This window comes from Peromyscus eremicus, chromosome 9 (assembly GCF_949786415.1).
Source record: "Peromyscus eremicus chromosome 9, PerEre_H2_v1, whole genome shotgun sequence".
NCBI lineage: Eukaryota > Metazoa > Chordata > Mammalia > Rodentia > Cricetidae > Peromyscus > Peromyscus eremicus.
In genome coordinates, this window is record NC_081425.1 from 2,270,760 (window position 1) to 2,342,064 (window position 71,305).

Here is a 71,305-nt window from a genome sequence, read left to right on the forward strand (position 1 = left end):
GAATGTGTGCATGAGAAGATGCTCTACAGTTTTACTCGTTATTAACTCAAATCAGTTATGGGTTGCACTACTGGAGTTTGGTTCAATCCCAAACAAACAAAGACAGCACTGCAAGCCAGGCAGTGGTGGCGCACGCCTTTAATCCCAGCACTTTGGAGGCAGGCAGGCAGATCTCTGTAAGTTCAAGGCCAGCCTGGACTACAGAGTGAGTTCTAGGACAGCCAGGGCTACCCAGAGAAACCCTGTCTGGAAAAACAAACAGCAGAAAAACAAAAACAAAAACACCACAGTACTTGATATTAGCACTGTCAACCTGAGCTCAATCAGTAGAGCTCACATGATGAAAGGAAATGGCAGACTCCTAAGAGTTGTTCTCTGCCTCACACACACATAAAATAAGAACTCCAAAGTCAACTGGAGGTTAGCCCTTGTCCTCTGTGATTATGATAGGACCTACAGTGGGTCAATCCTTTCAATGCCATAGGGGAGCAAGATTCTGTCCCCTTGAGGGGTTACCCCTCCTTCACTAATCTTCCTTTCTCATTTTCACCTGTTAGGATATAGGAAGGGCAGGTCTTAAACTGGCCCAGGCCTTCTGGGCTTGCAGATACTGAGCATGACTCTTCTGGAGTCCTGAAGAGGTTCTTGGTATATATCTACTGAGCTCACAGTTCAATCCTCACCTGAAGTTCCTTGGCCTGAAAGAATCACTCTTCTGGTTGCTTATTCAGTCTCCCACCACCAGGAATCCGTGGTTCCCTGTCAGCCTCGCCTCTCCTAGGCTGGCTCACCCTGTTCTGGCCACCAACAGCTCTCCTTCACATTGGGTTTCTGAAAAACACTCATTGCCTGACAAACTGAAAAAAGTAGTTATTTCCTATCAACCAACAACAGTCCTCTTCCAGCCTCTACACAGAGAACCAAGCCCACCTCTTCTCTTCAGATTTCTTGAAAGGGACTCAAGCATCAGTAAGTTGTAACTATGTGGATTCAAGGTTTGCATTTGGAGCCTTCCCAGTGGTCTGGCTGAAGTCTCTCTTTTGGCTTGAGATGAGAGGAAAAATCACATTCAGACTTCACTAGAGGAGGGCAGGTTCCAACCTCACACTAACTATCTCCACAAAGTCTTGCAAAGGGTTGGGGAGATGGCTTAGTGGGTAAACACTTACAACACAATGTGAAGACCTCCCGAGCACTAATGTAAAAAGGTGAACACAGTATTGTACACACCTGTCACCCCAGCACAGTGGGGTGTGGAGACAGGAGGACTTCTGGGACTTGCTGGCTGCCAGTCTAGCTCCTGGTTCAGTGAGAGACCCCATCCCAATGGAATAAGGTGGAGACACTGATAGAGTAGGACACCAGAAGTCCTCCTCCTCCTCCTCCTTCTCTCTCTCTCTCTCTCTCTCTCTCTCTCTCTCTCTCTCTCTCTCTCTCTCTCATACACACACACACACACACACACACACACACACACAGAAAGAGAGAGAGGGAGGGAGGGAGGAAGGAAGAAGAAAAGAAAAAGTAAAAGCTTTCCTTCAGTGGACAAAGTGCATGTCTTGGTGAAATTATCAAAATTACTATCACCAATATGAGGCAGACAGATCCTGTGGACTGTGTGCTAATCCAAGAGTATATCACTTTTACCATTTTGATCAAAGATCTGTAACCTAAATATAATTTTGAGAGAACATTAAGCAAATTGAAAATGAAATCATTTTCTTTCTTCCTTTTTTTTTTTTTAAATCAACTTTCTTCAAAAATACCACTGTCATAAAGGTCGTGGAACACGGAGCCTTTTCAACATGAAAGGCTGAAGAAACATGACATACAATGTGGTAGCACACTGCAGCCTCTGGTGGAGGAAAAATTCAAATGCTATAAAGGACATCAGAAGGCAGGGATGAGGTGGGATAAATTGTGGATCTTTTTAAATACACTGTTTCAATGTTAGATTCCCGATACTGGTAACTGTAGCATAGCAATATATACAATGAAGCATTGGGAGACGAGGGAGCAGAATGCATGCAATGTATCCCCAAATAGTTCAGACACAATCTGTATACACTGAGAGAGTCAATCTCTTTAACCATGAATTAAATAAGTGGATCTGAACAAAAGATTAACAGGTGTTTTAGGTACAGATCTTGCAGTCTGTCTGATGTTTGACATTATTTGCAAAAAAAAAAACATTTCATAAGGGCTGGAGAGACGGCCCAGTGGCCAGGAGCTGCTCCTACCAAACAAAGGAATTCCATCTCAGCACCCCACTGGATAACTCATGAGCACCCAAAGTTCTAGTTCCAAGGGACCCAAGGCCGTCTTCCTGCCTCCTTGAGCACCTGAATACACGTGCAAGACACACACACACACACACACACACACACACACACACTAAATAAATAAATAGATAAATAAATAAATATAAATAATATATTTGTTTTATAGTGTTTTGCCTGAAAAAGAAAAGTTGGCTTTTCTCTCCTAAACCTCCAAGAACATGACTGATCTGTAATCCTTGATAAAGGAAAGGGGCCAAGGATCAAATATCTATTTTTTTAAACAATAGATCTATTTTATTTTATGTATTCAAGTATTTTGTCTACATGTATGAATGTGTGCCATGTGTGAGCCTGTTGCCCACAGAAGTCAGAAGAGTGTATCCGATGTCCTGGAACTGGACAATTATGAGCCACCATATGGGTGCTGGGAACTGAACTCTGGTCCTCTGCAAGAGCAAGTGCTCTTAACCACTGAGCCATCTTTTCAGCCCCCAAATACCTAATTTGTAAATTATTCTTTTAAACCTTTTGTTTTGCTTTTAAGTTTTGTTTTTGCCTTTGAAGACAGAGTCTTATACTGTGGCCCAGGCTGCCCTGAAACTCATTCAGTTCAGATTGGTCTCAAGTTCAAGACAATTCTCTTGTCTTAAACTGCCAAACTCTAGACTCACAGGCATGAGTTACTAGAATATTTTAATCATTTCAATGTGAAAAAAACAGCATACAAATAAGAGAGTTTTCTTTTCTTTCTTTCATTGTTTAGTTTTGGAAACGCTAAGAATTGAACACAAGACCTCGCTAAGAATTGAACACAAGACCTAAGCAAGAGCTCTGATATTTAATTTTGAGTTGGGTTTTTTTTTTTTTTCAGACAGGGTTTCTCTGTGTAGCCCTGGCTGTCTTAGAACTCACTCTGTAGACCAGGCTGGCCTTGAACTCAGAGATCTACCTGCCTCTGCCCCCACCCCCCAGTGCTGGGGTTAAAGGCATGTGCCACCACCGGCCACTTAACTTTTTTTAACCAATATATTTTTGAGATTCTTTTATACTATCAACTACATACAGATCATTAATGTTTACTTACTGATACAAAACAGACCAATGTATCACTATATGACAACTTACTCAGCTACTTTATTATTGACATACATTTGTGTCCCTCCATGCCTTTGTCATTATTAAAACTGTACTTACTGACATTCTTGTATTTGTCTCTCTTAATTAACATGTGTATAAGCTTCCTCTGGCACACTTTCCTAGGATGAATGAGTAACATGGTCCTGGAGGCTTGAGATACAGCTCAGTGATAGACTCCTTAAAAGGCAAAAGGCCCAGCATTGAGAAAAGAAAGAGGGTGAGGGGACTAACTTGCACAATCTTTTCAGGATGCTCTAAAATGAATCTCTTTCATAAAGAATAATGAGAAGTCAAAGACAAAGAAAACTTGCTAACAGAAACAATAAATGGAACCTCCAAAATTAAAATAATTAGTCTCGAGCCAGGCATAGTAGTGTATGCCTTTAATCTCAGCACTTATGAGGTAAAGGCAGGTGGATCTCTGTGAGTTCAAGGCTAGCCTGGTCTACATAGTGAATTTCAGGACAGCCAGAGCTAAAAAGTGAGACCCTGTCTCAATAAGTAGATAGATAGATAGATAGATAGATAGATAGATAGATAGATAGATAGATAGATAGACTGACAGACAGAAGACAGACAGAATAATTAGTCTAATCATTTTCCCATTTACCACCCACCTTATTCTCTCGTGCTGTTCAGAAAGAATTTGCAAAAGGAATGTGTAGAACTGGAAAGATGGATCAGTGGTTAAGAGCTCTTGCTATTCTTCTAGAGTATTCAAGTCCAATTCCCAACACCCACATGGCATCTCACAATTTTCTGTCACTCAGTTCCAGGGGATCCAATGCCCTTTTCCAGCCTTCAAAGGCAATGCACACATTGGTACACAAATACACGAGGCCAAAATACCCATACACATAAAATAAATTACATATATGTATATATATATATGTAATTTATACATATACACAAAGTGTCACATTTTTAAATTTTTTCATGTTTTGTAAAAATAGAGTAAAGCCAGTAATTAACACAGATGAGGAACAATAGAGTTAAATTCTTTGGGTGTAATGCTCGTGCCTATAATCCCAGTATTCTAGAGGAAGAAGCAGGAGGGTTACTGCAAGTTCAAAAGCAGCCTGGGCTCTATAGCAAGTACCAGGCTACCCAAGGATACCTAGGCAAGATCCTGTCTCAAAAACACCACCACCAAAAACTAAATGACTGAGTCCTGATTCCTAACTTGTAATCAAAAGGTTCACCTGAAAAACCTGGTGTCATAGGACACAAAAACTACACTTGAGAAATAAATAACGTTCTAAATTCACACTGAATTCTTTGGGACTCTCTCTTAATAGCATACGATATCAATGTTTTTCAAGTGAAAGTTGTGGGAAATTAGTTTAAGAAATATTGACAAAGATCTATATAAAGTGAGTGCATGTGTGTACTGGACCCCACACACAGAAAGTTAGACTTGGAGTGACTTGATTTTGGCTAAGCACAGACAAAATTATTGCCCCAGCTCTCAACAGGAAAGACAACGTCTGCAAAGTTCAAAATGAAACAACAAGAACATGCTGGCCGAGCTATCCAGTAACAATAAGAAGGAAAATAAGATAATTGGGTTCAGTAATCTAGGAATAGCCTTATGAACCAAATGTTCACTCTCACTATATTATCTTGAAACTCTGAGACCTAATTTTCTGTGTGGTTCCTATTTTTTAAAGGCAAGAGAGCAACGCTAAGTCTGTAGGTGCAAATACACACAGTACAATTACTTAGGCACTGGTTACATAGTCTGGGTCCTTCTGCATGTCACATGGCGACATGATATTCCCTAGTCATGGATTTTGCTGTTTGATCTGGGATTCCGCTTGAAGAGATTCCAGAGGCTGGGCAGCTCTCTAAACACACTAAGCATACATGCGAAGCAGCTCAAATGTCCAAGGGCTTCCATCAACAGTCACTTCAAAAGTCATAATAACTTACAGGTGTGAGCGTGGAAATGCCCTCTGCACTTCTCTGCCCCTTTTGAACTCTGCTCCCTCTCTCCGGACCTTTTTTTTTTTTTTTTAAACACTGAATTTTTAAATTGGCTTGGCATTTCTCCATTTTCTCTTCGTTGGCTTTGGTGCTTTTAAGAGGAGACCTCACACTCTCCTAGGAAACACAAAAGCAGGTTAATATACTTCAGCATGTCAGCTCTTTAGTCTTCTTAAATCCTTACATTATGTATTAGTTTACTCAAAGTAGAGAAAACAATTTAAATTCTCCTTGTGAAGATGCCTACTGAGGAATTAAAAAACAGGTGGATAGTAAACTCTTGCCTGGTTCCAATCCTGGGAAATTTTTGATGGACTATAACATCTGCTTGGTTTCTCCCACTGCTGAAGGCAAGCTCTCCAATTTTACTATCATCTCCAGAAAGCAATGAACTGTGTATGAAAGCATTAAGATTTCTCAAAGTGGCATCATGACCTTTTAGTGCAAGTAGTTCTCCACTGTCAGGGTGATTCAGTGTGTTGCAGAAGGCCGGCATTGTGCCTAGCTCCCACCATCTGGATAGTGGTAGTATCCATGCCCCTCATCCCCGCACTGTGACGGCCTAAGGGGCAAAACTACCCCCCAGGCTGGAAGAAAGTTTGAGTGAGCCATGTCCCCTATAGGGCCATGTATTTGAACACTTGGCCCCCAGCTGGTTCCACTGTCTGGAGAGGTGCTGCGGCCCGCTGGGCAAAGTACTCCTCTGGGAATGAATTTTGAGAGTTCACAGCCCCTCCTCACTTCAAGGTTGATCCTTTCTGTTTTGAGTTTGTAGTTGAAGATAAGATCTCTCAGCTTCCTGCTCTGGCTCCCTGCTGCCAGGCCTTCCCCACTACTATGGACTCTACCCCTCTGGAATTATAAGTCAAAATAAACTCTCCCTTAAGTTGCCTTGATTACGTTATTTTGTCACAGCAACAAAAAGTAATTGATACAGGTTGAAAAATCACAAATCTACATAGGAATATTTTCTGACCTTGAGCCTAGAAAAATAGAACATACATGAGAACAAACTAAATGATATAATTAAATGTGTGTTTAATTACTGAATAGAGGGTTACCTGTATAATATCAAAGTACTGCTAAATAGATTAGTCAAAAATACAAAGAGGAAAATGTCCTTTTATGTAGAACTGAAGTCACACAAGAAAAATGAATCAAGTTTATCTTGGAACAATTTTAAGCAGTGAATTTGAATATATTTTCAAGTATTCAAGAAATTCTTTCTTTCTTAATTACTGTCTACATTTTCCTATTCCTTGCTTTCTTTCTAAAAGTTCTTGATATTTTAGGAATCTTAGCTCTTTGTAATTTGAGTTTCACATATTTTTCCCACATAATTACTTGCCTTTTAATGTTACTTCTGGTATTTATTGTCATGAGAAAGTTCTTATTTTTATTGATTTTCCCTTAAATTTTAAAGTTTCCATTTGTTCCAAGATGGCTTTTTTAGGTGACTTGTTGGAGTATATCAATAATTCAATATGACTAATTACTAATCACAAGCACTATCTTCAAGGCCAAGTGTAGCAAGGATTTTGTTCAATCTCTTCTGCATGTAGAGGTACTTCAAATAGAGGGAAGAAATCCAACACCAGAAATATATAGAAAATGACACAAGAAAATTTTTTAGAAATTAACACAATTTTCAGAAATGTAATTAAAGCTGTATGTGTATTCATTACCTTGCAATGGATCAAAATAATCTCCTGAGTTGCTGAGAAAGTCATTATAAAATAATACTGCAAGAGTAATTTTTCACCCTGACTCTGTGTGCACACGGAAGCCAGAAATCGACTCTGGAGTAGTCCTCAGGAAGCTCCTTTTCTGAGACTGGGTGTCTCCCTGGGAACTGTGGCTTGCCAACCTGTCACCATTTCCCCAGTGCTGAGGTTAAAAATGTGTGCCACCCCAGTGTGTCAGTGGGGGGAGATAGTGGTTCCTGGTTTTTGTTTGGTTTTGGGTTTTGGGTTTTGGTTTTGTTGTTGTTTTGTTTTGGGGTTTTTTTGTTTGTTTGTTTGGTTGGTTGGTTGGTTGGTTGGTTTCTGTTTTTTTCAAGACAGGGTTTTTCTGTGTAGCCCTGGCTGTCCTGGAACTAGCTTTATAGACTAGGCTGGCCTCGAACTCATAAGATCTGCCTGCCTCAGCCTCACCAAGAACTGGGATTAAAGGAATGCACCACTGCCACCTGGTCAAGGAAATAGTGTTTCTGAGAGCTGGAGAATTGGCTCAGTGGCTAATAGCATTTACTGCTCTTGCAGAAGACCCAAATTCAGTTCCTAGCAAGCGCCCACATCAGGTGACTCATAACCACCTATAACTCCAGTTCCAGAGGTCCCAATGACCTTTGGCCTCCACAGGCACATAGTTTACATAAATACATGCAGGCAAAAAGCCCATACATATAAAATAAGGATAAATAAAATCGTAAAAAGAAAGAAATAGGGTTAATGAGATGGCTCAGAAAGTAAAGACACTTTCGGTCAAGCCTATGACCCAATTTCAATTCCCAGGATTCACATGGTGGAAGGAGAGAACCAACTCCTGCGAGCTGTCCTTTAATCCCAGCACTCAGGAGACAGGTAGATCTCTGTGAGTTCAAGGCCAGCCTAGTCTATATAGCAAGTTGCCGGGCAACCAGGGCTACTTGGTAAAAACCCTGTCTCAAAACAAGCAAACAAACAAAAGTGAAAAATTGATCAGAAGTTAGACTCTATAACTTAGTTTCCATGATGAGGTGGAACTTTTCATGCCATATCTATTTTGATGTCAGTCACCCATGCTCTGCAAGCAAGTCAATAAACTCATTAGTCTCACCAAGCGGGACTTAAGCCTTTGAGACCAGGAGCTCTTACACCAGCAGGGTGTGGCTAAAAGAGAGACAATGGCTTTCCTCACAGCCTAGAAACTGTCAGACCCGGGAAGCCAGCTCAAGTGCGAGCACAAACAGGACCCCACTCCCCATGACGTGGGCCTGGCCAAGCAGTTTCACTCAAGCCCATTAAACCCATCAGAGGTAAGGAGCCCCATGGAAACAACTCAGGATAAACAAGGAGGATGGGTCAAGGAAAATGACTGGATTATAGAAGGCAGGCTAAACTAGTACTTCCCATCCAGGCAGCTAGACCCAACGTTACTCTTTTAAGGAAACAATTGGCAAGGTATGGTGATGCATGCCTTTAAGCCCAGCACTCAAGAGGCAAAGGCAGGCAGCTATATATGAGTTCGAGGCTGAGCTGGTCTACATAGAAAGTTCCAGGCTAACCAAAGCTACTTAGAGATCCTATCTCAAAAAAAAAAAAAAAAAAAAAAAAAAAAAAAAAATCCACCTACTGAAGACATTACATGCTTTGGCTATGGCTGAACTGAAAGTACGCCCTCTCTGACGGCTAACTTTTATAAGTGCTGAGATGTGATATGGTGATAGGCAAGCTGCTAGGACAGAATCGCCCCCATAGTCCTACTCAGCTGTGGACCCTTTGTGCTACACTACAGAAGTTCCGGCTGAGATGCACTGCCCAATGCAATAGTGGTATGGACCATTTTGTGTGCTACTAACAACTTATTAATTGGATTTGATGCCCACTCCATGGGGGAGGGCAGGTGGAATTCATATCTGGTACTATAAACCAAGACAAAGACCTGTGACTGGGGAGGTCATAGGCCCCGGGGGGGGGGGGGGGGGGAAGCAACTGCTGTTGTTTTGTTGAATGGTGTGATGGACCTGTCCAACTGCCTCCTGAACATTTGGACTTACACCTATAGAGTACCATTACTGTTGGCCTTGGTTGTGGGAAGACCTGTCCCAGAGGATGGTAGTTGCCAACGGAGACACTCATAACTGATTGAACTGCTGAGAACAAGTGACAGTTGAGGTAGCATGACTGCCCAGTGCTCCAAGGCTCTGGGACATTGTGAAACAAGTAGGCAGACAGAACCGGAAAGCTAAAGTGACAGGACTGCTGTGTGGCAGGTTTTTCCTCTGGACATAACGTGATGCTGTCTTAGACTTTGCACTGGAAGCTGTTATAACTACAGAAGACCAGTACAGTGGTAGCCAGGTACTCCATACAGATAAGGAAACTGTTAGCACTCTCTAGTAGATGGAGAAAAGGAGGTCAGGAGACCCTAACCTGAGATCCTGGCTCTTGTTCCTCTGCCCTCTTCCCCAGCTGCATGTGATCTGGGGAGATGCTAGTGCATATAAAAAGTGAAAGGGTAATTAAAAGTGGGACTCCTTTTTGCAATTTCAATGAGGTTGCCATCTGTCTTAGTTACTGTTCTGTTATTGTGAGAGACACCACGACCAAGGTATCTCTTATAAAAGATAGTATTTGCCAGGCAGTGGTGGAGCACGCCTTTAATCCCAGCACCCGGGAGGCAGAGGCAGGTGGATCTCTGAGTTTGACACCAGCCTGGTCTACAGAGTGAGTTCCAGGACAGCCAGAGCTACACAGAGAAACCTGCCTTGAAAAAGTAAAGAGAGAGAGAGAGAGAGAGAGAGAGAGAGAGAGAGAGAGAGAGAGAGAGAGAGAGAGAGATTAATCAGGGGCTTGCTTACAGTTTCAGAGGGTTTAGTCCATTATTATCATGATGGGAAGCAGACAGGCACAGTGCTGGTATGGTAGCTGAAAGCTTTATATCCTCATCTGTAAGCAACAAGCAGACAGAGAGAGCCACTGGGCCTAGTAGGGGTTTTGAAACCTCAAAGACCACCCGAAATGACACACCTCCTCCAACAAGGCCACACTTCTTAATCTTTCCCATACAGTTCACCAACTGGGGATGAAACATGCAAATATATAAACCTATGTGGGCTGATTTAGACTTTATAGGTGGGTCACATCTGTAATCCCAGTTTTCCTAAACTGAGATAGGATGAGGGGACAAGACAATGGCCTGCAAGCTCCTAGGCCATCTAACCTAGAGTACAGCTTCTCCTAGGAAGGCCCAAACAAGAGCCTGTTTAAATCACCACACCATCCATGATGGGTGGGACTTTGTCGTGATACAGCTGTTCAGGAGTCATCCATGCTTCTGTAAGTAACCACCCACTTGTGCTTACAAGGCTAACAAACTCACTAGTCTCAACAAGCTGGACTTCAGCAAATTTATACTTTAGTCTGTGGTTGGTATCCACCACAGGTAAACAGGCTCTTGTTTGGATCTTCCCAGGAAAAGCTGTACTCCAGGTGAGATGGCCTAGGAGCTTCCAGGCTATACTCATGTCCTCACATTCTATCTCAATTTAGGAATGCTGGGATTACAGATGTGCCTCACCTATAAAGTCTAAGCTTTTTCCGTAACTGGAGTCCATAGATACCTGAACAAATCTGTAAGGATAGGGAGACAATCACCTGAACTGTACTCACCTGAGAGACTCGAAGCCTCTACAGAATATCTTAAGCAAAGAGAAGATCAGTACAGTATAATCTACAAAGGGCCTTGATGCTTAGAGCAGAGGAATAACTCTCAATGCATCTAAGATCCTGATTCTAGGAATTCTCTCTAATTCAAACTATTTTGAGTTCAAATCTGTGTTCCAAGAAGAAAGAGCACTTTAACTTAAAAAAAAAAAAAAAAAGCTATTTATATCAAAGCTAGTGACAGAGTATACTATACACCAATTTGGAATCTTCTGACAGAATATATGGCAGATAAGCACTATGAACCCTGCAAAGCCTTGGCATCTTCATAATGCCAACACAGTCATAACCAGCTGTATTCAGAAAAAGCAGCCACACAGAAGAGATGTCTGAGAGCATAGGAATAGCCCTCTCACATTCTCGATAGTTACACAGATCGGTAACAATAGGGCATGTCAAAACCTACAGAAGGAAGTAAACAGATGGAGAAGAGCAGGACACAGGAAGTAGCACACACCTGTGCCTCAACCCTTGGAAGGTGGAGGCAAAGGGTCAGGAATTCAAGGACAGTCTGCATATTAAGTTCCAGGCCAACATCGGCTAAGTGGGGCCCTATCTCAAAATCAAAATTGAAAGGTGAAGATAAGATTTAAAATGTAATGTACTATTATACTGTCTGGTATTTGCTATTGAAAATACCAAAGAGATCTGCTGCATGCCCTAGAGATGTTCTGAGACTTACCAGCACTAGGCAGGACATGTTGGCAAACAGGCCTAATTTAACAAAATGGTCAACAAAATGAGACTGTTGGAAAATGACCACTTAGAAAAGTGAGTTGTTCCTCACATTGGTGGGCACATTTTGCTAATGTATTGCATTGAATGTAATTATACTCGGCCTATGATGTTTTTAAAATCAAAACGTTGACTCTATGAGAATCCTCAGTTGTTTTTAATAGCTGAAATCTTCTACATTTCCCTTTGATGTAGGTATTTTAAAACAGACAGAAATAGAGCACCCACAGAAATCTTTCTCAGAATAACAAGCAATATGAAAAGTGTCACAGCAAAACCAAAGCTCAGAATGAGACTAGTTCCCTTTCTCTGAGAGAAAGGAGACAATACACCAAAGTTTAGTCCACTCTCCGTACAATACGTCCTTCCAGTTTAAGATAACTCTTAGCCCTTATCTTCGGTTCTCAAAACGCCAGGGAAAACTTTTTCAAGTTTTTCTAGGGAAGAGAATGAACACAAAAATTTTAGTGGTTTGGTCGTCCAGATCCAAAATGAAAGCCTACACTTTATCTTTGCTGCTGTCTTTTGGACTAGAAGCAGCATTCATCCTAATACCCTGGAAAAGAGGGGGAAAGGTCGCAGCAGTGACACCAGCAACAAATATTTGAAGGAAAATGGACATAAAGAAGGAAACACTTCTTTTTAAGAACTCCAAATTACTGAGTCTGGACCCTATATTCCTATAGACTGTGTAGACACTTGATCCCTCTTTATGGGCTGGATAAAGGCTCCTCTGAGGCATTTCTAATTAGGGATGACTTCAAGGAGGTAAAGAGGGGGGAGCACTCCGGAAGGTGCCCGAGTCTCAGGGCAGTCTCCATACCGCAATTCCACAGCCAAAAATAACCTCACAGTTAAGTGTAGGTGAGCCGGGTACTTCAGGTACCAGTTAAATTTCCTCCTTCTCTTTATGAATTCATATTATTTTTAAAACACTTGACACACATTTAAACACTTACACAGCTCCTCGGTTTCAGGAAACAGTGCATGTTCAGCCGGGAGGGGAAAAAGCATGTAATGAGGAAGTTAACAAGGGCTGATATTTTTTTACAACATTCTTTAAAAACTGAAAAACCTCTTTAAACACCAGGAATAGCTTAAATAATTCACTCTGGGCCTGAGGGTCCCATGTGGACAGTCCCCTCTCTGGTGATCCCAACAAGCCCAGGCCTCACCCGGGCACACCACAGAGGGTTGTAAGTGGCTTGTCCCACACGGAGCTTGGGCTCACTGTCGGAAGAGATGGAAGGGCAACCCTTCAGACTGGTGGTGACCCCGGAAGTGAGCCTAACCATCCCTGAGGGCCTCACTTCCGGAACCGCGACTGTGGAAAGAGAACCAAGCCTGCCCAGCCTGGGGCCTCCTATAGGGCGGCTGGGTAGGTTACCCTTGGCCCCCCGCCTCATCCTTGGCCATTGTTTCCTCGTGGGGAGTTGATGAGAGTTGCTTTCTCTCGGGTCCTTTACATTCCCTGGGGTCCCGCCGCTGCGAAGCGCGGGAGTGTGAGGAAAGAGCGCGCAGTGCCCTCCTGGAGAGGCCGGGCGGCCGCGGCGGCACCCCGCCGGCGGCTGGGAGGCTCGCACCTGCCCCACCCTCCTCCCGCCAAACCGCAGCCTGGGCGCGCCCCCGACCCTCGCTGCGCAGCTCAGGTGCGCGGAACCCAGAACCTTTCGGTCCTCGACTGCCCCTGGCCGTGGGCAGGCTAGGCGCCCTGGACCGGGCCGGGCTCTCCGCCCAGGCTTCTGTGCTCCCAGGAAGGGAGTGTGGTGGAGGACTCCGACCTGCTTCACTTCCAGAGTGGAAAGCCCGGAAGCCGTCGGTTCGCACAGAGAAGCAGTCGGCCACCAGCTACCCGCGGCTGATGAAAATAATTGTTCTCGAACGCACTGTCCTGCGCCCAGGGGCGCACGTGCGCGCACGCGAACACACACACACACACACACACACACACACACACACACACACACACACACATGCCTCTCTAGCTGCCCAACCTTAGTATTCTGAGCATGCAGTTTTCAACAACTTGCTTGACACAATAACAAAGACATGTAAATGCCAGGACGCAGACTTCACTTTTTAACCTGCTGAGAGGAGCCACTTTCAAAGCTTCCCTGCCGCGAATAAACTGACAAAAAATATGGGGTGCACTTATAAATTAAACACCTTACCCTCAAAGCAACGTTCGTTAATCAGGTTTCTAAAGCAATAGCCATCTCTGTCTTTTTCTATTCACCCAAATAATGTCCCAAAAAGGAACCCCCTTCATACAAGAGAGAGCTGGGGGAAAAATGAATTATACCCATTGCTAGTAAAACTCATCTTAAATCAATAGAACACCACTTGAACTTGAGTTTCCATTGTTTCACTGGACCATCAATGTTTTTAATTAAACAGAGCTACCCTTTCTGCTAAAACATTACATAAAAGGGTTAGGTTTCTACTTTTGTTGAGGCAGCTGGCGTTTGTTGGCTGTTGTGTTTGAGCAACAGACTGTTCAATAGAAGCGAGAAATAGCTCAACGCGCTCTTAATAGACCTGTTTCGACAATGTACCTTGAAAAGGAATACATTGTGTTATTGTGTTAGTTTGCTACAAACCTATTAGAAGAAAAATAGCATCCATCAGGTCTAACAAAACGCATTTGTATTATACGCACTTATCTGCTTCAAATACACTTCTTGGCACAATGTCTAGGATTCAACTAGATCATCAAGAGCTAGACAGAAGAACACGTACCAGTTAGGTAATGATACACAAACTAAAAATAATACTAAAGGAAAGTTTAGGCCGAGGGGAATCGCGACTTTCTGTTTTTGATGAAAATGCAAGTAGCCCTGCTTTACTTGAAAATACATTACGAACTTGACAGTTTCTTTGATCAAAAAAACCCCCAAATTTTAAAAGATTTGTGTCATGTGAATATTGGTCCAGATCCCGCAGTTGGAACAAATCTGATCCACTTTCCATAACAATTTCTTTCGGAGAAGGACCCAGGGCAGAAATACAGCATTTAAAAGCAGAATTAAACAGCGCAAAGATCCGGGTTCTTTAGGGAAATGTGTGAAACAAGGAAATCGAAAGCAAGGGTTCCAGTAGAGAGGTCGGGGAGCGGCGCTGCCTGGCAGCGGGAGAGGAAGCACCGCATGGGGAATGCTCTCTTAAAAATGAGTTTAAAACTTGTTTTTATAGCATTTTGAATACAGAGTGAGACTTGAAGCACAGAAATAGGTGGCATTCCTGCTACGAGACAGAGCTACAGCTGCTGCTTCTTATACTTCAAATCTTAAGGGGGAAAAAAGAGGCAAATGATGAGGCTAATTTCGCTCTGAAATTGCTTAGTAGAAAAGACAGCCAAAGTGGCATCTGCCGGTAAGGCATCTCTTGCTTCTGCAGAAAGCCACTCGATGTGGTTTCCAACCCGCGTACCCAATATTCGGTTTTCAGGTGCAAGATTGTAGAGAACACAAGAGAATGATGGATTGTTAGTGAGCTCGATTGTACAAAAAAGAAAACTGACATAAATTACAATATCATCCTCTATATAGTCTATATTTTTAAAAAAGATGAGGTGATATTTTGTCCAACAAAATATTTCATTTGTTATATTTCTGAATTAATAAATTATTGAATGAGGATTTAAAACAGTTTTGCTACTTTTATAAAATAGCTGTTAGATTCTTCTAAAAGGCAATCTGAAGTCAAATGGTTGATGTAACTGCTCTCCTAATTTGAAACATTTTCTCAAGAAAGGTGTGTGTGTGTGTGTGTGTGTGTGTGTGTGTTGCATGATAGTTGCGATATATTTAATACTTTAAACTTTTTACTGACATCTCCTCTGTATCCAAACCTAGTTTTTTTGCTGTTGTTGTTGTTTTGTTTTGCTTTGTTTTGTTTTGTTGGGAGGAAGGTCAAGACAGGATTTTTCTGTGTAACAGCCCTGACTGTCCTGGATCTCACTCTGTAGGCCAGGCTGGCTTTGAACTCACAGAGATCTGCCTGCCTCTGCCTCCTCAGTGCTGGGATTAAAGATGAGTGCAATCACCAGCCAAACAAATCTAATTTTAAAAGCAATTTTATTTGGATTTCAAAAATGGAAATGAAATCCTGAACCCCAAATTGCATATCATAAAATTAGTTTCTCAAGCATATAAGTTTGACAAAAGAGTAGATGTTTTCAGGTAAGAATTACACACACACACACACACACACACACACACATACACACATCAAATGTGAGAGCACTTTTTTTTGAATCTGTAATTTACAACTTTAAAAAATATTTTGGGGAGCCTGAAGTTAAGGGTTTTGTTGTTGTTGCTGTTGTTGTTTTGTAGGAGTGAGTGCATATTCAATATATTTTAATTTGAAGAGATTGTTCAAATAAGCAAATATTTACTAAACAGAGCATTTGAAAACTCAGCAAAGGAAGAACCCTGTCTTAAAGGTAAACTATAATCTGATTCTGTGTTATGTTTAATATTAAAAATCTTCAACTCTTCACGCTTAAAACAAACCTTAGGTAGGATATGAACACTAAGTATTTCTATTTACTTCTCTACAGTTTAAAAAAACAAAAAACAAATAATATGCATTATAATTAGTCTCCAGTTAAAGAATAAAAAGATCAAATAAATAGATTTTTCTATTAACTTTTCCATTTTTCCTGGAAATGAGTTTTTTAATTATTAGTTTATTATTACTGATATCTAAAAAGTTTCTAGCCAATAAAATATTAGAAAACTTTATTGCCATTCATCCTAAGCAGCATCTAATTTGAAAGATTTTGGAAAATGTGTTTTCAAAACATTTACATATTCTTGGTTTGCCTCCAGTGAGTAAATGAATGTCATTTCAAATTTCCTTTTTGGTTTCTTTCGCCTTTTAGCTTAGAGGTAAGGGAAGTAAGAGAGATCAATATGTTTTAAGCATTTCTGCCACACAAGATTACTTCAGTGCCATTCTCTGCTGCTGTTTTGGAAAACGGGTGGCCAAGCCCACTGCCGGCAGAGCCAGACACTCGGCCGGATCCACCCCTGGGCACCGTCTTCAGAGGGAAAAGATTCAGCTTCCAAACTTGATTAAAAACAGCCTAACAATTTCTGCACCGTTAAAAAAGTGTGTGGTTGAAGAAGCCCAGTAAATTGCTCCAGAGAGGAGGTGGCTGAGGTCTGAGCGCGTTTCACTGGGGAATATACAGGAGCTTAAAGATTAGATAGAGAGAGAGCGCTACAGGGGGGGCTGTTGTGTCCACCAAAACCTGCAGGTAAAACTCACTTTGTGGGATTTGAATGCTGAGAAAGAGTGATCCCCTCTTGTAATCTGTCACCATAGTTTGAAAGGAAAGGAAACATATGACCTCAGAGACCTGCAGAGATATCTGGAAATTGGGGACTTGTTTTTGAGTCACTGAGAACCTTTTGTTTTCCATTTGGCAAATATTTCAAAATATACTTCTCCCCTTAAAGTTGTCTAATGGAAGATATAATTAAAAGGAAAAGACTAAGAAGGAAAGTGAACTAGGAATGAGGCATATGTAGGTTGGTGAATAAAACAGATGTTTGTCAGCATCTTCTTAATATATTGTTATTTTCTGGCTTGTGATTTAAAAATAAAAATAATAATAATAATAATAATAATAATAATAATAATAAAGACATCCAAACCAGAGTCCAATTATGAACAAAAGTGGGAGGCTTTCTGGCACACTCCAATAATAAAAACAAAAATTCTGTCTTTATGTGACTGTGCTTCAATTCAAAATCTGATTCCAGATACTGGTGCAATTTGTTACTTTTTTTGTGTGGGCTCAAGAGAAGGAAAATATGATACATTTGGGGGGTTTTACAGTAGAGCTGTGTTTAGTTTTAATTTTCCTGTATTTTAAAATAAACACTTTGACCAAAGAATGTTTGATCTTTGCAAGAAGGAAGTATACATTGTGAAGGAATGTGCTTAGGTTGGGTATGAAAATGGGGTTGTGACTCACAGCTGCAGGCAGAAGAAGAAAAAAAAAAAAAGGCGTCTTAGTGTCAGCCAGAGGTGTTCAGTCTAATAATTCAAGCTGTAAACTGTATCCCCTAAAATTACCTACATAATAAATCACTGTGAGAAGAAAAAAAAAGTTTGGACTGAAAAGTGTAAGTGAAATAAAATCCTCAGGGGACTATGATGCTGGGACCTATTGCAAATGATATGAAATACAGATTTATTTTTTCCAAAACTTTAAGAATTAGGAGTATGCTGAAAATTATTTTAGCACAGTTGATTTTTTTTCCTAGTATAGGTTTCAGCTCACTTTTATAAAGCGTGTCCCAGAAGTGGGTTTGCATTATTTTTTTTTTTACCATCCTAATCACACAGTCAAACTGTTTTATGAGATTCCTCATCTATTAATACAATTTGGAAGGAGTGGAGAGGTTAAAATGGCTTTATGTTTAAAAGAAGTCAATTACGACTGAATTATCATATACATATCAAGAACAACGGAGGCAGACGTCCCTCTGAAATTCCCCTAGGCTCCTGTCTTACGTCTCTGTGTCTGTGTTGCTTACAGGTACCAAAGAAAATACTAAATTCATGTGAGCTGGTGAATTAGCCTAGACTCAGTGCTCCGTAGGAAAACTGCGGTTGGCAGAGCCGGTGCCAAAGCCTACAGTCTTGAGAAATGAGACCGTTTGGGGGGAACGAATGCACCGGTTTGGAGCAGGGGATCTCAGAAGAGGCTGGGTGCTCAGAGAAAAGATGTCAAGGGGAAGTTTAAGGACAAGGACGAACGAAGTCTTAGGAACAATAAGGCTGAGGAAGTCAGGAAGCAGGCTCACCAAAACCACATTGAAACAATTATTTTATAGGATCCCCTACATTTCCAGAATTAGTGAGCAGAGCCACGCTGTTCTTGACGGCTCTTGTGGCTCCTAGGAACACTGAGAGGAGAAAAAGTAAAGTTGACACAGGTCTTTCGCCTGGGCATTTCACACGAAACTGTAAGGAAGGAAGGAAGGGAGTACACAAAACGAAGGCTGACTCCAGAGAAGTTTGCAATAAAGATTAACTGGGAAAAGGAAGTCCACAGCGATTAAAACCTCTACCCTGGCTCATTAGTATTCATGACCGAATGTCCAGCTCTTCTGTTTATCTTTCTCCCAGGATCAATATCCTAGCAGCGTGGGCCAGGGAGGAGCCCGAGTCGGGCCCTGCGTGAGCTTGACCTTTCGCGCCCTCCCTACAGGTCAGAGCATCCTCAGAACCGCCAGCCAGCTCCGCACCCGCGCTCATTAAATCCCCCATTCATAGGCGTGCGGAGAGTGGCGGGGGTTGGGGAGGGCCGACGGGCTAGGAAAGTGGGGGCTGGGGATAGTGGACACACCGAACCAGCCGACTCCAGAGGGTTTCGGGAAACCACACTAACCGCTGTGGGCCCAGTGGGCCCAGAAGACAAAACAAAGCAAAAACTTGAGTGCGGTATGCACCAGCGCTTCTGCGGCAAGACTCTCTGGGCTCTGGGGCAGGGGCTTTGCTGGCACCGCAACAGGTTTTGGTTTTCGTGGGGAACGCAGCAGTGATTGCTTTGCTGGCACCAAAGGAAGTCAGTGTCCACCTGGGGTCAGGAGTGTCCCAGGCCTCTGCGGGCCTTGGAGAAGCAGCTCTGAGAGACAACTGGAGACGCTTCAGCTGCGATGGTTCTCTCTGATGTTCTTAATGTTATTTTCACCCCCACCTGCCTCCCGTCCCCAGCCACACTGCTCTATTCCACTGCCCAAGGTCGCTGACTGAGCCTCTGGAAAATGAAAACCTGGTGGTAGGGGAAGGAGAGATTGAGGCAGGGTACTTAGCACTTCACTCCAGAAATGACAGAAGGACCACTGCCCCCTCCCAACACTCATACACACACACACACACACACACACACACACACACACACAGAGAGAGAGAGAGAGAGAGACAGAGAGACAGAGACAGAGACAGAGACAGAGACAGAGAGAGGCAGAGAGACAAAGAGACAGAGAGAGCAGGTGGGCAGGACAATCTGCCCCATCCCAGTACCTGGGGGTGGAAACCTAGGGATGCCAGCTGCAGCAGTCTCCCACCCCACCCTACCCACCAGCGTCCCCATCTCTAGACTCCAGACACAAGATCTGGGCCTCACCTCTAAGGCCAGGCAGTGACCCCTCCAAAGCCACATCAGGTGAGTGCAGAGCAGGCCTGGCCCCCGCTGATGAGGACAGAAAGGGGAGAGTCCTGTGCCACCCACGCGCATCTCTGCAGTTTCAGGTTCTTCCCACCCGTGAGTGAGCTGGTGGTGGAGAGATCCGGAAGCCACAGGAGGCGAGCATATGTGAGTGGATGATGTGGACTGCCATGGGAGTGCTGACGGTGTGTCTGTGTGGGTGCGCGGCAGAGTGAGCAAAGGAACTCCCGCAAACCCTGCCTGATGGCTGTGCCGAGGCAGGTGAGCTGGAGGGGTGCTGGACCCCAATAGTGAGACCAGCAGAAGGGAGGAGAGGCCAAGTGTTACCTCTTCAAAAGCTTCTCTGCCCTGAAAAAAAAAAAAAAAAGAAAGAAAGAAAAGAAAAAGAGGGAGGGGGAGGGGGCTGCACAGTGACCCCAGTGCCCAAAGTTATCATCTTGCTCCTTGTAGGGGCAGGGCAGCACGGTCCCTGGTGAGTACCCTGGCCCGGACTTCCCCTACCAAAGGTTTCGGCAGTGGCCATTCAGGGGCTAGGGTCTTTCTGTCCCTGGTCTCCCTCCCCACCCCCACCCCCACTCCCCTTGACCCTGAACTCAGACGCTTGGGCTACCCTAGTCAGCTTTACAGGTGGCCTCATTTGTTACACGCTACTCTTATCTTCACGGCTGGCTTTATTGCCTCAGGGACCCAGCGGGGATGGGCTTGAGGTTTTCTGATACTTGACCACTCTATCTAGTCTAGAAAGATCTAGATCCACCCCCCTCCCAACTAAAAACCCAGCAACAGTCAGTCGGGGCAGGAGGTTCTGGGGAGAAAGGAGGGAGTAGGAAAGACATTTCTATGTCTTGGTTCTGAGCTGCCAGTTAAAAATAGAAACTTTTCATTTTGGCCTTGCTGCTGGGGTAGTACTAAGACTTCTAGGGTGTCAGACCATAGTCAACCCGCAAGTATTTATTGAACTCCTACTTTGGATCCTGAGAGGAACTTTTTACGCACATGCTTATTTAAACACTTTTTTAAAAAATTAAAAGCCTGTCCATAGTTCAACCAATTCTTGGTGAGTTGTTATTCTGAGGCCTTTATTTCTTAACCTTTGGAAGTGAACCTACTGCCCCTTGAATTATTTCTGCGACATGATTTGGAGAGAGAGAAGAATCTGAGTCTCGAGTACATACTTGGTAAATCTCGGCACGTCTGGAGGCTCCTGTGCTCACCAGAACATACTGGGACACACTTCTCCTTAGTCCTACCAACCCGCCTAGGCCTTCCCAGCCGAACGCAGCGATGCTGGCGAACAGCACAGAGCCTGGAGAAACCCGAGCCCCCGGTCCAGCCTGTGATCTGCCCTTGATCTCGAGGTTTTGTGCGGAAGAAAAAAAACCACTTGAGACTGAAAACATCCGTCTGAAAAAGAGACAAAGGGGATAGGGGGTGGGGTGGAGGAAGGACGAAGGTGCCGGCACTGAGGAAAGGGGCCCCGGGAAGCTGGGGATGGTGTACCGGTACTGGTGGAGTCCCGCGGTGTTCGGACTCTGGAAGCCTCCCCTCGCCCTTGCCTCTAGGCTGGGAATAACCTCCTCCCCGCCCGCCGGGGGCTTCGGAGGACATCACTCAACTGGGAGAAACTGATACCCAAGCCCGTTATCCTTGCGACCATTAATAATGCAGCGAGGATCACGATAATTAATAATAATAATGATGGGCCTCCCGAGGGAGCTCCAGCTGCCTCTGGATAAAGCGAATCTCGTGGCGAGAGGGGACTTATTCGATGGTGGAGGGAGCTCAGCGCGAAGGAGCGGGCTTCGGCTCATTGAAGTTCAAGTTGACCGCCGTGGCGGGCAGAGACAGTCCTCCGGCGCCGCCGCAGAGATCCACAGCGCAGGGTCCTGAGGGAGGCTAGGACCCGCTTCAGCTGTGAGGCCCTGAAGTCAAGGCAAGTGCGGGTTAGCATCCAGGTCCTTTTAGAACTGGTGTGAGGGAGAGTGGGAGGCCTACCGCACCGCACCTCCACTCACACACCCCCATCCCAACCCGGTCACTCCCAGGCTCTCGGCCCAGGTGCCAGACTGCTGTACCCTTTAAGAGCGATTCTGGGTTCGGCGCTCTTCACATGCATGCTGTGTCCCTCTTTTCTCCTTCGACTCCGGAAATTTGAAGGGAAACCGGACCAAGCCGTCGGGTTGATGACTCCTTTGGACAAAGCCTAGAGGCAAGAGTCACAAGGGACTAAGAGCCATTTTGCTAGAAAGCCTTTCCTAGGGGTTCCATCCCTTCTAGGGTGGACTACGAAAGCACTTTCTGGCGATGATCTTCCTAGCCCAGCCCCTGCACGTTGTATTTTCTACTGAAAATTAGCAACAGAGCCCCAGACTTAAAAACAAGTTCTCCATAGATTTGGAAAACAATTGCACTATCTTGGCCCTGTGAGAGCATTCATTTCCCGAAAACAAGAAGGCCTCAAGGCCTTAAGTTGATGCTAAAGTTGCCCCTCGAGACTTTTTTTTGGGGGGGAGGGGGTAGCTCAAAACTAATATTTTCCACTCCCCCCCCCCGAAAAGGTTGGAAATAGGACCATTTCCTTCTTGTCCACGAAATGAATATTTAATCTGAATCCTTTGCCTACTCCCCCAGGGGTGAGGGCTCGGCAAAACCCTCACAGCTTATAATTGTTCAATGAACTCTCCCAAGGCTCAGTAACATATGCCAATTATTTTAATAATTTTGCTTAATATTATTAGGGGTTATAAATTTGATTTTAATAGGGGGTTGATTGCTTCAGAAGTTGGCTCTCAGGCAGCTCAAGGGCCGCTGGGGAAGGCGAGCCTGGCACTTGTCACTCTGAGTATCACAAGCAGGCACACACACACACACACACACACACACACACACACACACACACACACGTCAGGCTGGATGGAGTGTGCGCAGCTGGCCACTGAACAGGTAGTGTGGCCTGTGGAAGGTCAGCGTAGTCCTGTTCCCAAATGCCCCTCGGGGCTGTCAAAGCCTGACCCCATGGCTCAGCCCAGAGCAAGGAGAGTAGCGGAAGACATGGCAGTCTCCACGCCATTTGCAGTGACTCAGCCAGCCCTAGGCTTCACTGGCCCATCCGTGGAACTGTTGGGACCTCAGCCACCACCTGGACCTTCTCCCTCCCCGGGGAGCAGCTCACCATTGCTTAGGGCCTCTCAGATGTACAAGGAAACCCAGTGGGAGGGAGAGGTCTTGATGGTTCAGGAATTGAAAAATAATTTCCCCCATCCGTACCCTTTTATTACTAAAATTATTTTTGTTTTCTTTCTTTACAGCATCTTGTTTGAAAACTCACACCAACTCCTGTGGGGGCAGAGACGGTCCAGAAAACAGTGCTTCACCTGGCAATACCAGCCTTTATACTTTCCCTCTTTCATTTTGCTGCGTTATTACAAAGCTGCTCTTTGAGACCGCAGAATGGATGCTTCCCTATCTATGAAAGCACACACGCACACAAATTAAACATATTTCATGTATTGCTTTCTCCTGAACACAATTATTGTTGCAGGGCTGCTTAAGATAAGCAGCATTTATTTATTGAGCAAGCTCTGCTTAAAATATCAAGGAAAAAAACTCGTGGTAGAAGGGAAGCCCCTTTAAAATATAATCACTGGGCCAAGTTCAAAAACAAAGTACTCAGCTCAGTTTTAAATGTGCAATTAAAAATAACTGTACCTCAGCTTTTCAGAGGGAGGGAGAGAGGAAGGGGGCAGGGTAGGGAAGGAAAACAAAGAATAAGGAAATGTTTAGTGCTTTTAAAGCCAGCCCAAATAGCTGAAAGAAAGGCATTCCCTTAGATAATGGAGCCATTAGACACTCTGAAGGTTCCTGCCGCCATTCCTCACAGGGGCTTTCCAAAAATTTAATTCATTCTCAGCTACCAAACAAAGGGATGTAGAAAATAATTTTGAGACTTTCTGCCAAAGGGGCAGTTTGGCCCATTCTCTGTGCATAAATAGACCTTCCTCCAAAGAATGCAAGGTGGCACTTCCCCCACATCCCCAAGCCATGCACATGCCATGCCTCAAGATGCCTCCTTCCCATTCTCTTCAATAACTTTGCTAAGGAAAAAAAAAAGTATGTTCATGCATTTTCAACACATTTTATTATATTTCTGTATGCATTACTCTCAAAACATCACAAGAAATGATCAAACCACTTAAACCTTCAAATAAAAAAATCTGAAACAGTTTATGCCCACAATTGTACATATTTATAGTTAAGAAACATTCTTTATAAATATTGTTTCCTCTGTAGCAAGTTAATACCATAATTTAATTACAAATGGATAAATATGGCAACGGATATTTACAGAAGGGTGTTATTACGGAAAAAGCTAAGGGCACAACGTTTACTCCCATCCCACCCCCCAATCTTTCATACAACAACTAACATATCAAACGCGCAAAAGCACTGAAACATCACATGTAAACCCAGCTAACAGAAAAATACATTCACAAGCGTTGGTGGTGGTGGTGATGTGTGCTATGAGTTGGTGTGTTGAAGAAACAGAAGGGAGACTTTGGCACGGCTCATTTTTTCCAGTCTATAGTTGCATGAAGTTTACAATCAAGTTGCCTCATTAAAAGGAACACAATATTTAATACCACAATACAAAATAAACCATTTTCTTCCACATTACTCAAAAAAGAAACTGGGTAAACTAATAGGAAAAGAAAAGGCCCATCACTTGGGGAAGGGGATGGGAAGGCAGGAAGGAACGCAATCCGGAGTTTACAAATGGACAAACTTCTATCCACCAATAAGCCATTAAAATCACCGTGGAAAAGGAAGGAGTCCGCCATGGCTATGTACAGTTGGTCCAAAGACTGGGAAGCATGTGCGAGGAGAGACAGGGGCTGGGGCTTGCTAGGGAAGTTTGGCTTTTTGTGGAGTTTACTTTCTTAAAATTTTTATTATTTTATTTTATGTTATGTTTTCAGCTTCAGAGACACACAGAGAAATTTTGCTTTTCATGCCTTGATTGTTTAAAAAAAAAAAAAAAAAGAACTTTTAAAAATCCTTCTGCTGGTAAAATCTTTTTCATCACCATAAAAATCAGATTCATGATTTTAACAACACGATCCTAAGGTGCCCTCGGTGGGTTTTGGGAGGGCTGTGGTGGAGGGGATAACAGGGAACGGGAGAAAGGCCTGGCCCCTCACACGTACCATTCATTGAAGTTGGAGGAGAGGCCGCTATGGCCTCCGGCTGTCCCGCTGCCCCCTCCAGAGCTCCCGCCGCCCCCGCCGCCCGCCCCGCCGCCCCCGCCGCTGCCTGTGGCTGAGCCGCCTCCGGAGCCGCTGCTGCCAGAGCCCGCGCCTCGGTGCACTGCGGACACCGCGGCCGCCGCCGCTGCAGCTGCTGCTGCCGCCGCCGCCGCTGCCGGGGACAGGTTGGAGCTGCTTTGCGGCTCTGCGCTGGGGGACACCAACCCCGGGGGCGTGGATGACTCGTAGCCAGAGCTGGCAGCCGGGGAGGACTCGGAGCCCTGAGGGGAGGACTCATGGACCTGCAAGACAAAAGCCGGGAGCGGGGGCCAGAGGGGACTGGGTGTGAGTGCAGCTGCTGTGAGGCCGGGTCCCTGAGCCGGGAGCATCCCAGGAGTGTCCCTCGGCCCCTGGGTACCCTCCCAGGCCCGCCGGGAGCTGGTGCTCGAGGTCGGCCTAGCCCTCCCGGCTACCGCGGTGGTACCTTCATGTGCTTCCGCAACGAGCTAGGGTGCGTGTAGGACTTGTCGCACATCTTGCAGAGATAGGGCTTATCTGAGGTGTGGACATGCATGTGCTTCTTCCTGTCGCTGCTGTTGGCGAAGCGCCGGTCACAGCCCTCGAACTCACACTGGAAAGGTTTCTCCCCTGTGGACAGCAAACAGGGCGCTTGCTTACGGACACCCAGGACCCCAAAGTCCTCACCAAGGCTGCCAGGGTACAGAGTAAAGGGCAGAGGGACGAGAGAGGGCTGAGTCTCTGAAACAGGTTGGATCCCCCTACGTAGAATCAATTAACAGATTGCATCATTTATTTCGTAATTTACTTCCCTTCACAAATTTCCAACTAATTTCGGGGCGCTCCTGGCCCTGTTCTCCTTTCCAGAGCTTTTTGGATCCCCAACCCCCTAACAAGTTGGTCTAGCCATCGAGAAGCTGTTATTTTGACAAAATATTTGGGGCATTATCAAAATCACACAGGCGGCTGGCTGCTGTCGCTTTCTCTTTGGGGCCAGTAGGCAATCACATTTGGAGATGCTGTGAGCTGTTTGGAGACTGTGCTATAGAGAGACTGAGCCAGTATTTTTCATCCAAAATTCTGCAAATCGAGTTAACTATAATTCTAGTATAAATGCTTCTCTCTTTCTCTCTCTCTCCAATGGGGAGAGGGGTTTAAACATTAGTGATAAAGTAGCCTTTTAATGATTGTAGCTCCCAGCACAAGTTGAGGGCTTGGGGGTTGGAGTCAGGAAAACCTTTCAAAATCTCCATGTTTAATTTTCTGGTGGTTCCTGCATCCTGTTGCCAGGATTCCAAATGCTTGGAGTCATTTAGAGGTGTGAGAACTCAAACGTCGTTCCACTTGGAAAGGGGACCAGTGAATGTTAAATTCCATTAGCACCTAAACTGTTTTTTAAAAGACAACCGCTCAGACACAGGGCATTTCATGCAAATAAATTTCTCGAATTTTAAACCTTGTTAAAAGCTTGTCTCGCACCTCTGCTCCCTCCCTTCCCAAAAGAGAACAATAGGCCTCTGGCTCATCCCCACTTCGGAGTAAATATTGACGAGGGAAGTTGCTAAAACATTTGGCTTTCTTTTAGGAAATCGTCTTTTGCGATTTTGGCTGAGACCTGGTCGTAGATGAATAATCTATGAGGCGGGAGGCGCGGTTTTTTTGCGTCTCTCTTCTCACGCTATCGCCCTGCGGGGCGGTACTGCCTGGGGCTCTTGCTGGCCCGGGCGAGGGTCGAAGTTGGGAGTCGCAAACCCTCTGGTGCCCATTAGAGAATTTCACAAACTGCTGACAAACCACCGTCAGTCCCCTGCGACCCACCCCGAGATGGGCTTTAAAAACACTTTTTAAGTGAGAACCGCTTTACAGCTTCGGCTCACACCAGACTCATTTAATGGGAAACAGTCCCAAGAAGGGCGTTTGGACCCCGAGTAAAAGAAATGGGAAAACACACAAGCCTCTGAAAAACAGATAATCCACTCAGGGCAGAAAAGCTCATTCAGACAAGATGACAAAATCCTTGCTAGGCTTGTTTCCCGGACATCTAGTTAGAGCAGAATTGTTTTATTTTGTGCGCTCTATTTAGAATGGAAATTACTCACCAGGGCTGGGGGGAGGGGGATCGCTTCACTCCAAGTATATTTGGTATTACACTGATCATTTAAAGTTCAATTTCCGCACATGGAAAAATCCGAGCCCAATAATACTCTACCATCCTCCAACAAAAACAAGCCGCTGCCTGTCCTGCACTCTCCCAGGTCTCTGGCTGGTGGTTAGCCCCCAGTGCTCGCGAACGCGCGCGCGCGCGCACACACACACACACACACACACACAGACACGCGCGCGCTCAGCCCGTGCGTTTCTCTTCGAGGTGCGTCTTCCCACTCCGGACCCACGATTACCTGTGTGGGTCCTTTTGTGGATCTTGAGGTTCTCGGAGCGCGCGAAGACCTTGCCGCAGCCCGGGAACGGGCAGGGGAAGGGTTTCTCGCCGGTGTGCACACGGATGTGGTTGACCAGTTTGTATTTGGCCTTGAAGGGCTTGCCCTCGCGTGGACACTCCTCCCAGAAGCAGACGTGGTTGCTCTGCTCCGGGCCGCCGACGTGCTCCACGGAGACGTGGGTCACCAGCTCATGCATGGTGCTGAAAGTTTTGTTGCAGCTTTTCTTGGGATTGCTTAACTGCTCCGGATCAATCCACTTGCAGATGAGCTCCTGCTTGATGCACTGCTGCCGCATGTAGCGGAAAAAGGCACCAGGGTGGTGGTGATGGTGGTGGTGGTGGGCTGCGGCCGCTGCCATGTTCATCCCCATGTTCATATTCATGGGGCCGTACTGATTGTGGAGTTGCGCCGCCGAGTAGGGGTCGGTCCGCGGGCTGGCCACTTGGCGGTATTGCTCCGAGCGCCCGAACACTTCGCCCGGCAGCCCCAGGCGCATTTGCCCGTTGAGCACGTTCTGCGAGCCGTGCGGCCCGTGCTGCTCCGGGAGGCCCGGGAAGAGGAGGTGGCCCTGTGCGTCCGAGTGCGCGTGGTGCAGGCCGCCCGCGCCCGGTCCGAAGAGCCCATGCTGGCCGCCTCCTGGCGCCGAGTCCCCGAAGCCGCGGCTGCGGAACAGGAAGTCCCGGGTGGAATTAAAGGGAGGCCCGGAATAGGAGCCAACGTGGGCGGCGTGGGGCCCCAGTGCCGCGGCCGCAGCGGCAGCTGCAGCCGAGCCCGGGTATGCGCCCGGACCTTGCGACGTGAACGCCGAACTCTGACCAGGAGACAGTTCGTGCGCTCCGGGGTTGAGCTTGAAGGCGCCCATGTGCGCCGCGGCTGAGTCCACGAAGCCGTTCTGAGCTGCCGCCAGGCTCAGCTCGCGGTCCTGCATCTCGGCAGCCGCCGCCGCCGCCGCCGCGGCCGAGTGATGGTGGTGGCGCGCGAAGCTGCCCACCCCGATGGCCGGGAACTGCGGCCCCGCGTCCAGAAGCATGGCCAGCGCGCCCCGCCGACCTGTCGGCCCCGGTGAGCCCTGCCGCCTCGGTTCCCTCTCCCGATCGGCAAGGCGCGTCCTCCGAACGCCCAGCTCCGTGAGCCGGCGCTGGAAACGCTGGCGACCGCGGCCCTGGGAGCCGCGCTGCTAGCCCGCCGCCGCCGCCGCCTGGATCTGCCTCGGGCCGCCGGGCGCGAAGCAAAGGCGCGGAGAGGAAGAGGAGGCGGCGGCGGAGGAGGCGCGGGAGGAGGAGGTGGAGGAGGAGAAGAGTCCAAAGCCAGGAGCAGAACCAAAGTGTATTAAAGGAGCTGCGGCGGGGGCGGGCGGGCAGGGCAGGGGAGGGCGGGCGGGAGGAGGGAGCGGAGGGAGGTGTGGGGAGCGGAGGAGAGGGGGGCCACCGGAGGGCGAGTGCTGCGCCGCGGCCCCCACCCCTGCGCGCCCCCGCGCGTGCACGCACGCACTCACTCGCTCGCTAGCTGCCTTGCACTGCTGGCGGACCCCGAGCCTAGCTGCGATTAGCAGCGCCTGCCGAATGAAGTCACCGCAGCCGCGGGGCCACGGTGCCCCGGGGCAGCGGCTGTGCGCCGGCAAGCAAGCAGAAGACTGCGGCGAGCTTCGCCAGTCCCAGAGCTTAGCGCACCCGCGGCTCCACCTGATCTCGGCGGGGGCGCTGGGCAGCCCGGAGGAAGAGGCCAGGCGCCCAGTCTGCGGCGCTCTCGGGTGGCCGCTCCCTCCCCCGAGGCCTTGCTCGCGCCGCCCAGCGCTCTGCGGGTATTGTTCGGCTCCGAGGCTGCGGGGTTTAGCCTTCCTGGTCCTCCGAGCTTGGCATTGGCGTCGCCGGAGTAGTAAACTTGCAGCGGCCACGAATTCCCCTAGATGAAGGAAACGGGCGCGTCGCTCCCTCTTTCTTTAAGTTGGGCCGGAGGAGGGGGCGGGGGAAGAGCAGGGGAGGGGGACTGTGGGAGGGGAGAAGGCGAGGAGGGGGAGGGGAGCAGGGGGAGGCTAGGCTGAAAAACAATAATAACAATAAAAAAGTGATCTGGTTCTCCTTCTTCCAGCCGATCCGCCCTGGGCGCTAGTCCGGGCGCGAGCGCTCGCACCAAGGACAGAGCGTTGTCCTCGGCACAAGCAAATGCCAGGAGGCCAACGCGAGTTCCTCCCTCGCGGCTGTGGCAGGCAGCCTTCGCTGCCGCCTCTGTTTACTTCGGTGGGCGCTGAGGCCGCAGAAGCAGCCTTTTATTTTATTTATTTATTTTTTTGTCCCCTCCTTTTCCTCTCCCCTCCCCCGCGTACCCTAGTCTCCCGCCCGGGTATTCCTCCCTCCAGATCCAGGCCGGGCCTCCTGGTCACACCGCCCCTTTAACGGCGGCTCCCGCCCACCCCTCCCTCCTGGAACGGCTATTGGCCACCGTGGCCTCGTCAATCCTGCGCCCCCGCCCTGAGCCCAGCCCTCCCCACCTTCCCTGTGCCTTGCTGGGTCTATGCTGCCACAGCAGCGGCCGAAAGCACCCGCGGACTGGGCCTTCTCTGCAGTAGCGCTTAGCCTGCAGGTCTGGCCCTGTGGCTCCCGGCCCCAGCCGGCTAATACAGGAGCCCAGCTGAGAACGTAATATGGCCCCAGGCCTAAGAGCCCTGATGTCTTCCGCCGGATCCTGGAGCACCCGCAAACTTGGTCCGAGGGATCAACTCCCCAGGGATCACATCCACTCCTTAACGACACAGGAACCCTAGCCTAAAGCACCCTTGGCTGTAGAGACGTGATTAACAATCGAGTCACCAGGCCAGGGTACCTGAGGGAGCGAGGAGACTTTGGGGACAGGGGCAGGTCTCTTGCCCCGTCGGCACACTACATTCCCGGTCCTCACCTTGACCAGTTTGCTTTGAGGCGTTGAAACACGGATGAAGAACGGTGGACGCAGATAAAGTCTAACTTAACTCCTACTCTCCACTCCCTGGACACTAGCCTAGACATCACCCCTACCCCAGGCGGCGGTCCCCACCTCCACTTGGGCGCACTTAGTTCCCCCAACCCCCGGCGCTCGCATTCAGCTCAGATTACAGGAGTAAACCTAGGCAGCAGCCGCCCTAGAGGCAGGGGCAGGGGGGGTGTTTGGAAGTCGTTTAAAGACAGTGTCCTCTTCAGGGTGGATGTCCACTGACACGGCCACATTGGGCTAAGAAGTGGGATGCCCAGAATCAAGCAAGGTTTAGGCCTTAATTTGGCTGTTGATATATCAGGCTCAGGGCCTCGGAAAAATAAACTGTGGGGCTTAAACCTTCTTTACGGTAAATGTCACTCATTCTTCACCCAAGCGCCGCCCTCGACCCCAGGCTGGCTGACCATTAAGGACATCCCACGGCCCTCGGGTCGCACTCAAGTGGTAACGGGAGAGGGAATTGCGGGCCCAGAGTCTGTGGAAGGACAGCCTGTGGCCAAAGTCTTTCTTCGCCTTTGGCAGGTCTGAGAACTACTTTTATTTATAAATCTCTGGGAACTGAGATAAAATTCGGGCCAGAGAATAAGCACACACTTTGAAATTTCATACTGAAGTGAAAGCACCAAAAACGCTGATGGAGTACTCTTGTTCAGAATTGTTGGAGTGAACTGGGATCTCCTGCCTGCTCAGGCAGGTTCTCGTACCTTAAGGGGGTCTGGCTCAACTGTTGAAGCTGGCCGCAGCGGCTTCTCTAAAGGCTCCCTTCGCCCCCTCTGTGTTCCCGCTTCCCTGCCAAGGGGGAGGGGAGGGACGACTAGGAGAAAAAGGCGTCATGTCTGAAATCATGAGCTTTCCTGGAAGCTGGAGGGAGGAAATAGTCCTCTTTCCACACCATACCCCTACCTCTTCTCTCAAAGGGCAGATGCCAAACTGGCCTGCTAGACTGCAGGAGGGAGGAGGGGGGAGGGAAAGGGGAAGGGAGGGAGACTATCTAAGCAGACAGACTTTTTTTTTAAATTAAAAAAAACCTGCCCTTTTTAATCTTTCACATTTGCTTACCTTATTTATCAATTTATACTGAAAAATGCATATAACGGTTTGCTCTAAAAATATCACCCTCCCATTTTTTTAAACCTAAGATTGGTTGTGAGACTAACAGCCTTAGCCATCCGAAGACCTTATTCCCCTCTTTCCAGCCCCACAGTGGCAGGTTTTCCTTCTCCCCCACTTTCTCAACCCTCCCCACTCTTCCCTCCCTCTTCTTTTTGACCTATTCTCTGCTTTCGCTTTGATTTCTCCTTTGCTGCGCCCGCATTTCAGGACGGCGCGGCTGGGCGTTTGCTCGCGCTGGATTCCAGGGCCGAGCGGTAGGGCAGACGCCTTAATTCCCGCCGGAGAGCTCGCGGGCTGAGCCCCCTGGCTATTCTTTCCCAGCTCCAGTTCTCCTCTCACTGCAGGAAACAGAGGAGCTGAGCCAAGTTCAAAGTCACGTCTCCATACCCTCTCAGAAGTATTTTATTTCTCCGCAAACCGAAAAAAAAAAACAACCTTTTCCTTCTTGAGGTTTTTTTTTTTTTTTTTTTTTTTTTTGAAGGAAGGAGAGGGAAGAGCGAGAGGAAAGAACAAGGGTGTGCATGTGTGTGTGTGTGTGTGTGTGTGTGTGTGTGTGTGCGCGCGCGCGCGCGCGCGCGCGCGCAAAGGCCTTCTGGATTGTTGCCTCAAAAGTAGACGTGGGTTCCTTTGAGAAAGGAAGGAAGGAAGGAAGGAAGGAAGGAAGGAAGGAAGGAAGGAAGGAAGGAAGGAAGGAAGGAAAGGAAGAGAGGGAGGGAGGGAAGGAGGGGAGGAGGGAGAGAGGGAGGGAAGACGCCGTGAATTAATTCATTTTTTCAGCAGGTTTCTAGAAGGGCTGGTCTGCAGTGATGTCAAACTCCCCAAACCCACGGCAAGCATGTTTGTTCTTTTTAAGTTCCTCCAAACTGTTCTTTCCAAACAGAGCAAAACCTGTACAGGGCAAAACCTCAGCTTGTGGCTGAGGAGGATATCTGCCCCTGGGCTCCTAGCAAGGGTACATTTTCCAGCAAGTGGAGAGAATCAAGGCTTGATCAAAAATTTGTGGTGTGTTTACAAAAATAAAAATGGGGTATGGGGGAAGCAAATCCCACAAGCACCCCAGCATCGAGCAACTCCTTTCTGTCTGCAGGCGGGCCTCTGAATGGTGTCTACTGAGGCCTCTTGTAGCATCATGTGCACACAAAGAAGAATAAATACATTGTGTTTTCACCCACTGTGTTCTCACACATATAGGTATACATTATGAGGCAGGAGAAGCCAAACACAAACTCTTGGCCCCAGTAACATATAAATTTTGATTTCTTTTTCTTAAAGAAAGGAATAAAAATGGGGCTTAAAAAAAAAGGAGTTGTGAGGAAAAGTATGGAATACATTGTCTTTATATCTTAGACCAAAATAACATTAGTATTAATAATAATAATTTCCTTTTTTACAGGGTTCTAGTACTACCATCATCTATATCACAGGGTTAAAATTCAACAACTCATCAACAGGATATTAAGTTGAAGGTCATTTTTGATTCTGCTTTCTCAGCTACTCCTAAGTTGGGTGACCCCTGACCCATGAAAGACCACATGTGTGCTCTGAGAAGCCCCCTCTGTAAAACCCACCTAGAACAAAAGTCTTTTGTCAGGACTTTAGAAAGGTGTAATGTAAAAGAAGAGGAAGTTGTGAAAAGCCCAGCCAAAGCTTTAACTGTTAAATAACACTAAGAAGGAGGGTGTGAGTGAAGATCCCATAAGACAAAGCTTTCCCATGGCTTCACTTTTTTCTCTTCATACTTAACTCTGTAGTCGAGATAATCAAAAAAAAAAAAAAATCTCGGTATAAAATATGTGCCCACCAGTAGTTTAGTGGCAAGAATACTTTTGTACTTCTCAGAATGAGGGTGAAGAGGCTGTCCCCCCCCAGCCCCCCCCACAACTGGATAACAGTAATTGTGGTTTTGGAGTAAGAAGAGAACTGATTGTCCTTGTCTCATCTCCTCTTTTTGATAGGAGTGTTTTCAATGCTGGAAGACAAAATAAAAACAAACAGGAAAAAAAAAAAAAAAAAAAGAGGAGGCTGTAGCTTACAGGAGCATATTTAATTATTTCAAAGATTGTTATCCTTTGGGCTCCCGGGCCAACCCGGAGGTTGAACACCGACAAGCCAGCAGCTTTCCAATAAAGTGCAGTATTATTGCAGTAGACTTTGTAATACAATTTATGCTGTCATTCATAAATAACAATGCCATATGTCAACCATATTGCTCACACAGTAAAACCATCAACGTGTCACTATTTGATTTATCTCAACAGCTTCTTCAAATATTGAAGCGTAGATACTGAAGGAGGTGTTTAGTAGGAGAACAACACCCCAATTTTGAAACAAATAAATAAATACATTGAAGTTTCTGCTTGCATCTCTATCTGACTTCCAAGATAGTCAAGTTTGAGAGATGAGGAAAAGTCCATTTCAGTCCTAAAAAATAAAAATTAGGCTTTTGTGTGAACCTTGACAATATAAAAACATTTTGTGGTTCTCACTTGGACCTTCTGAGCATATTTTAGAATAAAGCAGTGTGTTTCTCAAGAAATCTTCAATCCTAGTGATCAAAGGCCTTTCTCAAACAACCTCTATTTCTGACTGTAAAAATAATTTTGAACCAAATGGGAATATTTGACCACAGGCAGATTTCACATAACTTATCTTTGGAACTGTAGAAGTAAGTTGATCATTTTTTTTTCCCCAACAGCTTGTCAATGCAAAGGTCAAGTGGATACAGGATGGGGCCAGTTCTTCACTATCCAAAGGATTCGGACAAAACACCCCCCACCCACCCAATCCAGCGTCTTGGTTGTAGGAACACAGTCGTGACTTTTGTCTTCCCATCTCCATCATGCCCTCGAATGTGTGACAGGAATCATAAACCTTAGAATAAAGCACATTTTTTGGCTACCCCTCGCACCACACGTGTCGGTGGAGCCTGAAGATTCCGTACGTTCAGAAGGGCGGGAAAGTGGCAATCCCCAGAGATGCTCAGAGGGCTGCGAATTGCCGCCGGACGGTTTTGAGCACCAAGGTGTCTGAGACCAGTCGTAGCTCCCATGCCAGACTAATCGAGAGTGGAGAATCTGGTCCCTGTCGAGTGGCCAGGAGAGTCGACTTTAGACCTTGCTGACTTGGAAGCCTAGCGAACCTGATTTGGGAAATGCCTTTTCACCCACCGTCGCCGTCTCTCCCTGCCCTGATAGAGCTCCGCTAAAATGAAGATTTACTGGTCCGCTTGCCTTTCTGGCTCCGGCTTGTGGAAAACTCTGGGTGAACTATCACAACCCTCATGCCTGCTAGCAATTCCCACCCTGCATGAGTTGAGCACCCCTTGGCCATCCTCGCCCGGGTTCAACCGTCCTTCTCCAGGAGTCCTGTGTGCCCGTTCGCCCTTGAACCCGCCTCTGGCTCAATCCCCAAGGCCCTAGACTGCAAAGCCGCTCCGCACCTAGCCCTTCCGCAAGGAGGCCGCCTCTCAGAAACCACGCGGGACTGGCTAGTCGTAAAGCAATTGCAGGGGCAATAAAAAGGCATCTCGGTGGGTCTCCCCAGTTCCTTTCTTGTCCACCCTACCGTTCCCCAAGTCCCCCCCACGCCCGCCCGCCCGCCTGGAGAAACAATCAAACAAAGACTCAAAAGCCAGGAAATGTCCAATTCACTTCCCTTAGAGTTTATTAATTGCCCACACCCATCGTAGAAAACTTGACTGTGTTAAGTGAGGCACGGAAGGCACCTGGAGCTGGGAGACGCAGCCCTCCCTCCCGACAGCGGGAAGCCTGCCTGGAACATCCCCAGGCGCCAAGTTCTGTGGCCTTTAGGCAGCTAAGCCGCAGCGTGGCCGTCGGGTTCCGGCCAGCTGGGAGTTGTCTGCTCCTTCCACCTCCCCGTGCCTTTGTTTGGGGGGCTAGAAAGAGGTTAGGGTTGCTGGAGCAAACGCGAGGTCTGTAAATTTACGGCCGCCAAAGCCCGCGTTGCCTCCAGCACCGGTATTTCCAAAGCATGCTGTATCTCTGCTTTCATACGAGGACCTCTGCAGCAGGAAGTGTAGATCAGGGCTTGAGTTTTGGGAAGTGGCCCTGAAGACCAGTTCCACCCTCAGGATAACAGTCCACAGAAAAGGAAGGAATTAGCATGAACACATCTATGACTCCCTGCTTTGGAAATCAGTACATTATTCTCTTCAATACTCTGGAAATTGTTGTTTATTTAGGACTGTGACATAGTTATCGCGTCCTTAGAAAGTTGGAATTTAAGGGGGTTTGGGGTTGGCTCCCAAACAGCTTGAAAAAGAAACAGAGCACCTGGGGTCAGGCAGGTCATCACAATAACAAAAAGCGCGTCTACAAAATAAAAAGCCCTTTTATAAAGCAAGGCAATCCCGGAAATCCACAGCGAGCCTTCCTGATGACCAAGTAGCTGGGCCTATTCTCAGGTTTAATTGGCAGGCGGTTTATTGGCGCCTTGTTGGTGTTGATTGAAATTTTGCTCCCCAGCCCTTTCTTTCAAGAATTAGCATCTCAAATCGATTTACCTGAGTCAATTATCTTTTTAGGGTCTGGGTTGGGTCATAAATTTGAATATTCATTAAACTCACTTTAAAATATTCCCTTTCCAGTCACCACCCAAATCTCTGTTATTTCCAAAGAAAGTGTTTTCTTTCCCCTTCCTTCCTTCCTTCCTTCCTTCCTTCCTTCCTTCCTTCTTTCCTTCCTTCTTCCTTCCCTCCCACTCTTTCTTTCTTTCTTTCTTTCTTTCTTTCTTTCTTTCTTTCTTTCTTTCTTTCTTTCTTTCTTTTTAGGTCTCCCATAAAAAGAAATTGATCAGGGAGCTATATTTGAATTAAGACATATTAAATCGATGACAGATACATATCATGCTGTGTTTAACAAGAGTTGTACAAGGAGGCGGGCTTCAGATTCCACACGGCTCTGCTGCAGCATTATCCACATTTTTATAGCCTTTCCTTCATGCCTCCATCCATTAAACCATTAAGTTTCAGCAATTCAATGAAACAAAGCGGTTATAATTTTGACGAAAAGCCATTTTGAAGGGGGTGGAGGTACCTACTTTATTGTACAATAAAATTGCTCAAAGGTCTATATTATAAACTAGGTTGTACTTATTTTCTTTATTCACTTTTTGGGTTTAGTTTGTTTTGCTGATAACCTGCAGGAGCACACTCCAAGCTGTCATTACTGCCAGTATGGACGTTCATTGCCAAGAGGTTGAAATAAAGGAAAATCATTTGAAATGTCCTTCGAGAAAATGAAGACAGTGGTGATAATTCCCAATGTGATACTTCCTTTATACACCATCTATACAGATGGCACCATTCTCCACCAACCTTTCCATGGTTGGCTCAGAATATTTAAATGTCTGAAACAAGTCATCAAAAAATTCTCCTCCCCAAATACAGATGTGGATTTGATTACTGCCACTGTGTGTGTGTGTGTTTCTGCTTGAGCTCTTTGCGTTTTCCCTAGATTTAAACTTCATTTAAGCTAACAGAAAAAGGCATTTAGAATGTGATGGCTTGGTTGTCAGCTTTATAAGAGAAATGACATTCCCCAGGTTCATAGGGAAGCTCCTGAAGCATGCTCACACCGATATCAATGGCGCTAGCAAATCAACTCTTTTGAAATAATACTTATTTATTTTGAGGGCTATGATCTGATGACAGTTTGGGGGGGGGGGGTTGATCTTTCCTCAAACTGCAAATGAATTAAGCTTGAACATGGTTTATTGCTTTCCTGCCCCACTACCTCCCACCCACCCCACTCTCCACCTCCGGATGTGAGGGGGAATCATATTCGACTCGTTATTACTACTTTATAGATGATTTTATTGAAGGGATCAAAATACTTTTGCTCGAGTTGAGCATTTTAGAACATCACAAAATTAAGAATATTTTATTAAAATAAAAAACAAATGACACTTTGGGTGACTGAAACTCCTATTTAAGGGGGGCGTCTCACATTTCTCTCATGGCCCTGCCATGATGCAGAGACCTATTTCTATTTTTAAAACTGGTTTGGTAGCAAATGGATGCAAAGGGACAGCATTCGCTAAAACCCAGGGCGTGGGATCCTAGAATTTTTGATTTTCAAGCATGGCATTTCAGTTTAAGAAGGAGGAAGCTTATTCTATTAATAAACAAATAGGCAAGACACTTACTGATTTTAAAACATTTATTTTGTGTGTTCCAACTTGTGGACCTTCCGGAGAAACTGAGGCACATATGAGGAGTGCCTTCTGGGCAGGAAGGAGACATTCACTTAAAGGACGTCTCTTATTTAACGGCTTCACTTAGGAGAGACGCTATTTGGCCTTCTCTGCCACTGTATCTCTGAGAGGCAAAAGTTAGCTTGGCTCTCCCTCCACATTCCCATCTCCCCGCCCCTCAGGAGATCTAATTGGAAGTAGCAGATCTTGAACCCATGAGATTTCGTCTTGAGCCCATTCCTTTGAACTATGTTGAATGGCAACCCATGGTCTAAGCAAGACTGTTCCTTTGGGGATTTATAGATATTATTTTGACTTTGGTATTTTGCCAAGCTCCATCAAATTGTTTTGCAACCAATAACGTTTAATAACCGTCCTCATTCTGCCTCCAGTCTACAGCCCACGTGGGCCCAGGGGAAGTCGAGGTCCATATTAGAAGTTTCTGGCATCGCTACAGATACCATGGCAGGATGGTCACTTGGTCCAGGGAGCAGTCAGGGATCCAAGAGAGGAGGTAGAAAGTGTTCGGGTACTACCCTCCTTGGTTTCTTACCCCCACCCCGTCGCTTTAACCCTGGTCGGGAGGTCCCTTGACCCCTCCCAATTGGGTGCACTCTGGCGGAGAGCTAGCAGGCTCTCCACACCAGGCGCGTCGACCGAACGAACGTTCGCAGGGGACTGAGTGCGCAGGCCACGTACAAAACTTTCTGCAAGTGGAACTTGGGCATCCGGGGGTGAACCGGCATGCAGAGCTCCTGGGGAGGAGGGGGCGCGAAGTGAAAACGCAGGCGGTCTCGAGCACGGGGGCGGTTTCCCGCTGAGCCCAGAGCCTGAACCGGAGCCAATCGCGCAGCCGAGGCAGCTGCCAATCACACGGCTCCCTCCAATCCCACCCGTGCCATTTCCAAAAACTCGGTCCCACTGTGCAGCTCAAATGTGGTGTTCACTCTGCCAATCGCTGGAGGATAGAAAGAGGACAGGAATAAGCAGTTAGGAGGCCAAGACACAAGAAGTTAAAGAGCGCCTAATATATACATGTTTGTGAAGGCGGGCAGAGAGGGGGAAAGTGCCCCCGGCGAGGGTCTATGGGCCTGATTGTATAGTTATGATGGAGCCCCCTTTGAGCAAGAGGAACCCGCCAGCGCTGAGATTAGCGGATTTGGCAACGGCTCAGGCCCAACAGCTTCAGAATATGACAGGCTTCCCGGTGCTGGCCGGCCCGCCCGCCCACTCCCAACTCCGCGCCGCCGCCGCGCATCTCCACCCGCGGGACCCAGACACTGACCCCGGCGCGGCCAGCACTGCGCTCGGACCCGAGCACATGGCCCAGGCCAGTGGGCATGGCCCCAGCCCTCCCGCTCAGGCGCTCCAGGGACAGCCCCAGGCTCCCGCGCCCGCTGCCCGCTCCGCGGCCTCAGAGGCGCACCCGGGCGCCCGCACCCACCCCGACGGCGGGGGCAGCGGTGGCGCGCAAGCCTCGGCGCCCCCGCCTCCAGCCCCTCCTCTTCCTCCCTCCCAGTCCCCCTCTCCCCCTCCCCCGCCTCCTCCTTCTGCCCTCTCGGGCTACACCGCCACCAACAGTGGCGGCGGCGGCAGCAGCGGCAAAGGCCACAGCAGGGACTTCGTCCTCCGGAGGGACCTTTCCGCCACGGCCCCCGCGGCGGCCATGCACGGGGCCCCGCTCGGAGGGGAGCAGCGGTCCGGCAGCAGCTCCCCCCAGCACCCGACCCCGCCTCCCCACCCGGCCGGGATGTTCATCTCGGCCAGCGGCACCTACGCGGGCCGGGACGGTGGCGGCCCCGCGCTCTTTCCCGCGCTGCACGACTCTCCGGGGGCTCCCGGCGGCCACCCGCTCAACGGCCAGATGCGCTTGGGGCTGGCGGCCGCCGCGGCGGCTGCGGCCGAGCTGTACGGCCGCGCGGAGCCACCCTTCGCTCCGCGCTCAGGGGACGCGCACTACGGGGCGGTGGCGGCCGCCGCGGCCGCTGCCTTGCACGGCTACGGAGCCGTGAACTTAAACCTGAACCTGGCTGCGGCGGCGGCGGCCGCGGCGGCCGCGGGGCCGGGGCCCCACCTGCAGCACCACGCGCCGCCCCCGGCGCCGCCACCGGCGCCCGCGCCTCACCCGCACCACCCCCACCTCCCGGGGGCGGCCGGGGCCTTCCTGCGCTACATGCGGCAGCCAATCAAGCGGGAGCTCATCTGCAAGTGGCTGGACCCGGAGGAGCTGGCCGGGCCGCCGCCGCCGCTCGCGGCCAGCAGCGCCAAGCCCTGCTCCAAAACTTTCGGCACCATGCACGAGCTGGTGAACCACGTCACGGTGGAGCACGTGGGAGGCCCGGAGCAGAGCAGCCACGTCTGCTTCTGGGAGGACTGTCCGCGCGAGGGCAAGCCCTTCAAGGCCAAGTACAAACTCATCAACCACATCCGCGTGCACACCGGCGAGAAGCCCTTCCCCTGCCCGTTCCCGGGCTGCGGCAAGGTCTTCGCGCGCTCCGAGAACCTCAAGATCCACAAGCGCACTCATACAGGTGGGTGTCTGTCCCCGGCCGCGCCGCCGCCGCCGCCTGCGCCGCCTCCTCGCCGCTGCTTCGCCTTCTGCTCGCTTTCATTTTTCCCTCCTTCTGCTGCTTCTCCGCATACGTATAACCCGGACATGTGACTTCTTTTTTTTCTCTCCTCCCCCCCCCTTTTTTTTTCTATGAATAAGTAATTCGATAGCACACACAGGCCCCGCGCTGGCCTCCCTCTTGGCGGAGACTCCAGCGCGCCCGCAGCCCCTCCGCCGGGACCGGCAAAGCGCTCCAGCCGCCACCGCCTCCGCCGCCGCCCGGGAGCAGCAGCAGCAGCAGCAGGAAGGCGCCCAGGACGGTCGGCAGCCCCCACGCGCCCGGCCTCGGGAGGTCCGGAGGACCATGGGGAAGGGACCTCTGGCTGGGGTCGCCCGGTGGCACCTTCCTTCCCCACGGGACGCAGGCCTCGAGCGACCGCTGCGTTGCCGAGATACGGCATGGGAGGGGCGCGTGGGATTTGCTACAGTTTGGGGGCTGATCAGTGCGGCCTCACCCAGGAAGAGGGGTCCCGGTGCCTCCGGGCCCGGTTGAGGAACCTCAACCCTGGAACCTCAGGAGGTCTCCAGCCATTCACACGAACCCTTACACACGCTCTTCACGGGCGCTCATCTCACACTAGTTCACATATTCCTGACCTCGTGCACGCACACTCCTGACACCACGACTTCCCTTGCACATACATCCACACTTAACACTTCATTTACATAACCTCACGCACCCACTCACTCACATTCCACCGGCCCTACCTAGAGTGTGTTGGGTTTTGTCCTTTTAAAGAAGGTTCTAGTCCCGGTGAGAGTGGTTTCCTGGGTCGGCAAGGTCTACCCCTCTGTGGAACTCGGGGGGAAAACTCTCAACTCCATGAGCATGCCCTCTCCCATTGTACCCAACGTCGTGGCTCTGGTGAGGAAGGCTGAGGCGTGGGGCTGTAGAGGGATGGGTCCAGTGTCCCTGTAGAATGCACCATCGGGCCAGGCTAAAGCTGTGGAGCGCGGGTGTAGTCGAGATTTATATGATAGGCAGTATTACTCCTCCGAGGACACTTAGGTAACCTGAGTTTACATTCAATAATCACTTGACTGATTTATCTGCGCATCAGAGACCAAGAGGCAGCCCCAAACATGGGCCCTTATGTAGGTCCTAGGCCCGAGCGAGGCCTTGAGGACTTTATAAGAGCATCCTGGTTCGCAGCCCCAGGCTTTGCTCTTGTGGCCCTACACCTTGCAGGCCTCCCTGTGACTCGCAGGACCCGCACAAGGACAGGACCATCTAGAAGTACGTTTTCCCTTGAGGCCTCTTTTTTTTTTTTCTTCTTCCCTTTCTGTAACTGGAATCAATTCTCCTTAATGACTTTTCCAAACGGAAACTTCCCACGAGACTCTCATAAAAACAACCAGGCTAGCTAAGGCAGCTGCGTGCTCAACACTTCCCCCTCGCAGCCAGGGCTAAAGGGAACTTCAAAATGCTGTGCAGGAGGCTTTGGGCCCTCTCCATTTTCCCAGGCCTCGGGAAGCGAGTGGACCTCACCCTGGAGGCTGCTGGCAGCTGACCAAGGAGAAACTGACAGACAGACTCGCATCATGGCTTTTGGGTTCCCACAGGATAGGCTACCCTCTGACCCTATCCGAGGCAGCAAATGGTGGAGGGGACCCGCGGCGGGATTTTCTTTCTGGTTCCACGTAATGGGGATGGTTACATTTCTTGTTCCTACTCCCAGAGGCTGCATGGACCCTTGCTGGAGCTTGTGGGGCGCCCCGAGAGGGATGGATGCTGGTACCACAGGATTCAGTTCATAGCGAGCGTGCTAGTGTTTGGCTGTCCCAGGGCTTTCTGAGCCATTGGGCATTGTATGGAGAGAGAGAACATCTCTACTTCCTCTCCTCGGTGCCACACTGCCTTCCCTTGTGGGGTTATCTGGGATCCCAGAACAGATGGATCAAAGGACTAATCCCCAGGCCACTCCTGAAGGCCTGTTTCCTGACCCACGTGCCCTCAGCTGCATTTATAACCTGTGTCTGGCCAGTGTCTAGAGGGAGTTGGCAAGATCTAGGCAATATCCACACGGCTCTTTGCTACAAGCACCAAGTCTCCAAAACTCTGCATAGTTCAATTTTGACATGACCCCTCTGTCAGTGTCTGTAACAGAAACACTGGGGTCGCCCAGCCCTTCTGGTTAGGACTTCCTAGGCCCCTAAACAACATGGGCTGTTCAATTATATCTAGCTTCTTTTTCTTCCTCTCTTTTCCTGGCCTTTATTCCCTAACTTCTTCCTTGATTTCCACCCCGTGTCGTGTCTCCTTCACTGAGTCCTGCGGCTCTTTCTCCAGGGTCATGGAGGAACCAGCAATATTCAAAACACTTGGGTTTTCCCAATCCAAAATATGTAGGCTGCTCAGAAAAATGAGAATTTTGAAATGTAGTGCATTTGCTTAGAATGCATAAAACCATTTAAGCCTACATATTGAAGGGCTGATTATATGTATATATAGTACATGTATATAAATATATAACACATAATATGTATTTAAAGGATGCTATGTTAAATGAGGCTTACCTTGGACTTACAGTGTAACACAGAAGTCCTGACAAATCGGTGTTCTGGAGCAAGGGATTAATTTTGTTTTGTTCCATCCCATCTGTAGAGAATTTTAAAGGTGGTGGTTGTCAATGTGAGCTGTGTATCCCTTCTACTGGTGGATTAATGTAGAAGGCACATTTCAAGAATAACTAATTTCATTTTTAAACAGTATTTCCAGTTATGGAAAGTTATATTTTAGGCATCTAAATATTTGCAGCTGTGTTATACTCTGGCATTGGAGCAGTTACATTGATGAAATATGAAAGAAAAAAAGACTTCATTGAAATATTTGTAGGGAGAAAATAAGATAATTAGCCACAGAGATTTATCTGCTGTTCTGCCTTTTGAAATACACTATCTAAAACAAGAACATTGCTGTATGTTGTGTCAGAGCAGCTGCTGGTTTGTTTTGTTTTTTTAATCCGCTTAATTGAAAAAAATTAGTATAAAAAACAGTACTATGAGATGATTTATTCAGTTTTGGGTCTGAATACATCAAGCTCATAGACACTGATGTCAGAGGGAAACTCAGTTATACTCTAACCTGTTGTCATCTTCTTGTTTATAAACACCGAAGTGATTTGGCTAAATCTCCCTAGTTACAGCTAACTAAGCAGTCTCACTTCCTGGACGTGTGGCATTGTGTTTAAGAAGTTGTGTTCTTGGGGCTGATGGATACATTAAAAGAAGTGACAGGTCAAAGGACTTCGGTTTAAAAAAATTGGTTTTGATTATTAAGGAGTTACGCAAGCTGTCAGGATACGTTTCCTTAGGGCACAAGGCAAAGGCAGGTTCTGCCTGCAGTGTTTACTGGAGTCTGCTCCTCTTACACCTTGGAGTTACAGGGGCAGTTGGTGGAATGCAGAAGCCAACGGCCTGACCTCTGCCCAACCAGCTTTGTAAAATCTTGGGATAAGATTATGTGTTTCACAGGCGTGTTCAGTTTTTCTCCTTTTCCCACTGGTGAAATCTAGGGAGAGTCTCAATAACATGCCATTGTCATCTTACTGTGCCCCCAAGCTACTGTAAATTAGTATATATGTTCATGTGTGTTTTTCTTTTTCTTTGGTGTTCACTCTACCCATTGTTTTGGAAATATGGTTTCATCGGTGTTTATCTTAACAGGGGAATCTTGCACTTGCATTCTTCTGTGTTGAGACCCTAAGGGAGTGGGGGGGGGGGGTAGAATGGAGGCCCTTAGTGGCCTTTAGAGGCACATCCTGGACTTTACTTAGATTTCACTCTGACACCTCTGGTGCTATAGGAGCCAACATCTGGTCCCTCACAACCCAAGTCCAAGCAAAGCCTCCAGGCCAGTGGACACAGGCCAATCCTTGTAGTGTCTCTTCCCTTGCATGCCTGGAATACTGCAGTTAGGAATAAAGCTGGGAGTTGCTCTTGGTGGTGGGGACAGGAATGCACCCCTGATTCTATTCTAAGATTTCTTCAAATGAGAGGTCTCTGGGAAGCCATTGTTAACCTTTCCTGTGTTTTGTTTCAGGGGAAAAGCCTTTCAAATGTGAATTTGATGGCTGTGACAGGAAGTTTGCCAATAGCAGTGATCGAAAGAAACACTCCCATGTCCATACCAGCGACAAGCCCTACTACTGTAAGATTCGAGGCTGTGATAAATCCTATACTCACCCAAGCTCTCTGAGGAAGCACATGAAGATTCACTGCAAGTCTCCCCCACCTTCTCCAGGAGCCCTTGGTTACTCATCAGTGGGGACTCCGGTGGGTGACACTTTGTCCCCTGTGCTGGACCCAGCAAGGAGTCGATCCAGCACTCTGTCCCCTCAGGTGGCCAACCTCAATGAGTGGTACGTTTGCCAGGCCAGTGGGGCCCCCAGCCACCTCCACACACCTTCCAGCAATGGAACCACCTCTGAGTCTGAAGATGAGGAAATGTACGGGAACCCTGAAGTTGTGCGGACGATACATTAGAATGGTTATTAATAAGTAAGATAGTGAGTGGGAGTCCTTGGACCATAGCCTAACCTGAGACAAACTGGTGACTCAGACTTGCCACCGGGTCTAATTAGCCCTATTTATTCAGTATGAAACCCTATGGTGTTTATACATTTAATTAATTTAATTAAGATATTTGGATTTTTTTCTCTTTCTCGTAAAAAAAAAACAAAAAACAAATAAAAAAAAAATACCAGGACTGGAGATACAGCTCAGTGGTAGAGCGATTGCCTAGCATGCATGAAGCCCTGGGTTCAATCTCTTAACATTGAAGGAAAAAAAAAAATAGCAAACAAATAAAAGCAACCAAGCTGGACTTGTCCATTGCAGTGGGCCAGGCCTGGAGGCAGAGTCCATAGAGGAAAATTAGTAGAGAAATTGAGATGTACACTGCCAATACAGTGTGTGTGTGTGTGTGTGTGTGTGTGTGTGTGTGTGTGTGTGTGTGAGAGAGTATATCTAGTAAATGGGAGAAAAAAGAACATTAAGTCAGACCTTAACATATCAACCAGGCCCTCTTCATGTCCCGGAGTGCCTCTCAGATGCCTTTGGCACCATAATGAGGGCTGCTTTTGAGCCTTCTTATAGAGACCTAATTCTGCAAAGGCCTCTTGATTGTAAAACACGCACTTGCTGCATTGACAACAGACCCTGGACTGTGCCTGTATCCAAAAGTCTTTGTATCAAACAAACAAACAAACAAAACCTTAATTTCTAATATTTATCATTTTAATTCCTATGCTTTTATTACCAATCTCACCGTAACATGATATTTTTATACAGGATTGTTCCTTCAGTATCTTTCCTTCTGTGATTTTAAAAAAAAATGAAGCAAAAAAAATAAATAAGCAAAGTGCAGCCACCTTGCTGTATCCCCCCCATATCATGCTACTGTGATTGTTCAAGCAGAGACAGAAGAGCTGCTAAGACAGACAACTGGGAAACTGTGATCTTTTGTAAACTAGAGTAGTTCAAGTGCTTTCTTTTCCCTCTGCTGGGTTGTGCTGCCCTTTTGCTTTTAAACTGGGAATTTTAGATGCTGCTGCCTCTTGCTGCATCCTAACTGGTTGGGTAATAAGGAGTCATTAGTTACGTTTTGACCATGAGTTTTTTGGGGTGCCAGCATGCACAGTAAAGGCTGAGGAGGTGTTATGGTGGTATCCTGCCTATTTTTTAAAGCTTTTTTTTTTTTTAAACAGGCCAACTCCTTTTTATACTACTGTGTCAACCTTTTTTAAAAGTTATTTTTAATGCATTTCTTTCACCTGCACCATGAGCACTGAATCCTCTTCCATTTGAAAATGACATTGTGAAGTATATGATTTACATTACAAGAGGAGGAGTTGCTGTATATGTTAAATTTTTTAAAAGGTCTATAGTTACCACCAAACACTGATGAATGTGTGACCTTTGCCAGGGCTGTCAAGCCAGGATACAAAGGGTCAAGGACCTAGGACAATAACTCTTGGTTAGTTTATGTTCAGTTGGTACAACACATCTCCTGTGCAAACTGTAGTCCAGCAGAAACATCACGCATATACTAAAGAGAACTAATTTATCCTCAGAGACCTTGAAGACACCCCCGCCCCAGGATTTGTAGAAATCTGTTTTGTGTGCTGTGAGTGGTTGATGTAGTCTTGTCATTGTTAATAAGTGTCTGTGAATACTTTTATTTGTACAGTTTTTTAATTAATTTATTTTTAAAGATCTTTTTCTTTTTCTGGAAGAGTTCAAAGCACACCAAAGAAATATATTATACATTTTGGTGAAAGATTGTCATTTATGATCCATGGTTTATTTAAGAAAAAAGAAAAGAAAAGTGGGAAAATATAAAATATATTTTTAAGCTTACTTGAATGGACAAGGTAATGTGAAAACCCAAGACTCTTCCTGCATGTCTTTCTGCCTTGTGTTGATGAGATTATAGTTTATAGATATATTACTAGTACAATGCATGGTGCTGTTATGTGGACACCTTTCAATGTTGTCTTCAGATTGTTACAGTGAATATGACACATGCAGACCCTCCTTTACAAAGAGAAAGACCTACAACTTGAATATAAAATAATTCTACATTTTAAAAGTTTATTTGATTTTTTTTTTCCTGTTATTTACTTTCAAAGTCCTTTCAAATAGAAATGATAAGGTATGAACTTGGGTGGGATAACTTATGTACTGTAAATTTGTTAGGACAAAATATTCCTGATGTACGAGTTATTTTATTTATACAACTTTTTCAATGGTAGTTTGCACTATTCTTTATCATGTTACAGGTTTATTTATTATGAAACAAAGGAATATGTATTTTATGTATTTTGCCATGCATAGGTTAACTCTGCCACAGATTTATTAGTTCCTGATGCACCGAAAATAAAACCTTAAAGTGTGTACCTCCATTAGAGAGAAAGCAAGACTGATAATGGAATGACAAATGTAATAAAGGTATTCTTCCTATGTATTGCTACATTTTACCCAGTGGCATATCTCTGTCATTCTTTTAAAACAGAACAGTTGCTATGGTAGTGAACATTAGCTTTGCCCTTCCCTGATCTCTTATCAGACTCTGAAGGGAATGGGGTAGGGAGGAACTTGGCTTACTTACAGTTTAGTCTAGAGCAGTGATTCTCAACCTTCCTAATGGTGTGACCCTTTAATACAATTCCTCACATTTTGGTGACCCCCAACCATAAAGTTATTTTCACTGCTACTTAGTAACTGTAGCTTTGCTACTGTTATGAATCGTAATGTAAGTATCTGTGTTTTCTGTTGGCCTTGGCAACCCCTGTGAAAGGGTTGTTCAGCCCCCAAAGGGGTCACAACACACAGGCTGAGAACCACTGATCTAGAAATCCCAAGAAATGAATGAAAACAAATCCCTGCAGGTTACAAGTACAGTTGCACAAATCTCAGTGCTGTTTCCTTCCACTAAAATTAGTAATGAGCCCTAGTGACTGAAAAAAGTGAAGCTGAGCACTTCTTTGGTGCATTGCTTCCACACTAAAAGGAGAAAAAAAAGAAAAAATAATTTTGAAAATAAAATAAAGTGAGAAATAAAATAAAGTAAGACTTTCAGACACAAAGTGGGTGACAGCAAAACTGCTTGAGAACGATTTAGAATTATGGATGAAATTGACTAGTGGGTACCAAATCAACTTACATCATGTCATAGGGTGAGGGGAAGATCAAATTACAATTCCAGTTTATTTTGGATGGTGTGACTTAAGCTTAGCATTTTGGGGCAAGTGTTAAACAATTCTTTCATGGCAACAAAATATTCCAGCGGCTCAAATTGGTATGTTTGGCAATGCATGTTAGCAAGCCTGGCTGTTTACTTGTTTGTTGTGTTCACTACTACAAAACAGATAAAAGGCAAGTATCTAAAAAACAATTGGTAGTCACATCAACAAGCATTTCTCCAAAAGGTTAGAGCGGCTTTTCAAAGGCAGGTCTGTTAAATGTAGTAAAGGTGAAGCAGGTTGCCAAGACCTGATGACAGTAGCCAGCACACGAGGGGAAAAACAAGGAGGGCTCCAGTCCAGGGAACTTACAGCGCTCTAATGAAGTTTCTTGTGAAAGGAAGAGTGACACTGAGCCACCAGGACATGAATCATTCATGGGAAATAGAAAAGATATCTGACAGTGAGCAGAGCCTTGTATAGATATAAAACAAGTTTCCCCTTCTTATTTTCTGCTTTAAAGACGCACAGTCCCCCACTCCCAGCGTCCTCTGTCCGTCTATAGAGTTAAAATTGACCACTGCTCGTCCTGAGCCACTTCAAAGCAGTTTAGTCCAGAACGGAAGGCTTGGCGCTTGGACAGTCTTCATGGTGTGTTAAGATTTCTATGGCAATTGGCAAGCAAGACGTCCCCATCTGAATATGTCTCAAAGAAAGCCACTTATTGACACTAAGTTGGCTATCATCAAAGACTTCATCTTCCCTCTGCAAAAAACGTGGCCTTTGCAAACACTAAATCGGCCACCTTTGTTTTCCAGGCCAGGAGGCTCTTTAAACACACGGTTCTTCCCTCATTTATATATTTCTCCTATTGAAATGTTCTTTAGTAAAATGAATGCTAGGGAAGTCTAAGGTGCTTAGAAAGAGCTACAGGGTGGGAATTATATTCTCTTAAGTTGGAGGTGGGCCACACAAGCACCCTGGCCCTGGGGCCTGAAAGCCTTGCAAGCTAGGCCCAACTGTCTGCCCACTGAGTATTTAGATTACAGTCTGTTAATTTATATATTTCATTTTGTGGGAGCTTTTGGAGAGCTGTGCTTTTCTGAGTCCTCTCCGTCTGTGCTGTGACTTGTAAGGAGGGATGCTGGCCACCACTATGCTTAGGTCCCAGTTTGGTTAGGAACTATAACCTCAGAGGAGGGGCAAGAGAGAGGACTGCATTTCTCAAGTGGTCACCTTAAATCTGAGAAAAGGAAACCTATCAGTAGGCAGACAGAACAACCCACAGACTTAAGAATCCATCCATCTGCCAGTGGTTTACCCAAACACCACCGGTGACCTCAGGAACCTTCCAGGTCTGGAAGGATGGAGGAGAACCACAGAGCAAGCACCCTGGGGTGGCCAGCACACTTCCCTTCCCTGTGAACAAAACCTCTTAGAGACCTCACGCCCACGCAGGAACATCCCAGAGCACACATTCACACACTACCTAAGTGCCTAATCAGGCGGGGAGAAGTTCAAAGACGTGTTCTTTGAAATTCAAACTAGTGTTTTTATGGTACATCCACACAGAGTCAGAATTGCTATGGCAATGGGCAGGACCAGGAGAGTCTCTGGCAGGCTGTCCACAGCGATTTGAGACACTCTATTAAGATACAGTTGCAGTGACCCTTACTTTCATGGCCAGTTAGTTCAGTCAATTCTCACCTCATCAGAAACACATACGCAAAGATTATAAATATGTGATATATATGTGCATATCGTATGTATTAGCTTTTTGTTGTTAATGATGATTCCCCTATAGAACCTCCTGGCTTGAAAGAAAGGAGAAAGAATGGAGAGAGAAAGCGCTGTGGGGGTGGGGTAGTGATGTCACAGGGTAGGGGGAGAGAGGCAGGGGAGCCTGATCCCCAGTACCTCTTCCTTCTCTCCCCACCTAAGCACTTATTTGCAGAGCGATTGTTCTTTGTTTATTTAATACAAGTACTGTGTGAATAGTGAAAAATAAACACGATGAAAAATAACCAAACAGATGATTCCTCGGAGTGAAAAAGCCCGGACTTAATAAAAGTGCGAAGCAGTCACCGCTCAATGAGAAACGCTTTGAAGTGGAACTTATTATAAGAGGGATACTTCAGGGTTGCCTTAACGACGCCGCTGAATCGAAAGCGCTCGCCTTTGTCAGCGATTTGTTCTCCTTTGCTGGGGTGCCCGGAGAAATTACTTACATGGGCTGCCTTAACATGCGGCCTGCAAATCAGTAACTTTGCAGCTCAGACTTGCCGACGCCACTGGGCCACCGACAAAAAGAAGTCAGAGGGAAACGCACCAACCTTTCAGGCCGAAGCTCTGGGGATGGGGCTCGTGGGCGTGTTGGGGCGGCAGATAAGAAGTTGTATTACAACCAGGCCCCTTCACCCGAGCTCACCACTCTAGCTCCCTGTCCTTCACCCGGAGAAGGTCCTGGAGCCTCTGTCCCCAGGTGATCCAGACTCCTGCGGCTCGCGGGCCCTCCAGCGAGGGGCGCTCTTGGGCACACAGGCCCAGCGCTGTATTTTCCCAGCAGTCCGGGCCATATTTAATAAGGGTCGTTTATCACTCAGGCGCTTTGAAGGGTCGCCTCCAGCCCTGTGCCCATTAGAAAGGCGGAGGTGACATTTAAACTCCGTTTTCAAGGATCGCGGGGGGATTTCATTGAAAAGGCAACTCGTTTGTCTTAGGAGCCTGGAAACAACCCCCTTCTCCCTCCTTTTGACCACATGGCATAACTCAAAAACAATAGTTCAAAAGTGAAATGGCATCGTGGTGTTCACTGGGAGACAGGCCCCCATCTAGCACCAGAGAAAGGGGTAGTCCTCAAGACAATGTGCTTTTTGTGTCCTACTCTGTCACGAGGATTGTGTTGTTTGCTTTGGAGGCTGCGCCTGTTATACTAGCCTGAAAGTGTGCTTGTGTTAAACAAGAGTTATGAGTCATCCAAAACAACAAACATTTTGATTTTCTTTGCCTAAAGGGCTTTCCCTGGCTATGGGCACCGTGAAAAAATAATGTCCTTGCTGAGAAAGGAACACCAGTAGCTGCATTACAAGCGGGCGCATTAAATATTGAATGACAAGGGAAGGAGCTTGTCCAGGGGCACTCAGCCTTAAAGTCTTCCTTCAACTTTGTCTTCAGTGGCTGCTGAACTATTTAAGATGGTATTAATTAAGGCAGCTTCGGATGCTGTGGAGCCGCCCGGCCCCTGGGCCACGCTCTATCAATGGGCCTGTGTCCCCAGGCTCTGCTTATGGGTTGGCTGAAATGTCACTTCTCATTTGCAGACTGAAGAGAAGTGACCATCCTACACTGAGGGCGTCGTCGGGAATGCAGTCAGCAGCTGTGGTTAAAAGAGTTTGAGGGACTGGGGTGAAGGGAGGGGAGATGAGGACCAAATCCGAACAAATCCTTGCTGTTAGCAAGGGAGAGGAGAGTAAACCCTGTGCCCTTTTTGGGCACAAGGGCCACTTGGGTCTCGAAGGGTTTGGATACCTCCTCTTTTTAATCCTTCCTGTGTGGGAGAAATTAAAACACCACTCCTGCAAAAATCCATTAACCAGTCTGGCTCCTACAAAGAAAGACAAAAGCTTGGTGCAAACAGGCTTCTTATCTAAGGCTCCCTGATTCCTCTAGGTCCCCCTCACAGATCACAAACAAATAAAGGTCCCAGGACTCCAACCAAGGATCTACAGGTGGAGAAACTGAGGCCTCAAGTGAGGCTATGAAATCATTTCCATCAGTGTTCTCTGAGGAGTGAAGGCTGAGACCTTCACTGAGACCAAAGGCCCAAACAGAAGCCAGGTTCTATTATGGGTGGGCCCACACCCAAACCCAAATAGAAATTTATTCCAGCTTTTGGAAATTTCTAGAAAGGAGAAAAGAAAAAGAAAAAAGGAAAGAAGCCTACGGCCAACTAACTGTGGTATAAATGAATCCATGCTTCAAGAATATGTTGAGTATGGCCTCTCAATGAAGAGAGATAAGAGTTGGCTGGCTGGAGAGACCAGGGCATGCTGGCAGATTGATTTCTGCAGCCTGAAGCGCCCCCGCCCACCCCCACCCTCACCCCCACCCCGCCCCAGGGTGGGGGGTTCCAGCTGGGTTTGAGCTTCCCTTTCCTCTATCGGCCTGAGTGATTTGGACTCTTGCTGTATGTTGGAGGGGTTTAGGATCCTTAACTGTAGGTCTATTTGCAACGTTTGATTTTTCCATCTTGGATGTGCTCCCTCCATCCACTACAAGGGCTCTGCCTAACCTTTTGGATAAGGAAGGTCACATTTCCACCAAGAGCCCATGCTGTAAAAACCGGAAGGAACCTGTACCTGTTCTGAGGACAGGGAGGGAAGAGGAGAACCTATCAGCCCTAAAATGCGGGCCTAGGCCCTCCTATCCTTTGGGAGTTGCAGGTAACATTAGGGCAAGGGTATGTTTGGTTGGGTCAGAACAGGGGTGGGGGTGGGGGCAGAGGCGCTTCTCCCACAAAACCCAGGACCGAGGCTGTTAGGCCTGAGCTCCTACCCGAGTGCCTTTTTTTTTTTTTTCACTTTTACTCATTTTTCTACTTCAGTCTCTCTACTTCTATGCCCTTTTTGTACAAACAGGAGCCAAGGCCGGGTAAGGAACGGGAAAAGGTGGCCTTTTGACCTGAGACACACTGGAGCACAATTCACACACTCCCGCCAGCCTCTCCTCCGTCAGTGCACTGAGCACTCACTTGGGTTCCAGGCGCCTTGCCAAGCGCGCGGGCACCCTGCACGGCACACTGGCTGAAGTTCCTGCAAGAAGTGGCGGGGGTGGGGTGAGGAAGGAGGGGTGGGCGGCAGTGCAGGCAGCCGACTGCTGGCGGAGCGCACAAGTTTTGTGCTCAACTTCGCCGCTCTTAAAGAGAACCCGGATCCCTCTGGAGGCCCTCGGGAGCTGGCGGCAGGGCTGGGAGAGGCGTGGGTAAGCTGGCCGGCGCGGGGTGCAGGCGGTGGGACACGAGGGCGCGGCAGGAGGAGGGCGCGAGGGTGCCCGCGGCCGGCCCAGAGCTCGGAGAAAGTCAGCCGGAGCAGCTGTGACTTCACCTATTAGCCCCGATGTCTTTCGGAGGAGCCTGGTGGAGTTAAACAGCCCACAATGGGCGCTCTGGGGCGCCTCCAGCCTGACCTCCACCCGGGTTTAATAGTTTCATAGGAACGTCATTAAATCAATTACTTAGTGAGCACATCATCATTTATTTGTAATTAGCAGCGAGGAGCGCGTTCTCTTCCCCCAGCCCGCGGCCCGGGTCCCAGCGGGGTTGGCGAGTTGTGCAAGCACTTTTGTTTGCTTGAGTGTTGACTCTCGGCATTATTCGGCCGGGGTAATCTTTACATCTTAATCTAGCATTCAGGGGGCGAAGGGAAAACAAACAGGGCGCAGGCCGGAGGCCAGCCCCGCAGTCCCAGCCTTGTCCCATAACTCAGCCTTTGCGGGATGAGCAGGCCACACCTCTGCGGCCTCCTTTCCTCTTCCAGGACCCAAGAAGGACAGAGGGGCAGAAGAGGAAGGAGGCAGGCCAGGGGGACCTGGGAGGAAAGTGGCCATGGGAGAAGAGAACCAGAGGCCTGCAAAGAGAGTACAAAAGGAAATCGTCCAGCACGTGTGCGCGTGGTGTTGAAGGGGGAATCCGTGAGTGTGCGCGTGTGCTTGTGAGTGTGCGTGCAGGTTGTGCGTGGCATTCTATGTAACTGGGCAGAGAGATGGGTCCGCGAGCCGGAGCCTGAGGTGCGGGCCTGGCATTGCTTGAAGACAGCTCGCTGGATGTCGCGATAGCAAAAGTGCTATGATTTGGAGGCTCCAACCCCAGGCGCAGCTTGGCCACAGCCTCCGAATGAAGTGGGGGTAAGGTTAGCGAAGACCTGGGATGTCACTCAAAGCCAGGCCAGAACCTGCGCGTGCGAAGAGACGCAAGTAATGGCCCAGTGAGGAATTGTGTTTCCTTTCCCCACACACAGCAACTCGGGCCAAGTACCATGCACGTCTAAGCAATTTCGGCTGCTAGAGCCAGGATGGTGAGCAACACGCCCCTGCATTCTTGCTGCAGTCCAGCACTCTGATCCAAGTTGGATCGCTCAACTTCTGTAGGGATTTCCAGCTCAGGAAATGGAGGAGGCCCTGGGAGCCATGGGTCACTGACAACCGGGCTGGGTTCCCAAAGTGTGAATAATCATAGTTAGGAAAAGGACCCTAGGCACACACACTTTATCCCCACACTTATTTGTAAGAGGGCTTCCAGAAGACACTGTGGCCAGTGGCCTCTGGGCATCTTTTCTGGTCAGTTATCTAGGTACCCTCCCTGGGTATGTGAGTTTCCTGGATTTCTACACTAGTGGACTGGTTCGTTTAGGATGCTATGTGGAGGCAGGCCCTGAATGTGTGGGATAGCTGCTGTCCTGACAGGTGGTATTTCAGGATTTGGAGAGCTGGTACTCTGATGGGGCTCAAGAGGAGTCTAGGCTTCAAGGGTGACACAGGGTCATCCTGGAGCAGGGGTACAGAAGGAAAGTTAGTGTGGCCTCTGGGCCGCTCTGCTCTGCTAGCTGTGTCTAGGTAGACATGTGTATGAGGCTGTTAATACTCTTGGCACAGTGGCTCACCTTGCTAGAGACCCTGTCTTGAATACTCCAGTCCTAGAGCCAATAACAAGTCTTTGGCTCCTAGGTGGCTCCTACCTGCGGTCTCTCTCTCCTGGCTTTCTCTCCTCTCCTCAGGTTTCATACTTCTGCTCCTCTTACTATCTTTTTTTTTTTTTTTTTTTTTTTTTAATTGACTCAGATTATGCTGCTCTCTACTCCAGGCCTTAGGGATCTTTTGCCTGCTGGACACGGCATGAGCAAAGGCTAGGGGCTGCTGGGATCCTGTTTCAAATGGGCTTCCCTCCAGCCTCCTTGGATGACTGAGATTTACTGGGTTGCTTGACTGCTGAGGACCAACCTGTTGTCTGGGAACCCAACTCAACCTGGGAAACTGAAATGTGTTCAGAGAAGCACTTTGAACCAGCTGTCAATCACCTGGAAGAAGCAGGTTTTAAAATATAAAAAGCATGTTTTCACTTTGCATGATTCTCTATTCAGATGGGTCTAGGCCTAAGTACTGTGGCCAGACTTCCAGAATTACCAGGAAATGTAAATGGGCAGCAAAATAAAGCAAAATATGATTTTCTTGAAACTCTCTAGAATCCCAACATGGCAACACAAAGTCTCCTTCCAGTATGTTGTACATGCTTCTGCTCCAGTGTGCAAAACATGTTGGAGTGTAAAATGTACAGATGGCCAGTCAAGTCTCTCCACACATACACACACACACACACACACACACACACACACACACACACACACACAGATAGCATATGTAAGTCAAATTGTTAGGGTAGAGAGATCAGGGGTTCAAGGGTAGCTTGGTCTACATGAAACCTTGTCTCTAAAAATAAGAAAAAAGAAAATAAAGGAGAAGGTCATACTATACAGCCCAGGCTGGCCTTAAACTGAAGATCTTCCTATCTCAGGCACCCAGGAGCTGGGACTGAAGGTGTATACTTCTGTGACCCCCTGGGAACCTTTTTAAAAAATATGTATAATTTATTTTTATTTTATGTTCATTGGTGTTTTGCCTGCATGTATGTCTGCATGAGGGTGTCAGAAGCCCTGGAACTGGAGTTACAGACAGATGTGAATCGATATGCTAGGAACTGAACCTGGGTCCTCTGGAAGAGCAGCCAGTGCTCTTAACTGCTGAACCATCTCTCCAGCAGCATCTCCCCCTCACACACACCTTTGTTAATATTGGGTTTCATGTATGCCAGACTGGCCTCAAACTGACCATGCAGGACAAACTTGAACTTATGATCCTTCTGCCTTCAGGCATCTACCAACACTTCTGGTTTATTGGGCCCTGGGGATTGAATTTAGGGCTTCATGCTTGAACAAGACAAGGATTCCAATGACTGAGCTAGAAACTCAGCTCCAAGAAACTGGTTTGTTTGTTTGTTTGTTTGTTGTTTTTTGTTTGTTGGTTTGTTTTAATTCCAACCTTACAGAAGAACAGGGCCCACACATTCTGGATGACTACATTTAGGATAGCCTTGAATGAAGAAAGACTGAAAAAGACTACATCTAAAATTATATTAAATTAAAATGTAATTCACCCTTAACTTGTCTTTCTACTCTCCACCCCCTCTCCAGCCTCCTACACTGTGTAATAAAACGGCATCCTTTGGAGAAAGGAAGGCAAATCTGGGAAGTGTTTTATAAGCTGGCAGGGAATTTGGTGCAGTGGTTGATTTAGAAAAGCTGATTCCGCCTGTGAGGTTTCCTTAGTGATAGTCACATTGTGAATCTCTCTTTGGGATCTGAGTCCTACAGCTTTGAACCTGTGCTCCAACTCTCTTCTGTGGTATTCCAGTCAGACTCCATTTCATAGGCAACCCTGTGCTGTCCCACTGAGTGGTCCCATCAGTGGGAGCCCTGTGGGCATCTGTCAGTGCCCCCCCCCCCCCCCCCGTTTCCCTGAGGTCCTTGCCATTGGGTCCCTCATCTCTGAACAATGAGGCATCATACTGACAGACTGCCATTTCTTCCAGAGGCTTATCTTGTCACTGGCTTTGGATCTCATCCTCCTGCCTAGTACAGAGTAGGGCTGGCACTGTCATTTTTTAAAGTTCAAAGCCAGGCCGCCACCTGAGCAACTGGACCCTAGATTCCTGGTGATGTGCTTTTAGTTACTGACATAGAAGCAAAGGTTTAGGGACAGCCAATGCTAGCAATATTAGTCTCCTGTACAGAGGGGGGCAAGCTTTGACTTATTTGGTTATTAAATAAACTAACCTTAAGGAGCAAGGATTAAGAAACTTTGGCCAGGCAAGTTGATTGGCCTGATATGGAAAGAAACTTCTAGGTGAGCTCAGGCCTCAGACCCTGAAGTATCTATCAGTGGCTCCCTCGTAATCCTGAGGGGGGTGGGGCGGGGAATGGCTCCAGGAAAGCACTTCTGGAGGTAGAGTGAAGCAGGAGGCAGGCCACTGCAGGAAATCCTTATAGTTGACTGAGGTTCTCCCTCCCTGCCTGCTCTCCCTCCAACTGCAGGCTTCAGCACGAGGTCCTTTATAAACCTTGAACATTTATTCTAAAAAATCAGGGCACTGGAGTGGTCCAGAGACTTTGGAAATGTGTCTTTAAAGACTATCTGTGTCTTCACTTCTGCAAGGAGACTGTAGTATGTGTGCTCAACACCCTCCTCTGATTGAGTGGAGCAGTAAAGTTGGGAAAACACATCATACAAAGGGTCATTCTTGGTTCCTTAAATTACTTTTTGAGATTGCAATGAGGTTTTATATATTTACTAAGGCTTTATTTTTAATATGTGTATATGTGTGGTGGGGGATAGGTGCACCTGAGTGCAGATGCTCTTGGAGATCATAGGCAACAGATCCCCCTGGAACTGGAGTTGTGAGCTGCTCATTGTGGGGGTTGGGAACTGAACTCAGATCCTCTGAAGTGTGTGGTGTTACTGTTGAACCATCATCACTCTGGCCCCAGAGGGAGGGGTGTGTGTGTGTGTGTGTGTGTGTGTGTGTGTGTGTGTGTGTGTGTAAACAAATATACATATTAGCATTTACTTGTTTGTTGTGTGACTCTGTGTATAGACATGTATGCCACAGTGTGGGGAGATCAGAGAAATATTTGCTTTGCTTCCATTATGTGGGTTTTGGGGCTCAAGCTTTAGTCATCAGGTCCTCCTGAGCCGTTTACTTCACCAGCTCCCAGAATTAGGTTGTAATATGATGGTTTCCGTGGACCACTTGATTCCATTTCAATCATTTTCTTTTTTTTTTTTTTTTTTGGTTTTTTGTTTTTTTTTTTTTTTTTTTTTTTTTGGTTTTTCGAGACAGGGTTTCTCTGTGTAGCTTTGTGCCTTTCCTGGATCTCACACTGTAGACCAGGCTGGCCTCAAACTCACAGAGATCCGCTTGCCTCTGCCTCCCGAGTGCTGGGATTAAAGGCGTGCGCCACCAACGCCCGGCCATTTCAATCATTTTCAATTGTGTAGTTCAAGAGCATTGAATATATTCACAGGGGTTTGAACCCATCACCACCCTCTATCTCAGCAACTTTTCTTTTTGAGGCATAGTTTCACTCTATAGCCCAGGCTGGCCTTGAACTTCTGATCTCCCTGCTTCTACCTCTGGAGTATTGAGGTTACAGGCCTGTGCTACCAGGCCTGGCTTACACGGTGCTGGAGACTGAACCCAGGGCTGCAAGTGTGCTACACACTGCCGCCTGCCACCTGAGCGACCATCCTCAGCTCCCCCACAGCTTTCTCATACCTTGGCTGAGTGGCTGCAGGAGAAGCAGCAGTCCCCATGCCCTTCTCCTTCTCCTCCTCCTCCTCCTCCTCCTCCTCCTCCTCCTCCTCCATTCTGTCTGAGTGTGACTGCTCTAGGCAGCTCGTACAATGTGTGTCCTTTCTTGTCTGGCTTATTTCACAGAATACAAAGCCCTCATTTCATCCATGTTATAGCACACACCAGCACCTTGAGCTTTAAAAAAATTTTTTTTCTTTAAAATTTTGCTTTGTTTTGTTTATATGTGAACATAGGTTTGTATGTATGCTGTGGCATGGGAGTGGAGGTCAGAGGACAACCTGAGGAACTCAGTCCTCTCCTTCCACCATTCCGGTAGGTCCTGGGGAGCACGTCAAGTTGTCGGGCTTGGCCACAAGGACCTTTACTGGGTGAACCGTCTGCTTTTTGTTGTTGTTATTAATGGCTGAGTAGTCTTCTAGAACTTGATATCATCACATTGTGTTTATTTGTTCTTTTGCTTCTGGGTACCTGCGCTGTTTCCACTTTGGGCAATATAATGCTGCAAGCTTGCTTGACTGTTCTTTTAGGTACTTGGGTTCCTATGTCACAATCTACTTTAAAAAAAAAAAAAAAGGTAAAGTACTTTGAATGGAGTTCCTGTCAAGACTATAAATATCAGCCAGGTGTGTTGGCACACATCTTTAATCCTGGCACTGTGGAGGCAGATGGGTCTCTGTGAGTTTGAGGACAGCCTGCATAGTGAGTTCCAGGACAGCCAGTGCTATATAGGGAAACCCTGTCTCAAATTTAAAAAAAAAAAAAAGGAAGGAAGGAAGGCAAGAAAAAGAATATAAGTATGTAAGTATCATATTTGTCACTTGAATCTGGCTTTCCAAGATCAGCAAAGTGCAGGTAGAATTCAAAGGTGAGGCAAAATACCATCTTCCAGTCCTGTGCCATTTCCATCTTTGTGTGTATGTGTGTGGTGTGTGTTTGGGGAGGTATGTGTATGTGTGTGCATGTGGTATGTGTGTGTATGTGGTGTATGTGTGTATGTGTGTGGTGTGTATGTATATGTGTGTGTTTAAGTATGTGTGGTGTGTGTTTGTGTGTGTGTGTGTGTGTGTTTGGGGAGGTATATGTGTGTGTAAGTATGTGGTGTGTTTGTTTGGAGAGGTATATGTGTGCATATGTGTGTGTGTGTGTGTGTCCAGACCCACCAGCGTTCCTGCTTTAGAGGAACTATTAACACATTAATATTATCAATAGCAGGCAGAGCGTTAGCCATTAGGGATTTATGAAAACATCTGAAGCAAGTCGTTTCAAAGTGCTGATTTGTTTTATAGTCAGTATTACGTTTTATGACAGGCTCTTTTGCCAACAAAATGAGTGCATAAGAATCATACACAGCTCCGTAGACGGAGACTGCTGCCCTGCCAGCCCTGCAAATTTGTGTTAGAAATCCCTTGGGAAACTTGTGTAATTTGCAGACAGCTATTGACCCTTTGCTGAAGGGCCAGTCCTGGAACAAGATAGAAAGCATGCCCCCACCTCCCTATATTTTCAGCTGTGGAAAAACCCACAGCCCTTTCCCTCTCCAGTCATCTCCCTCAATATGAGAGCGTTAATACAAAAGGCAGAAAAGCCGAGCACTTTCCGGGCAGCTTCTGCTTTTAGGAGGCAGTGCGGGACACAGCTGCTGCCCACCCCTTTTCCTCCTTTCCTTCCTCTTCTGACTTCACTGTGTAGCCCAGGCTGGTCTCAAACTTTTCATCAGTCTCCTGCCTCAGTCTCTGGAGTGCTGGGATTACAAGGGATAAACTACCAAGTCCAGCTTAATTTTAAGCATTAACAGGGGTGAATTCTCTGCTTTAGGATGAAGTAGTTTGAACCTTCTCTAGAAGAATGAGGCCCAAGAACAGGTCACTGGGAGAAGGGGAATGTGTGGGCCCCAGCAACATAGTGACTGGCTAGCTCTCACTTCAAACATCCCCTCCACCACATGACTTCTGCTCCCCATCCACGAAAGAGGAAGATCAGTAAGGGTGAGAGGGAGCCGCAGTGGTTACAGAGAAGAGCACTCCCATTGATTGTTTGATCAGTTGGCGGAGTTGTGGTTACAGAGAACACCCCCATTGACTTGCTTGCCTGGGATTTGTGGAGCCTCCCCAAGTGTCCACCTCTGGGACTAGAGAGATAGTTTTGGAAAGTTCCCTCTTATCCTTCTCAGGAAGCAGGATTTGTAATATTTCACAGCAGCTGTTTAGCATTTCCCTACCTAGTTATTAAACAGAAAGGGAGTAAATTAAAATGGCAAAGTAAAATGAAATAAAAGGCGTCTTTTCTTTCCGTAAAGAGACAGCACCTAATTAAGAAATATTTGAATCCCACAAAAATGCAGACTCTTAGGGGTGACATAAAACCTCTCCTTTTAAATCAGAAACAAAATCCAGAAAATTAGGGACAGACCCAAGAGGTAGTCCTTTAAAACAAAAAGTCCCTCCCCTTGAGACTTCTGACTTTTTTCTCCGTACTTTTCCCCTCTTCCACAGTCCTGGGGGAGTATTAAACTCAAACAAGTTGTTTGACTTGAAGTTTTCTAAACTGCTCCCATATAAGCCTTCAGCCAGCTTGTCCCCACTGCCAACCAAACTCACTGCTGGACCCAGCACCTTTCCTTCTGCCTCAGATTCCTCCTGATTGACAGGGCTAATTCATAGTCGAATCCCTGGTTCTCTCTGTGTCCCTCCACCCCAGTGCTGGAGATGGAACCCAGGGCCATGCTCCTCCAGGCTGTGTGGGTGTTCTGCCACTGAGCTGTTTGTTCTGGGCAGTTCTTTTCTTTTCTGTTCCTTTTCCTTTTTCAAATTAATTCAGGCTGGTCTTGAACTTACTATGCAATGGAGGATGACTTTGAGCCTCCCATCCCCCTGCCTTCACTTCAGTGCTGAGCTGACACAGCTGTACTTGCCATACCTAGTTATGGGGTGTCAAGGACTGAACCCAGAGCTTCATGTGTGCTAGACAACACTATGAACTGAGTTGCATTCCAGCCCTTTGGCAACACTTTTTCTGGCTTCTTCAGGTAAAACAGCAAGCTCGTCCATCTTCCAGATCCTTAACCCCACCAAATCGACCTTGGGCCCTTCCTCCCCCAGCTCACTGACTTCCATCTTGTTCTTGAGAAGACACCATGATTAGCTGTTTCCTGCTGTCCACCCTTGGATGGTTCAGGAGGCACACACCGCAGGCCACCTTAGGTCTTTGCTCCCAGCCTCTGGTGATGTTTACACAGGAAGATACCCACCTAGGGCACCTGCCAGAGATAATAGTAAGTGTAAGAGGTTCTAAACCCCAGGGAAGCTAAGACAGGGGCTTGGTCGGGCAGGAAACCTTCCTCCTGCCTCCTACTCAGTTCTGCAGGAATCAGAGAAAGGAATCATAAAATGGTTGGGACAGAGTTATTCTTGTAACAGTTGTTCAATTATATTTATTTTATTTTTTGCTATTTTGGGGATCAAAGCCAGGACATGCTGCTAGGCAAGCTCTTTACCTCAGTCCTTGTTATTAATTTTTATTTACTTAGTATACTTAGTTTAATTTTTTTAAATTTAAGCATTGTTTTTATGAAGTTTCAAGAGAATGTTTTTTTCTTTTTTCTTTCTTTCTTTCTTTCTTTCTTTCTTTCTTTCTTTCTTTCTTTTTTTTTTTTTTAAGTTAGGCCTTCACTGTAGTTTCTACCCTAGAACTTCCTATGTAGACCAACCTGGCTCAGACTGTGCTGATCCTTAGGCTTCTGCCTCTCCCTGTTATCATTATTATTTTTTAGAAAAGGTTTTGTCTTTGGGTTTTTGTTTGTTTGTTTGTTGTTGTTGTTTTGCTGTTTAAGTTTACCATTGGGAAGAAAGAAAAAAACCAAGTTAAGGGGTACGGTGAAGACGATGTGCCGGGCAGTAGTGGCACACATCTTTAACCCCAGCACTCTGAGGCAGAAGCAGGTGGCCAGCCTGGTCTACAGAGTGAGTTCCAGGACAACCAGGGCTGTTACACAGAGAAATCCTAGCCCAGGTTGGGGCGGAAAATGCAACAATATATCTTGAAGTAGTTACAAATTTAAGAAACACTTTGCAGCAGTTCACTTTAATTTTGCCTTCTTGGGATTGTTTCAAGCTTTGGATGGCTTGAAAATCCTGGACAATTCCCCCAACTTCACAATGCAGAGGTGGAAACAGAACTCCAGGTTCCAGTATATTAGAATAAACAGTCAGAGAAAACCAATTTTTCTTTTCAAGAATAAGGAGAGGCCTGTGTGATGACTTTTTCCTTGAGGATGGAGGCTGCACTTGGTTTCTACAGGGCAGAGCAGGCTCCCCTGAAGTGAGACACAGAAGCAAAGCCTGGGGTCTCTTGCTACCAAGCTGGCTAGTGGGTCTTAGGCTGGGGATCCAGACCTTGAGCCCAACTTCCTTTTCTTCCCTGAAACTCATAGGTAGAATAAGTTGTAAAAATGGCCTGATTTCCTTTCATATACATTTTGAAATATAAGTATTGCTGAGTAGAGCTTTGGGTGGGATTTCTAGAAAAGAGGTTACAGCCTTAAAAATAATCAGATATCTGCATGTTTTGTACCTATAAGGGGGGTTTCTTCTGCCTTCAGGATGCTTAGTAGGGACCTTGTCTCTATCCATCTGAGGCAGGAACAGCCTGACTCTCCTCTACACTGAGATAATCAAAAGCATCACCAGGCCGGGCGGTGGTGGCGCACGCCTTTAATCCCAGCACTCGGGAGGCAGAGCCAGGTGGATCTCTGTGAGTTCGAGGCCAGCCTGAGCTACCAAGTGAGTTCCAGGAAAGGCGCAAAGCTACACAGAGAAACCTTGTCTCGAAAAACCAAAAAAAAAAAAAAAAAAAAGCATCACCAGACATTGCCAATGTCCTCTGAAGGGCAAAATCACTGCCAATCAAAGACTCTGAGTGAGATGCTTGCACATTATTGCAGCACTATTCACAATCATGGAACTTATGGGACCAACCTAGAAGTCCATCAACAGAGGAATGGATAAACAAAATGATGCTTATATACACAATGGAATCTTAATCAGCCATAACTAACAAAATGTCATTTGTAGGAAAATGGATGCAACTAGAGATGATCTCATTAAGCAAATCAAGTGAATCTCAGAAAGACAATATTGCATATTTTCTTTTATTGTGGATCCTAGATTTTATATATTTGAACTGAAAGTAAAAATGAAGCTAGGGGGACAAAAGAATTAAGGGGAAGGGTAGAAGGAGAGGGGAGGTGGCCTGGGGGTAGTACAATCAAAGTGTAGTATATAGTCGTATGACAATGTCCTTATAAAGCCAAGTATTATGTGCAATGAATACAGAATGGAAGGAAGGAAGAAACAGAGAGAGAGAGAGAGAGAGAGAGAGAGAGAGAGAGAGAGAGAGAGGACTCTGAGTGAGGACCAGAGATGGTTAATGTGATTTGACATGAAAACGAGCTAGAGAACATTTACACAAACCACAGCACCATGATATCTGTCAGCAGCACTGAAGCAAGTATAGGACAGAAAGTCATGAGGGCAGGTGCCAAGACAGGAGGGCAGGTGCCAAGACAGGAGGGCACAGAGTCCAGAGACCCAGGAAAGGGGAAGGCCGCAGGTGTAGGCTTGGAGGCCTTTAATAGTATCTTAAACTGCAAGATGGAGATCATGCAGAGGTATTATGTGACTAGGCAAGAGAAAGAAACTAGAACACAGTCCTAAAGACGTTTGAGAGGAGGTAGAGAATGAGTTGGAGAAGGACTTGGAAGGACTTCTCTTGAGGTGGGCAGTAGAGTAGACAAAGAGATGTTAAAATGTCAGGCTGTGTCAAGAAGACTGAGTAGTCCTGGATTGAGGGGCCTTCTCACTGAATGCTTAGATGGACAGTGTCTGTGTGCAGAGGAGTATGGAGGGCTGGCCAATGAGTGAGATCAGAAAAGAAAGTGAAGCAGAAACCTGCAGGAGGATGCCTGTGCTGAGGCAGAGCAGAGGGCAGAAACAGTTGGAAGAGGCAGATCTCAAGAGTCTTGTCCCACCAGAAGCCCATGGAGCATGTTTTTATGATGGTTCAAGTGATCTGGAGGCAGGGAGACAGACAGGGGTACAAGAGGTTAGGGGAGTTGAAGCAAGAAAGAATGCTAATAGAATAAAGTCCCAGGACTGGAGAGATGGCTCAGCAGTTAAGAGCACCAGCTGCTCTTCCAGAGGACTCAGTTTCAATTCCCAGCACCCACATGGCAGCTCACACCTGCCTATAACTCCTGTTCCAGGAGACCCAACACCCTCACACAGACATACATGCAGGCAGAAACACCAATGTACATATAGTACAAATACATTTAAACTTAAAAAAAGAATAAAGTTGCTGCATCAAGTCGGATCAGAGCCCATGTCAAGGTGGCTATGGGTGAAAACTATTCTTTTCATTTCTTTTCTTGAGGTAAAGTCACATTTATCGGCTTCAAGCTCATTATGCAGCTGAGGATGACTCTGAACCCCTAATCCACCCATCTGCATTTCCCAAGTACTGGGTTACTGGGGTATAGCTCCATTTATATGAAGTTGGGGGTCAGAAAACAGAGCTTCCTTTGTGGTAGACAAGTTCTTCACCAACTGAGCTACATCCTTAACTTAAAAGTTTTTTTTCATTGGAGGAAAATTTTAGAACACAAATCTGCATTTTATCTGTACAATTCACTAGTGTTGATTATTTTCATAATATTGCACAATTACACTGCACTATTACCAAGACTTTGTGTGTGTTTGGTGGGGGTTTTGGGGATCAAACCCAGGACACTTCATGCTACCACTGAGCTATCTATCTATCAGGTCTTTTGAGACAATCTCATTAAGCTACTCACGTTGGCCTTGACTAACTCTGTGCCTTAGGTAGGGCTTGAACTCATAATCCTACTGACTCAGTCTCCAGAGGCAGGTCTTTTTTTCCACTCAAAACCAAAACTCTGTGACCAGTAAACAGTAATTTCCCAGCTCTCCTAACTCCTCCATGGAGAGACTGATTTTAATAAGAGCAGAATTCTTCATCCCCAGTAAGAGGGAAAGTCCAGACTTCAGCCAGAGGCAAAGATCGGCTGCAATGTTTTGTCAGTGGAAAGAAGGGAGTGGGAACCATCTGCGATAATGAGGATTACCTCCTTGAAGCCTAGGGTGGAGAAGAGAAAAAGAGCAGGGTATAAAAGTAAAACAAAGTAGAAAAGTTCTCAGGATTGAGGCTGAAGTCCCATGCTCGCTTACTATTTGTACATTTGAAATTAAAATGAGACCAGCCAATACTGATGACTGTCTTTTTTAAATTTAAAAATGTGAGGAGCTGGGGACGTAGCTCAGTTGGTGGTGTGCTTACCTAGCATCCAGGAAGCCCTGGTTTCTAGCCTCAACATTGCATGTACTCGGGGAAGTAGGGGATACCTGTAATCACTCAGCAAGTGGAGGCAGAAGGATCAATATTCAAGATCATCCTCAGCTACACAGTGAGTTAAAGTCCACTCTAAGCTACATGAAACTCCATCTCAAAAAAAAATGATAAATTATATATCTAATTGGTCATTTTAACTGTGTGTGTGAATATGGTGTGGAGGTCAGAGGTGAACACTGGGTGTCCTCTTCGGTAGTTCTTAGCCTCATATTTTTAAAACAGGGTTTCTCACTGAACCTGGCCAGCAATCCCCTGGAATCTTTTCCCAACACTGGGGCTACAAGCGCCTGCCACCAGGCCTGGCTTTTTACCTAGATGCTGGGGATCCAAACTCAGGCCCTCAAGCTTATTCAGCAAGAAGTTTACCCACTGAGTCATTTTCCTAGCCCCATTTTAGCCCCTTTCAAGTGCATGATTCAACAGAATTAATAACATTCATTCTCTGCAATGGTTACTACTTTCTTCAGAGCTAATCACAGTCCCACATCAAAGACTGGTCACTAAATACCATTCTCCCTTCCTACAGTCCCCGGAAACTCCAGACTATGGGGTTTCCTCCAGAAATGTTTAAAGGCTGATGGTGTGGTGTACAGTTACATGGGATTGGCAGGGGAGAAGGAAGGAAGGTGTTGAGGAGTGTCACAGGATGCTGGTTGCAATGGTGAACTACACAACTCCAAAGGCAGGAAGGAGTATATAAGGTGAATCAATGGTGACTTAGTGGTGTCTTTGGAATCCCCAAGACACTGTCTCCTTTCCCAGGATTCCATAGACAGTAGGAGTCACAACTCATTTCAAGTTAATTAATTATTATGGTTCCCTGTTGCTCCTGAACTCTCTACTGAACACTCTACAGAAGGGTCTGAAATGGCTCTTCGGGTCCTCCTCCTCCACCGAGCCACAGACCTGCGAGAACCGTGTGGTTTCCTACGATCCCTGAACACCCTGCACCTAATTAGGTAAGAGAAGAGGCATATGGTGTTGTATACGGGGAAAGAGGTACATTTTCTATGAATAGCAGAGCGATGTGAACAGACAGGCTGGCAGATGATTGCGCTTGATCTGATCACACAATATGGGCAGCCGCATTGTGTGAAAACCCGCAAAGCTTCAGAAACTTGCTAATGTCCTCCTTGCTTTCTGCTCCCCAGCCCCTGCTCCCCTTGCAAAGCTCAAGGGGAAGTGGGGGATTCTTCTCACCACTCTGGGCTCTGTCCTGAAGTTCGCCCCTCAGAGCTTCTCATCACCCTGATCTACCTTTGGTAAGGCCAGCTACTCTTTCTAAGTAAGACATTTTATTATTTATTATTCTCCATTTTTAAATTTTTAAAAATTATCTTTCCTTCTTTTCCTTTTTCTCTCTCTTCTCTTTCATGTGTGTGCATGTGTGTAAACACACAGTGTAAATGTGGAGTTCAGGAATCAGTTCTCCCTCCACTGTGCAGATCCTAGGAATGAACTCAGATCATCAGATCTGGTGGCAAGAGCCTTTGCCTGATGAGCCCAGCCCGATTTATTTGTTTGCTTTTTGAGACAGGATCTCTTGTAGCAGGCTGACTTTGAACTTGCCGTGTAGCCAAGGATGACCCTGAACTCCTCATTCTCCTGCCTCAGCTTCCCAAGTCCTAGGAAACAGGCATGGACCACTATGTGTATCTGAAATCACACATTTTCCCCAATATACTACTCACCCTTTGTTGTGTTATCTGACTTTGTGTGCCTGTGTGTATGTGTGCCGTGTGAATTATAAATTGGGTTCTTAAAAGATATGCTGGCATTGTGCCACATGAGTACGTTTTTGAAGCAATGGCGGCTGCACCTATTTCCCCGAGCACAGATGCCCTTGACGAGGGGACAGACATGGGGGGGGGGTGTCTTTTACAGACAACGCTGAGTCAGGGCCTCTCTGTATTATAGATACCAGATAATCAGTGGGTAGGTAAACCTAAGCTCCCACAGCATCATGCTTCCAGAAACACTTTAGGAGACCCAGGAGGTCTCAGAAAAGAAGCTGCTTAGATGGTTAGAGCTATAGGGATGCTCAGCAGCACCAGGAATTGTGTAGTATATGTGAGTTGTGTTGAACTTGAATTAATATTGCAACATGTGGCTGGTGGCCATATTGGATGGTACAGCTTTTGTTCATAGGTACAACTTACTAATCAACTACAAGCTTTTTCAATTAAGGTAATTTTAATTAAATCTACTCTGTGCCAGATTACTCCATTGTCTCTGGCTATAAGTAGTGAAAAACCGAGTGACCCTGACTGTACATGTAGGGTTTATGTTTCTCCCTGAGCAAAAAGCTCCACAGTGGGCAGTGGGGGGCTAGATCAATGGCAAGAGAAGGTTTGGGGGGCTGTCTGGGTTTCCAGTTCTGTCATCCTAAGTGGTAGATTTTATCTCCACAGTTGTGAGATGGTTGCTGTGTGTTCTAGAATTAAATTCCGTCAGAAAGAGGAAGTGAAAAACATGGAAAGACTGGGGATAGCTCTGTGTGAGTGCTTGCCTAGGGTGCCAGGGACCCTGGGTTTGATTCCTAGCATTGCAAAAATAAACAAATAAAATAAAATAAACAAAAGTAGAGAACCTGGCCAAACTGAGCCCAACTGTACACATTACTCCTCTCCAATCCACAGCCCAATGCCTCGGAATTGATTCCAAATGGTAACAGGCACAAATACAAAGTGATTTATGCACAATATTATGCACCATGGCATGATTTATGGTAATTAAAACCTGGAAATAGCTCAAACACTTGTCAATAAGGGACTGTTTAGATAATCTATAATCCAGTTACACAATCACATATCTCATAATCAAACAGCAGCGAAGATGCTCTGTGTGTTGGATTGCCAAGAATCAGGATTATTAAAAGAAGAGGAGGAGGAGGAGAAGGAGGAGGAGGAGGAGGAGACAGGTGTGCTGCCACACATATGTAACCCAGCACTTAGGATGTGAAAGCAAGGAGATAAAGAGTTCAAGGTCATTCCTGACCACACGGCAAGCTCAAGACCAGCCTGCACTGCATGAGACCCTGCCTCAAAAATAATAATAATGAGAACAACAGAAAGACATAGTTTCAAAGTTGTATTGATATACATCTTTACATGGAAGAGAGACATGGAAACACACAGAGACATGCATTTGGTGACTCTGGCAAGGAGAACTAACCTAACAGCAAAGGCATTTTTCCTTCACAGGAGGTGGGAAAGGGAGGTGGGTGTGGGAGATATGGATGCAAATGAGGCAAGTGAGGGAAAGCCTTAAAAAAAAAAAACACAAAAATGCAGCCTCACCTGAACATTTTTCATCTGTTGACTAGAATTGAGTCACAAGGTTCTGCCCAGCAGCAAGAAGTGGAGCAGTGTTACTTGAGGAACCTGACTCATCAAACACAGACTGAATCGGGCGTCGAAGGAGGAATGAAAGGAGCCAGCCATGGAGCAGGCATAAAGCACGAGGGTCCACCATGAGCACCACAGCAGTGGAGAGATTCCGAAGGCTCCACTGTTGGACTGTTCCCTGTCCGAGGGGCACTGCTCCATAAAGAAGGCCTTCATGTTCCCAGCCAACAGGGGGGGCTCTTTTTCTGGATCCTTTCTGTGTATTGCAGGAAACCCAATGACTGGGAGATAAGACATTTATCTTATTACCAGTCATCGAGTGGTAGCAGAAAATGCAAACCTCAGTGGGTCTAAACAACCACCTGGCCACTGCCTTCAGCTACCACCTGACAAACAGCTCAGCATGGTTGCTTATAAAAATGCTTAGTCATTTGATATATTTACAAGTCAGAAGCCACCCAAGTGTCCGTTAACAGATGAATGGATGGGCAAAATGCGGGATATGCATCCATGGGGATTATTCATGTTAGAGAGGAATTCTGACTCCATGTGACACTACTGATAAATGTTGAGGATGCACTGCTAGAATATAAGCCAGTCACAAAAGGATCACTGCCCCATGATTGTACTTCTCAGAGGGACCTAGACCAAACTCACAGGGGCAGAGGGTAAAGTGGCAGTTGATCGGGACTGAGGGATAGGGAAATGGAAACTATTGGTTAAAGTGATAGAATGAAATAAGGGAAAAAGCCGGGCGGTGGTGGAGCACGCCTTTAATCCCAGCACTCGGGAGGCAGAGCCAGGCGGATCTCTGTGAGTTCGAGGCCAGCCTGGGCTACCAAGTGAGTTCCAGGAAAGGCGCAAAGCTACACAGAGAAACCCTGTCTTCAAAAACCAAAAAAAAAAAAAAAAAAAGAAAGAAGGGAATAGAAACTATTGGTTAAAGTTACAGAATGGAATGGGGGGTAAAGTTATAGTGATGGAAGGTGGTGATGGTTGTGCAGAGCTGAGAATGTAAATAAGAAAGCTTAGCATTGGAAACGATTAATGTGATGTCTTAGTGTGTTTTATTATTCTTTTTAAATTAAACAATAATTTCTATTACTAGGCATCTACATAACCAGGGTGTTGGGGGTGCTGTGTGCAGGCCGTGGCACAAACGTGGCAGACAGGTGTCAACTGTGGAGTCAGTTCCCTCCCCCCACCTCTATGTCATCAGGTCTCAAAGGCCTGCCGCTCACGGCCTACATCTTCCAGCTTCCCCACGTCCAGAGGATTCCCAAAACAGTGCCACCAGTTGGGAAGAGGCGTTCAAACACACGAGTCTCTGAGGGACATTTAAAATTCAAACTATAACAATACACACAAAATAATTAGGGTCATTAAAACGGCTCAGAAAGTAAGGGGCTTGCGACCAAGGTTGCTGACCTGAGTTTCACCCCTACGACACACATTGTGGAAGGAGGAAGCTGACTCCCAAAAGTTATTGTCTGACTCTACATGCACACCATGGCACATTTACACACACACACACACACACACACACACACACGCAACAAATATAAAAATAAATAAGATAAAAATTTAAAAAGAAAGAAATCTTAATCAAATAACTTTATGGGTTTAAGACAAGCATTCCAATAAGCCAGACAGAATGCTTTAAAATTTTGCCTCAAGTTTGTGACAGAAAGAAGAGCAAGGGGAACAGCATGTTTCAGACTCATGTCTTCCTATAGCACTTCAGCTTGGCAAAGGAAAAGTCAGTTTCTTTAATTACCGTGCATAGAAGTTATAGATACGCTGAGGAAACTGCAACGAAGCAGAGTGAACCATTGGCCTCTGGCCGGACTTACCTGACAACTACCAAGCACCTGACTCCATACTGTTTGCCCTCCAAGACAAAGGGAATCTTTTCTAAGTAGTTGGCGTAGATTCCACACATTTTGGTCCTTTTCTCCTTTGTTTTATGAGGCATCCAAAAGAGTCAGAAACGAAGAAAGGAAAGGGGTGGTTAGCGCCTAACCATCACTTGAAAGTGTGTTTCTGTCCTCAGAGAGTCTTTAAT

At 46.7% G+C, this 71,305-nt stretch overlaps 2 protein-coding genes across 2 annotated transcripts; one reads left to right on the forward strand and one right to left on the reverse strand.

Annotated features, from left to right (window-relative positions):
* Window positions 1–24,951: 24,951 nt before the first annotated feature.
* On the reverse strand, window positions 24,952–28,489 carry Zic2 (Zic family member 2). Its single transcript, XM_059274304.1, has 3 exons — window positions 27,418–28,489; window positions 25,485–25,648; window positions 24,952–25,302 (listed from the first exon to the last, which is right to left on the reverse strand). Exons 1-3 carry the CDS (start codon window positions 28,487–28,489, stop codon window positions 24,952–24,954), a joined length of 1,587 nt encoding a protein of 528 aa, XP_059130287.1.
* A 10,308-nt stretch (window positions 28,490–38,797) lies between these two features.
* Zic5 (Zic family member 5) lies at window positions 38,798–44,848 on the forward strand. Its single transcript, XM_059274309.1, has 2 exons — window positions 38,798–40,283; window positions 44,406–44,848. Exons 1-2 carry the CDS (start codon window positions 38,858–38,860, stop codon window positions 44,846–44,848), a joined length of 1,869 nt encoding a protein of 622 aa, XP_059130292.1. The 5' UTR covers window positions 38,798–38,857.
* Window positions 44,849–71,305: the final 26,457 nt, after the last annotated feature.

Coding starts and splice junctions, on each gene's coding strand:
- Zic2 (XM_059274304.1), bottom strand. CDS start 28,489: ATGCTTCTGGACGCGGGGCCGCAGTTCCCGGCCATCGGGGTGGGCAGC. Junction 25,649..27,417: donor CCACAAAAGGACCCACACAG/GTAATCGTGGGT, acceptor TGCTGTCCACAG/GGGAGAAACCTTTCCAGTGT. Junction 25,303..25,484: donor CGTTGCGGAAGCACATGAAG/GTACCACCGCGG, acceptor TTTGTCTTGCAG/GTCCATGAGTCCTCCCCTCA.
- Zic5 (XM_059274309.1), top strand. CDS start 38,858: ATGATGGAGCCCCCTTTGAGCAAGAGGAACCCGCCAGCGCTGAGATTA. Junction 40,284..44,405: donor CCACAAGCGCACTCATACAG/GTGGGTGTCTGT, acceptor GTTTTGTTTCAG/GGGAAAAGCCTTTCAAATGT.